We start from the raw sequence: 72089 nt of genomic DNA, 5'->3' as shown, positions 1-72089 counted from the left end.
GTTTGTGACAGATGCGACATTCCAAGAATGACAAAAGGCTGGGATGAATGGATTCGATGGGCCACTGTCTCTTGGCATGGCAAGAGTTTCGTCAATTTTTCTCGTAAACTGAGTTTTGCAGCTACAGTGTATCATGTATGGCAAGAACGGAATGCAAGGATCTTTGCTGGAATGTCTAGAACTCCGAATTTGGTCCTTAATCAAATCGAATGTATCATTCGTGATAAGCTTGATTTGATGAGGAATGTCGTACCAACAAATGAAAACACAAGGATCCAACGAGCTTGGAGGGTGAATACCATAGATTCTTAATCTGTTAGTTAGCTGGTTGTATTGGTTTCCCTAACGAATCTAGTGAGGTTTCAGTTTTACGGTCGGTGGCTAGCCTGTAGCCATCTGTTGTTTTATGTTTCTGTTATCATTGTAAATCTGGGGTATGCCCCTTATAATGTTTGTATCTTCTTCTTTTAATACATACGTCAACTTACCAAAAAAAAAAACTGTTGTATCAAGCTGAAACTTTACCAGAAGATTCCAGAGGTATATTTCTATGTTAGGGTGATTGATGTGAACCTCGTGATTACACAACCCCCAATCAAGATTGAGATCTAATCCCGGAAAGCCAAAATAGTTTTGATTGGAGTGTGACACAATAAAAACCTGTCCCAAGGCACCAACACTATTGGAATGAAGTAGAATGACACCACGAAGCCAGTTAATCTTTGATAAGTGAGATTCAGTTCGTTCAAGAACTGTAGAAAGCAAGAACGACTCCCACACATTAAAACTGAAAAATTTGGAAGTAATATTCATCAATGGCTTCTGAAATTTAGGCTTACTAATGTTTAAATAGTTTTGAAAAATTAACCCTAATGGATCTACACTTGTGGGCTTCAGTTTTTGACCCATATACAAAAACTGATCCAAAACCTTTACTAGTAAACCCAAATTTTGATCCAAACAAGCCTTGAATCCTAGCTGAAAACAAAGTTTTAATTAAGTCCAAACATGTAAGAAAATAATAAAAATAACTAATCTGTCATTAAATACCACCAACCCTCCTTTTCTTATGTAGCTAGGATGAATAAGGAATCCTTATAAGAAAAGGATTCTGGAACATTAATGAATCATTGTCACACTTGAGAATTATGTTGCAGCCTATTAAAGATCTTTGTGGAACTAAAAAATTCCCAAAAAAATCTCTCACATCCTCGTAGGAAAAGGACCCTTGCCAAATAGAAAGTCCACAAGTCAAAAGAAAGTAAATAAAAAAATTTATACAGCGTGTTCTGACCTATATCGAAAGTCCTTCCCGAACTCTGATTCACCTGAAAGTTTAGCTGCATACCTCTGGAATCTTCTGGTAAAGTTTCAGTTTCATCCAACAGTTTAATTTGGAGTTATGCTCAATAGTATCATAACATGGGTCTGGCAAATATATGAGACCCAAGACACTTGGACCTATGTTGTGATGTCGCAGTCACACAAAAATCACCCACGAGAAAGATCTAGTTCAGGTCTTTATACTAGATGATTCTGAGTTGGGGGTTTTTGAGATTATCAAGGCAACTAAATTAAATAAATCTGAAATTTATCAAGAGAAAAAACCTTGGACTCAAGTCAACGTCTACCTACGAAAATCAAAATTGATCACTACAACGATACATCAATTTATATTATGAATATCTATCTTTCCTTAACATTAGTCAGTTAACCGATCCGCAGTGTAACTAACCCTAACCATTAAACAACCATAGTGTTTGCACTAGTAATTTAATTTAATGGCAGCCTTAAGAACTAGATAGGTTGATAAATCTAGACAACATAATTGTCTGCAGTCTATGTTCGATTTAATTGAACGTTTCCCCTAAGATTAACAACACAGATCTTCCATGATTATTAAACCTAGTAGCTTCACAAGTTCAATTATCACAACTTCATTTTTTATAGCAAACTTAACAGTAGATTGATTTAGAATAATAATTTAGAGTCCGCTCTAACAATCAAACTAAACAATCATAAGAAATAAGCATAGGAAGACATTCATATTCACCATATAAACTGAAAAAAAAAAGATAGAATAGATCTCACAGTTTTGAAAATTTGATGGTTTCTGTATCATTTCAAACAAGAAAAATAATTTACCATTGCATGTCTATTGAAAAACTATTGAATAAAACAGATGAGAGCATAATTTCGGGTATAGGAGAAAAGGGTTGAGTTTTTCTTCTTCTTTTTGACCCCCATTTTCTTTCTCTCTTTCTTTTTATTTGATAGGAAACCTCAATCCCCACATCCCTCCAATCCGTTTGTATTCTCCCAAAAAATATAAAAATAGTCATTTCCAAAGTAAACAGTCTACATTTAAGTAAGTTGGACTTGTTTCTTCACAAAACTTGTCAACTAACAGAATTTATAGGTTGTCTTAGAAAAATCATATCTCTCGCATATGAGCTCTTTTTTACCAAAATTTGGTAGGATAATAGGTCTTTGAGTCAGGAATAAAAAAAATGAGTTTACATCAAATGGACTTCACTAACTAAAGATATTAAAGTCAGAATGGCCGAAGGTCAAAACTATCAGAATATGAGACTTGTATTTGAAAGTTGTGATTTCCATCCTCTTTCTTTTCTTTTTTTTGCATATATATGTAGAAATATGTAAATGTTAGCTTTCTAATGCCACTAGAATCACTTCATTTCAATCTCTACAACTCAAGTTCTGCATAAAACATCGATCAGAGATCAAATCTGTCAATATTCGACGCGGGTTGGAACATGATCTGAATTTTATCTCCAATTTACTCCTTTTTGAATCTCACATCCAAAAGTGCCTTTAAAGATTATCAAGGCATTTTATATATAAAATATTAACAAAATACTAGGTAAATATGGGTAAAACTATCGAATAGTCTGGTTGCATCAACTTGGCAGTCAACCATGATCAAGGTAACGTGGGTCAGGCACACATGCCAGACCCAAGGCGCTTGGAATTGGCACTCCATCAAATCCAAGATAACTTGTATGCCAGACCCTAGGCACATGGACATAGCTGTCAGCCAAGTCCAAGTTGGTTGGATGTGGCAATGTGGCAAGTCCAAGGTGACGTGGGTCTCGCAAACATGCCAGACCCAAGGTGTCTGGACTTCGTAGCCCGCCAAGTCCACGGTGACATGGGTATACGGTAATCAGCCAAGTCTAAGGTGATGGTGGTCTGGCAAACATATTAGATTGGCGTTTGGACTTGGCTACGCTTGGACGTGGTAATCCGCCAAGTCCAAGGTGACGTGGGTCTAGCAACCATGCCATACCCAAGACGTGTAGTCTTGGCAGCCATCCAAGTTCAAAGTGACGTGGATGTGACAAACATGTCAGACCCAAGACACTTGGACTTGGTTGTTAGCCAAGTCAAAGGTAACAACCATCCTCCCTTAGCATGTCTAGAGGAATAACCAACCTCTCTAGGGTCTAACCTCGGGGAAGAACTCAACTTCTATAGGCTTAGCTACATTTGACATCTTAAACTCTAATCTACATCTTTTTAGGTACATAAAAGTCCTCTAAGGACCTACCATATTCCCATTTAACATTAATATAGATATAGAGGAATATTTATCTCTCATTAAATGTTATTAGGGTAATTTCATCATAGGTCCTACTTTTCACAAAAGAACAAGACTCATGGGCTATAAATACACCATGAGACCTTCAGAAGAAAGGTTCACAATCTTCATTCTCTACTGCATATATATTTTTATAGCATCTCTCTCTAGAATATTCTTATATTTTCTCTCTCTAAAAAGATACTTATTTAACCATTAGAGAGTCACCACCTCCACCAAAGTGAACCTTTTGCAGGTACTAGCTACAAGCAGCTTTGGTCTACCAATGACCAAGTATAAGCTATCAACTACCTTAGCTAAGGAGAATGGAGGAGATTTGTAAGACCAATTGATTAATTAATTATCCAACCTGAGAGGCCTATTCCTAGGCTAGTTGGATTTTTAGGACTTCATCACTTTCTCATGAATCTGCCTCTTTGTGATTGACAGTAAAAATACAACGATAATTCAACCATAGACAATTATTTTTCATCAGAAAATACTCTAATAAGTAATTCATGATTTAAATTAATCTAGCTCATACTAAGAATAGAAGAAATTAAGGATAGAGCAAGATTGAGTATGATGTTATCCCATCATCGGAAAAAATAAAGAAGCAATTTCTGATTATTTTATAGTTCAAGAAAATAAGGGTGTTATTCACTACTAATCTACTTTATTTTTTCCTGTTTAATGCAGGCTAGATGGTTTGTGCAGAGATGCTGTAGTTTTTTTTCCAAGTTTGTTTGAACCCATCATCACATGCCTTACATATGCTGCAACCTATTATTCTCCACCATTGTCCTCAAGAATTTGAGGCAATCATTTCTGCTAACTGTATTTTGACTGGGTTTGAAATCATGAAGAACACATGACAAAATAGGTGTATATATCAGATGTCATAAAAAAACTTTCCACAACTTTGGTTCCAGCACTGAACCATAGTTTTCCTTTTCTTTTCTCATCTTACATATTACAATGAACAAGAGAAGGGCCATCTCTTGTTAAGCTTAACTCTCATTTTTAGTCATCTGTAATGTAAGTACATTAATACGAACCTCGTGATCATATGGTCACGAAACCCATTTGCAAAAACACTAAATTCCTGGAAAGCCAAGTAAATCAGATTTCATAGGAGTGTGACACAAAGATAACTTGTACCTAGGCACCAACACTATTAGAAACGGAAACCCCCACCCAACGAATATTAATTCGTGAATGAGAAGTATAAGGATGACGCCACGAAGTCAGTTGTTCTTTCATAAGTCGTTTCAGTTCTTTAGAGAACCAAGGAAGGGATAATATCTCACCACTCACACATAAAGTTGTGGCATAATATGTTTATTATCTGAAAAATTCATAGCCCCTACATGTTTGGTTATGGCTTTTTTAATACTGATTCTAGACTAAAATAAACCCTAATAGACCCCCCTTTATGTGGACTTATATGAGGCCCACTTATAATTGACCCAAATGAGTAATAAACCAAAGGCAAAGAAGAAAATAATAAAAATAAAAAATTAATATCCTAGATGTGCTTTCATAAGATTTGTCACCCCTAAAAAGTCCCAAATAGACTAGGAAATCTGATCTGAATGTGGAATTAATTATGAAGTCTTATTGCCTTGTTGTGCTTGGTTTTTTTTATTTTGCATGGATAATTAATGAAGAAAATCTTTCTCTTTTATACTTGTCAATTTAATTTCCTTCATAAACTAGGAGAATCATTAATTAATCCTTCCTAACTTAGGAAATTAGACCTGACAACCCTTTGATCCATACAAATTGGGCTCTTCTTGGACTTGGATTAGATGAATTAGAGGTTGTCCTTTATGCTCCCTAGACGTCCCAAGCTACTCCAGGTCCACCTTCCTCCATATGTTCTGAACAAGCTCATCCAATGCCTCTTTAAGCTTATTTGCCCTAACTCTTGAATCTAATGGTCTTCTCTCACTATTATCCTCACGTGAATTTTCACTCTTCCCATCCTCACATTCCCTTTTTAATTTCTTTTGATTATCATACAAGTGTTTTGAAGAAAAATGTACAAGAGTAATGGTTTTACCATCTTTTACAATAGTGAACTTATTTCTAAACACATCATGAATCGCCTTCCGATCGAATTGCCATGGACACCCCCTAAAAGTAAATGACTAGAATGTATTGGGACTACATCACACATAACCTCATCAGAATACTTCTCTATAGCAAACGCAACTGATGCGAACCTCGTGATCACGTGGTCACGCAATCCACACACAAAGACACCAATTCCTGGAAAGCCAAGTAAATTAGGTTTGATAGGAGTGTGACACAAAGATAACTTGTACCTAGGCACCAGCACTATTGGAAACGGAAACTCCCACCCTACGAATATTGATTCGCGAACGAGAAGTATAAGGATGACGCCACGAAGCCAGTTGTTCTTCGATAAGTCATTTTGAGTTCTTTAGAGAACCATGGAAGGGAGATTATCTCACCAACACACACACAAAGTGCGGCAAACAAGATGTTTTTATTAATCTGAATTGTCTAATCTTACATGTCTTGTTATGCCCTTATTTATAGTGACTCCAAACTAAAATAAACCCTAATGGACCCCTTATGTGGACTTATATGATGCCTACTTACAATTAAACCCAAATAATATAAATAAACCCTAAACTAAGAAGAAAATAATAATAACAATAATAAATCCAAATTTAATATCCTAAATATAAAAGGATCAGATTTGTTGCTCTTTAAAAGTCCCATATAAGCTAGGAGAATCAAATCTGAAGGTAGAATTAATTCTAAAATCTTCTTTCCTTTTTTTTGTAGCTAGGATGAATAAGGAATCCTTGTAAGAAAAGGATTCTAAAACATTTATGAATCCTTGCCACACTTGGAAACTATGTTGCAGCCATTAAAGATCTTTGTACATATAGGAGATTTCCAAAATAAGCTGCCACATCCTTTTAGGAAAAGAATCCTAGCCAAATAGGAAGTCTACAAGTCAAAAGGAAGTAAATAACAAAATTCATGCAGCCTCTGTTGACCCGTGTTTTGATGCTTTCCCAAACTTCGATTGACCTGAACATTTATCCCAAGGTCGGACAACATGTCAGGAGACTCCACATAAAATTTCAGCCCGATCCAATGGTCAGATTGAGAATTATGATTGTTGCCGTAAAACTGGATAGGTGCCCTTTTTACGTCAAAATCTGAATTTGACCTTGCCTGGATTGTATCATTTCGTCTCTCTTCAAGATGATTTGTCCTCGAATCACCAACAAGTTGAATGGACAATTCCTTAGCCTCATTTTGAAGCTTTTGGAGTTCTTTTCTTGCCAACAATCGTCACCAACAACTTTGGATGAAAGTAGCAGCCGTTCTATTTTGTATTTCATCATTGCAACATTTTTTTTCCTCTCTTTCTGAAGCTTGTTGCACATTGACTGTTGTCGTTAACACATCAGGTTCTTGCTTCATCTCCCCTAGAATATGAGATAGATTCTTGGATTCTTTTTTTAGAACACTAATCTCTTTATTTCTCTCCCTTTGATACCACCTCTCCTTCTGAATCCTTCTTTTCTTTTTCCATAACACCTCATCAAAATACATGAAATCCCTTGGGTTTCTAGGCTGCCAAAAACCTTCCCGATGGCCTATGGTTTCATCCTTAAAACCACCATCACCAATATCATCAACGTCCTCCCTAAAATCCACATAATCAACCCACCTTGGCCTTTCAGCCCCACTATCATTGTTCGATTTCGGTTCAGCCCCAACCTTTCTCACGTCTTGGGTACATGTTCCAGCCATGTTACCATGTTTTCCCACCTTCTCAAGTCTGTCACACACGTTCCCCATCATGAAATTCATCCTCTCCATCATCTGCGTCATGGCTTGCATTTGGAACGTAAGTTCTCCCTTGGGATGGGGTGGTATGTTGTTTTGATCTGACATGATAGTACCTGCAAAAATTGGTTAGTGGTAAAAAAAATTATCCTCACATCTCTCGTGTTTCGCTCAAACACTCTTAATATCCTCACACACTCACACCTCTTGTCTCACATTCTTGCGGTTCTTGCGAAGCTGAAACCAACACCAAATAAAACCAACTTGGCAGCGCAATCCAAATATGTATATATGACTCAAGAAGCAATAAAAACTAGAAAACAAGCTAAACGAAACTGCGATGATAGTCTCGCGAGTAGCAAGCGAGTCTATCCGAAATATGAACGAAACTGAAGACTCGATAAAAACAAAAACAAAAATATGAAAAATGATGAAACAACACCCAAATATGTTGGATATGATGAAAATAAACTGCAAGAAATGAAAACAACAGAAAGAAAGCGAATTTCAAAAGTTGACGCAAAAATTGGACATCATTTACTTTAGGTTCCAGATTCGGACTTAACTCGTCGTAAACGAGTCTGTTTTGCGTCAACTTTTAAAATTCACTTTCTTTCTGTTCTTTTCATTTCTTGCAGTATATTTTCAACATATCAAACATATTTGGTTGTTATTTCATCATTTTTGCATATTTCGTATCTGTTTTTATTCGAGTCTTCAGTTTCGTTCGTATTTTGGATAGATTATCGCTTGCTACTCACGAGACTATCATCATCACAGTTTCATTTTTGCTTGTTTTCTAGTTTTTATTGCTTCTTGAGTCATATATACATATTTAGATTGCGCTGCTAAATTGTTTCTATTTGGTGTTGGTTTTAGTTTTGCAAGAAGGTGAGACGAGAGGTGTGAGGATTTTAAGAGTGTTTGAGTGAAACACAAGCGATGTGAGGATTTGTTTTTACCACTAACCAATTTTTGCAGGTACTATCATGTCAGATTAAAACAACACACCACCCTCTGCCGATGTAGAACTTAAATTCCAAATGCAAGTCATGACGAAGATGATGGAAAGAATGAAAACATGGTAATTTTAGTTGATTCTTATGCTTGTACTGTTATTTTTATTTGCTGTGATTCAAAAAAAAAGAGAGAAACAAAATTTTTGCTTGCGGCGGTACTGTTCACTTACGGTAGCGGTACTGTTCAAAACAGATTTGTTGGTGGAATTAGGTATCAGTCTTTTTTTTCCTGAAAGGAAACGACGTTCTGAACAGGACTAGTGATTACCACTAGCCCCACCCTATCGAGGCCAAATTCCGTTGTTTTCTATTGTTTTTAGGCAGTTTTAGTTTTCTACCGTAGGATTTTCGTACAATTTGCATTGTTTTCGATCTCTTGTGTGGTTGGTTTCTTTTGAGTTTTCTTGATGATTTATGCCAGTAACCCGTTCTACTAATCAAAGTCAAGTGCAGTTGGACCTCGAAATAGAAAAAACTTTACGCAGGTTACGAAAGGAAGCTCGCCTCAACACCATGACTATTGCACGACAACAAACACTCAAGGAGCTTGCTGCTCCTAACGTGGAAAATCAGCCATTGTGCATAAACATCGATAATAATGTAAACTTTGAGCTCAAATCTGGTTTTATACATTTGCTACCAACATTTAATGGTCTTGCAGGAGAAGATCCTCATACTCATCTCAAGGAGTTCCATATGGTTTGTGTTGGCATGAAACCGGACGGAGTTGATGAAGAATAGGTTAAGTTGAAAGCTTTTCCTTTCTTTTTAAAAAGGGCAGCAAGGGCATGGCTTTTCTCCATTCTCCCAGGTTCAATTGGAACTTGGAATGGCATGAAGAAGATCTTCCTTGAAAAGTATTTTCCAGCATCTCGAGTTACCAACATAAGAAAAGAAATATGTGGGATTCGACAATCTCATGGAGAGACACTCTCCGAATATTAGGAAAGATTTGAGCAACTCTACATTCAATGTCCTCATCATCAAATACCCGATCAACTACTCATTCAATATTTCTATGAAGGATTGATGCCTATTGACCATAGTATAATTGATGCTGCAAGTGGAGGGGCATTGGTAGATAAGACACCCGAGGCTGCACGCCAATTGATCTCAAACATGGCAGCCAACTTAAAACAGTTTGGCACCCGTGGAGACTTTCAAACAAACGAGTAAATGAGGTAAGTATTTCTAACCTTGAAAATAAAGTTAATGATCTTACTTCTCTTGTGCGTTCTTTGGCTTGTGGAAATGTACAACAGGTGAAAGTTTGTAGCATATGTTCCTTACAAGGACATGCCTCAGATATGTGTCCAACAATGCAAGAAGATTACATTGAATATGCTAATGCAGTTGATGAAGCATTCAACGGACAGCCCCAGCGTAAATATGATCCCTTTTCCAACACGTACAATCCTGGATGGAGAGATCATCCCAACTTACGCTATGGGAACCCACCTCAACAAGGCAATCTAGGCCGACAGTTCCATCCCTATGGATTTCAATCCCAACAGAATTATCAAGCAAGACAACCCCCTCCTCCATTCACAAACTCCAATGTTATGGGGTCGTCATCTAGTGATGATCTTCGTGAGATGATGAAAACTTTGGCTTCTAACACTGTGACCTTGCAACAAAATGTCATGTCTTTTCAACAGGAAATAAGGTCAAGTATTCACAACTTGGAAAAACAAATGGGGCAAGTAGCTTCAAGTGTAGGGAAATTGGAGGCACAAATGAATGGACAATTACCCTCCCAAGCTTTGAATCCAAAAGAGAATGTTAGTGCAATAATGTTGTGAAGTGGGAAAGAACTTGAAAGACAAAGGTCGAAACAGATTGAGATGGAGGAAGAAGAAGAGATAGAAACTGAATTGAGTACAAAGAAGAAACATCATTCTCCTTCCCAAACTGAAACAACGACCAACACTCCAAAGGTAATTCCTCACTCAATGAATTCCAATTTTAAAACAATTCCACCCTTTCCTGTGAGTTCTTCTAGGTCAAAGAAAGAAGACAAAGAAAAAGAGATTTTAGAGGTTTTCAAGAAAGTGGAACTCAACATTCCTTTGCTTGATACTATCAAGCAAATTCCTAAGTATGCCAAATTCTTGAAGGAGCTGTGTACTACCAAGAGAGCTTTCAAACTGAAAGGTCATGAAATGGTAAGTATGGGTGAAGTTGTATCTGCTGTTGTTCAAAAGAATATGCCTTTGAAGCAAAAAGACCCAAGTGCGTTTACTATCCCATGTGTTATTGGTAATGCTAGTTTTAAAAGGGCCTTATGTGATTTAGGTGCATCCATTAGTGTTATGCCCAAACATGTTTATGATTCTCTTAGTCTTGAGCCTTTGAATAAAACTAGTATTGTAATACAACTTGCGGATCGTAGTTTTGTTTATCCACTTGGTGTGATAGAAGATGTCCTAGTCAAGATTGATAGTTTGGTTATTCCATGTGATTTTTATATTCTTGATATGGAACATGATTCTTGTAATTCATCAAACAACACTCCTATATTGTTTGGGAGACCATTTTTGAAAACTGTCAATACAAAGATTGATTGTGGTAAGGATACTTTGTCTATGGAGGTAGGAGATGAAAAAATTAAATTTAATTTTCATGATGCAATGAAATATTCTTATAGCAATGCTTATTCTATCACATGTTATGACCAAGTTGATAAGTGTGTGCAACAAGTTTTTGATTTTGATTGTGACGATGGATTAAGCGTAGCTTTGAGCTATGACTATGATTTTACCAAGATAGAAGAGATGGAGAGGCACATATGTGTTCCCCAAAACGTGCACGAATCAGCATTGGCTTTGCAATCGTTGCAAACTGTTCCCCATGGTAATGTCTTTGTTGATTTAGTACTTTCACATAAAAAGCTTTTGTCATCTATTTTACAGGCCCCCGAGTTAGAATTGAAACCTTTGCCTGATAATTTGAAGTATGTATTCATTGGCAACAACAATACACTTCCTGTTATTATAGCAACAAGTTTGACAAATACGCAAGAGGAAAAACTTGTGAAGTTGTTGTGTGATCACAAGACGGCCATTGGATGGACTTTAGCCGACATCAAGGGCATTAGTCCCTCAATGTGTATGCATCACATACTATTAGAGGACAATGCGAAACCAACAAGGGAAATGCAAAGGAGGTTGAACCCGCCTATGATGGAGGTAGTGAAAGCTGAAATTTTGAAATTGTTAGATGCAGGTGTCATTTATCCCATCACGGACAGTAAATGGGTGGCGCCAATCCATGTGGTGCCCAAAAAGACCGTAACACGTTGGTGAAAAACAAAAATGATGAACTTATTCCTACTCGCATCTCAAGTGGATGGAGAATGTGTGTTGATTATAGAAAGCTGAATCTTGCTACACGCAAAGATCATTTCCCATTACCATTCATGGATCAAATGCTTGGACACCTAGCAGGTAAGTCTTTTTATTGCTTTCTTGATGGATATAGTGGATACAATCAGATTGTTATTAATCCTGAGGATCAAGAAAAGACTACATTTACATGTCCATTTGGTACATATGCATATAGGAGAATGCCATTTGGTCTCTGTAATGCACCCGCAACTTTTCAAAGATGCATGATGAGTATTTTTTCTGACTATGTTGAAAGAATAATTGAGGTTTTCATGGATGATTTCACGGTATATGGTGATTCTTTTGATAAGTGTCTAGAAAATTTATCTTTGATCTTCAAAAGGTGCATTGAAACTAACATTGTCTTGAACTATGAAAAATGTTATTTTATGGTAGAACAAGGAATAGTTCTTGGGCATGTTGTGTCTTCACGTGGATTAGAGGTTGATAAAGCTAAAATAGACGTTATTTCATCATTGCCTCACCCCTCATGCGTGAGGGAAGTTTGTTCTTTTCTAGGTCATGCAGGTTTTTATCGACGCTTTATCAAAGATTTCTCGAAGATTACAGCACCCTTGTGCAAACTATTAGCCAAAGAAGTTGATTTTGTGTTTGATCAAGCATGTAAAGATGCCCATGATGAACTTAAAAGGCGTGTCACATCTGCCCTATCATCCAACCATCAAATTGGGATGAGCCTTTTGAGATAATATGTGATGCGAGTGACTATGCAGTAGGCGCTGTGCTTGGGCAAAGAATAGGGAAGAATTTGCATACTATTGCCTATGCTTCCCGCATGTTGGACGGAGCGCAATGCAATTACCATACAACTGAAAAAGAACTTTTTGCAGTGATGTTTGCTCTTGAAAAATTCAGGTCATATCTACTTGGTACAAAAGTCATTGTTTTTACTTACCATGCAACTTTAAGGTATCTTTTGAAGAAAAAGGAGTCCAAACCAAGATTAATTAGGTGGATCTTGCTTTTGTAAGAATTTGATCTTGAGATCAAAGACAAAAAAAGGTGCCGAAAACCATGTGGCTGATCACTTAAGCCGACTAAGGACCGAGGATATACAAACCGAAACAATAAGAGAAACATTCCCCGATGAACAGTTGTATGTGTTACATTCCTCTACAAGACCATGGTATGCTGATTTGGTGAACTATTTAGTCACCAAAGAATTCCCTCCAGGTTTGTCTACATCCCAAAAGGACAAGTTACGAGCTGATGCTAAATATTATTTTTGGGATACTCCTTACTTGTGGAAATTTTGTGTGGATCAAGTAGTAAGGAGATGTGTACCACAGGATGAATTTCATTCCATTCTCACTTTTTGTCATTCTCATTCTTGTGGTGAGCATTTTGGAGCAAAAAGAACAGCCCATAAGATACTTGAAAGTGGTTTTTATTGGCCTTCTATTTTTAAAGATGCATATCACTTCTGCAAATCATGTGAGAAATGCCAAAGAACAGGTAATATCAATCATAAGAATCAAATGTCTTTAACGAATATTCTTGTAAGTGAAATTTTTGATGTTTGGGGTATTGATTTTATGGGTCCGTTTCCTTCTTCTTTTGGCAATCTTTATATCCTTCTTGCTGTTGATTATGTGTCCAAGTGGATTGAGGCGAAAGCCACACGAACTAACGATGCTAAGGTTGTTTTAGATTTTGTCAGGAATCATATATTTGACAGGTTTGAAATCCCTAAAGCTATCATTAGTGATTGTGGCACTTATTTTTGCAATCGTTCAATGGAAGCATTGTTACGCAAATATCATGTGACGCACCGGACTTCAACAGCCTACCACCCTCAAATGAATGGCCAAGCTGAAATTTCAAATCGAGAAATCAAGTCTATTTTAGAGAAGACAGTACCTAACCGGAGAGATTGGAGTCTACAACTTGGTGATGCACTTTGGGCTTATCGGACTACTTACAAATCAGGATAGGGATGTCACCTTATAGGATGATTTACGGGAAAGCATGTCATCTACCGGTAGAGCTTGAACACAAAGCTTTTTGGGCCATTAAACAATGTAACATGGATTATGATGTTGCTGGGATTGCAAGAAAGTTGCAATTGCAAGAGTTGGAAGAGATTCGAAATGATGCTTACGAGAATGCAAGGATTTACAAAGAAAAGACTAAGAGTCTTCATGACCGAATGATTACAAGAAAAGAGTTTAATATTGGAGACAAAGTCCTTCTTTATCATTCGCGTTTGAAACTTTTTCCTGGAAAGTTACGCTCTCGTTGGATTGGACCATTTGTTGTTTCTAATGTTTTTCCTTATGATGCAGTTGAAATTACAAGTTTAGAAACCAACAAAGTACTCAAGGTCAATGGGCATCGCTTGAAACCTTTCTATGAAGGTTGGACAGCAGAACTCACCGCTTATGTGGAATTAGCTGAACCAATCTATGAAGAATGAGCATACAACATGTCGAGCCAATGACATAAAACAAAAGCGCTTACTGGGAGGCAACCCAGCACAAAAAGAAAAAAAAACAGATTTGCTTTCTTTCTCCCTTATCTTTTATTTTTCGCATTTTACTTTATTTTTGTTATTCTCCTATGTTCCTTTTCTTTTATTTCAACATTAAGGATAATGTTGTGCTTTAAGTGCGGGGGTATTGGGAGAATATTGGTTTTCTAATTTTGGTTTTCTTTGTTATTTTTAAAAAAAAACAAAAAAAATTATGAATCTTTTGAACTCCCATTGGTTTTTGAGAATATGAGTATTATATATGAGAATTAGTTGAGATAGATGAAGATATAAATCAAATGAATGAGTGTGCATGCAAGTTTTAATATTTAATTGGTTTAGGGATTGACTTTGAGAATATGCCATGTTGACTTTATAGTGTTATACCAATGCAAGCTTTTGAGCCTTCAACATTATATTCTTTGATTGTGCCTTCTTTCAATGATATGTATCTCTAGAACTTACTTCATATCTTGTTGAGATTACATTTACATTACATATGTACATGAAGATGATAAAGGCATTAGGAATTTTAACCACTTGAACCAAAAAGCCAACCTAAAACATATTATCCTTAGTGAGCCCCTTTTGAGCTTGTTTATCTTTTCTTTGTTTTGTCCATGTATAAGCCTTAACTTCTTATATGTTTTCCTTTTCCCCTGGCCAAGGATTAGTAGAGCATATACTTGTGATATCTCATGGAATTATGGTTGAAAATTATATGAAAAGAAAAAAGAAGTGATGCTTGATGAAAAGATGGGCAAAGTTGCCAAAGGTAAAAAAAGAAAAAAAAAGAAAAAGAAAAAAAAGTGTTCCTTTATGTTCTTAAGATTTTATGTTGAAAGAGCTTGAAATCAAAAGAAGTTAAGCATTGGTGATTAAAGATGAAAACTTTATGTGCTTTGATGGAATATCTTGTTTGAAATATCATTTTTCACGGAATGCTCTACTTTCTTTGGTTTGAACCTTTTCTTTTACTCTCTTTTACCTCACCTTAACCTTAGCCCCATTACAACAAAAAAATAAGACCTTTTGATTCATGCATTGTTTGTAATATATGTTAGTAATGAAGATGAGATTGAAAAGCAAGCTTATGGTAGAACATATTCATTGATTGAATTTGAGAGATTTAAACACATAAACCCTAAACACGTGAGTGTTGGAGTGTATATCAATGAGAGGACCTATCACTTTGACATGGCATAGATTTCATTTAAATCATAATGATTAATTAAGCTTTGAAGTTTGCATGTAAATGAATTCATGAAAATTTATACTCTTTATCCTTCTTAATTGTATTCTGGTTTATAATGCATATATTCTTGGACATTGATGGGGGGATTAAAAGGTTGATCATAGTTATTTTCTATTTGATTTTAGTTATCCTTTCTCGAGGACGAGCAAGAGCTAAGTGTGGGGGTATTTGATGCAACCATATTATTTGATAGTTTCACCCACATTTAACTAATGTTTTGCCTATGTTATATCTATAAAATACCTTGAAATTCTTTTTTTTATGTTTTGAAGGTACTTTTGGATGAAAGATGAAAAAAGGAGTAAATTGGAGGTAACTGGCAGATTTGACGTTCAGTCGATATTTTGTGCAGAGCGTGAGTTCTAGAGGTCGAAATGAAGTGATTCCAGTGGCACTAAAAAGCTAACATCCATACCTTTCTGGAAATCTAAGGAAAGAAAATAAAATAAGGAAGATCATGGAAATCGCAGCTTTCAAAGTCAAATCTCGCAATCTGCCAGTGTTGACCTTTGACCATTCCGACTTGAATATCTGGAGCTACAGAAAGTCCAATTGATGCAAACTCAATTTTTTTGGATTCCTGACTAACAGTACTATAAACGCTCAAACTTTCAGCCAACAACGATGTCATATGAGGGAGATATGATATTCCAAAAATGACAGCTGAATTCTGCCAGCAAACAGGTTTCGTGAAGGAACATGTCCAAATTACTTTTCGAAGCATCTAAACTGGCGTCCAAGTTTTTATTTCAGCAATTTAGCTCCTCTAAGTCAAAGCTTGAAGATTTAATGCAAGGATATTTCTCATTTTTAGGAAAATAGTTATTGAAGTACTTAAATGTAAACTGTCAACTTAAGGGAGGACTATTTTGTAAAATAGGGACTAGGGTTTCTTAGCATATAAAAAGAAGCAGAAAAGAGGGAGAGCAGAAGGAGGCAGCAGCCAGCAGAGAATAAACACAAATTCTCTCCTCTACAAACCCTAAAATCATGCTTTCTTCAATCTTTAGAAGTAGTTGTTCAATAGTTATGCAAGGCTAAAGCTCTTTTCTTGGTTGTAAGGACGCAAAAACCTTTGGATTTCAAGAACCGTGAGATTTATTCTTCCTTTTATTTTCAGTTTATGTTATGAATGAGTATGATTGTTTTCCTATGCATATTTCCTATGATTGTTGTTGATGATTGCTAGAGCGGACTCTAAGTTATTGTTGTGAACAATATATTGCTAAGTTTAATATCAAAACCGGAGTTGTGATATATGAACTTGTGAAGCAACTAAGCTTGATAATTGTGGCGGAACTACGTTATTGAACTTAGAGAGAACATTTGAACAAAGTGACACAAGCTGCAGACAGCTTGTATGTTAATCTTGATGAAATTATCTAGTTCTTAAAGCTGCCATTAAATTGAATCATTAGGGCGGACACTTTGATTGTTTGTTGGTTAGGATTAGTTATACGGCGGATCCGTTAATTAATCAACGTTAAGAAAAGATAAAATTTCAAAACATAAACTGCAATTTTCGTTTCAAGGATCGGTTCTAATTTCTGTTAGTGGATGTGTGCTTGCGACCAAGGTTTGTTTTCTTGATAAATTTCGATTTCAATTAATTTTGTTTGCTAGTTTAATTTCTTCCATAGTTTATATCATCACAAATCAAAACCCCCTAATTGCATAACGTATACCATAAAAATCTGAACTAAATCTTCCTCGTGGGATCGATCCATTGCTTGCTCTATACTATCTTGTGTGTTTTAAGCTAGGGTAATTAATTTGTGCGACCGCGACATCGCAACATCATGATTCTTTATTTTAAAGAGAATCATTGTGATAATTTTTTTTAGTTAATTAGTTATAATGATTTTTTAGCTATTTTAGTTAAATTGGAGGGAGCATGAATGTAGATACTCTTAGCATGACTAAACTTTGATTTTAAAGATTATTTTTATTTACAACATATAATGATACTAACATGATGTTGGTAAGATTTTATAAATATTAAAAAAAATTTACCATGGTTATTTTATAGATATGCTTTTACCGTTTTATGATTTAATGTAATTTTATTCTTGAATTAAGAAAAGGAAACATTGATGATGGTTGTGATGGGAAAGAAGAATATTTTTTTATCATAATATACATTACACATTATATTATATTATATTATATTATATTATAAAAAACTAAAACATTATATACTTTACTATTCATTCACTATTTTATTCTATAATGTAATCTTATTCTTGAATTATGAAAGGAAGCGTTGGTAGATGGTTGTGATGGGAAAATGAACATTTTTTTTATCATATTATTTATTATATATATATATATATATATATATATATATATATATATATAACTAAAACATTGCATACTTTCACAATTCATTCATTGTCACAAATTATTATTCATTCACTTCTTTTTTATTAACATGTTTTTCTTCTTTTGCGTCCTTTTTTTCCCATTTTTTTCCCAAAATTAATTACTAATTTCTTGAAAATTGTTAAAGAATAGAGAAATTCAAGAAAAATGGCCAAAATGTAAAAGGCAGAGAAACCAAGTGGGCAATTACAAATTGGCTCGAAAATGTTCGCTTTGATCCCCCTACTTTTCTGTGTCTATTTTTGGTCTCTTTAGTTTTTGAAATTTTTTCCCAAAAATTAATTTTTCTAATTTTTCAATCATTGATTTGAAGAGAAGAGAGACTAGCTGAAAAATGATGGAGAGAGAAATCCATAGGTTAGCCACATTCTAGCCATGAAAAATATTATTGTTTGTGTCAACAAGTTCTATGGAATGAAAATTAATTTTTCAATCATTGATTTGAAGAGAAGAGAGAGACTAGATGAAAAATAATGGAGAGAGAAAATCATAGGTTAGCTACATTCTAGCCATGAAAAATATCGTTCTTTGTGTCAACAAGTTTTATGCAATGAGAAGAGTTCCATTAAGGTGTTTTTTGCTTTCATTTCGACAAAAAATAAAATCAGAGTTGAAAGAGGATTTTATTTTCAAATTGATTTTGTGGTTTTAGACAAATTTAGGTGTATTTTGAGTTGATTTATTACATTGCAAATATGTTTATCAGGTGTTTTTAGACTGGAAAAAAAAAAAATTTGGGCCTAAAAAACCCCAGCTTGATTTTTCAACCACCTTTTCGATGGCCAAAATCTAGAACATCAAACATTATATTGTTTATTGTATTTAAAAAAAATAAGGTGGTTAGATTACATATTATCCACCCTTTAAAAAAAGAAAAGAAAAAAAAAGCAAGCGCTTTGGGTCGACCTTCTTTCAACAAGGCTAGCCGCTTAGGTGAAACCCTGCCTATTTGTTTTTTATTTTTATCTAAATGTACTTTAAAAAATTAACATGATATTTCATTTGTTGATCAATTGTGTCATGGTTCTCAAATAATATTATATATTTTTATGAGAATAGTAACAATGTTTTTTTTTTCAATTATTATGTAACTAATATGAAAAAAATAACTCATGAATAGTAACAATGTCTTTTCAAATTTGTAAATGAAAGAATTAGTGAGGCAACTTAGAAGTATTTTGAGTTAAGAGATTGATTTATTGAAGTACTAAGGATGTTACTGGGTGATTTTGGGTAAAAATAGATTAAGAAATTTGATTTTTGATACCAAAGAACCCTAGCCCGATTTTTAACCATCTCTTTTATGACATTAATCTAAACAAGCTTATGACGCGTCATCTTATATTTTTGTTTTCAAAAGAAGGGGTGGGTAACATGTTTAATTTTTTCTTCACTCTTCAAAATTTTTTTATGTTAAAAAAATAATAGAACAAGGACATTATTCTTTTTACATTCAAATATCTTTTATCTGACCCGTGGCATAGCCCGAGCTAAATATTAGCCTGGTCTGAAACCTATATATTTTTATCAATTTTATTTAATTACATTTAACTGGAATAGAAATCAATTTGCAGATTAAAAAATTAAAATTTTTTCATTGAAAGGATTTTTTTAATGCCAACAGACTTTTTTTAAAAGAAATAATAAACATTTTATGAATCCTTTAATTAAAATGAGTTAAAAAGGAGAAAGATAATCCAAAGACCTCCCATAAAAAAATAACTAATCTAATTCAACAATTTAATAACTTTAATATAATTTTAATATTCTCCATTGTTTTTAAACATTTTAGAGTTCTGACTAGTATATTGGCCCGTGCTCCGCCATAAATCAGACCAATTTTTTTAAAATGTAAAAGAAATATTAAGAGCACAAATAATTTTTTAATAGTGTTATTAAACATAACCAAGTGAATTAATTTTGAAACCTCCCGCCTCAACTCTTTGTCCAACTCAAGTTTTTAATTAAACCATGCGGGAGCTAACTTGACTTGAGTCGATCGATTCATAGATCCAAATACAACCTTGATGATTGATAAAAACATGACTTAACTTTTAAAAAAACTTCAAGATGACAATTGTTTTTTAAATATTGAGACAGTGACATATTGGATCGACCTCGGTCTTCTTGCGGCCTGAGTCATGAACTCTATTAGGTTCAATAACTTTTTTTTTATTTTTTTTATTTAATTATATGATATAAATATATGATTACAAAATTGAGCAACAACCTAAAATAGACACTTATTTAAGATAATTATCCCTGTAGAAAGCAAATGAAAATCAATAATACAATCTATTTCTCAATCAATCCAATATTAAAGGATGAAATTAAAAATAAATAAATTAAAAACAATTAAAAGACCAAAAACAAAAAAAAAAGAAGCAAATACTATCGGTGAGTAAACTCGTCAAACCAATAAATCGGGTAAGCTTGGGTTAGTACGCTAAATCTATGAACTAAGTTATAGATTGCACAGGGATTATAATTTGTTTTTTTTATAAAAAAACTATTTTTTATTTAACTATACGATAATAAGAATAGACGATTGTGAAATCAAACACCAACTCAATACTAGGATTTTTTTTAGATCGCGATAATCTCATAAAAGGCGAATAGAAACCAATTATGAAATTAAATTCTCAATTAACCAAGTATCTAAGGATGAAGTAAAATAAAAACTAATTAAAAAAATTAAACTTGCCAGACATAAGAACCAAGTCAACCAGCCAAACCTGTGAATATATCCATGGATTTTATAAAGTTTGATAACATAAATTTTATCTGAAACTATTTTTTTTAACTATATGAGAGAAAAATAGATGATAAAAAAGTCAAGTTCAATTAAAAAAAAAGAAGATATCCCATCAAACTTGTAAACTAGAAAAGCCCGAGTTACCCTAGTAAACCTGCAAACCATGCTAACCTCATAGAAAGGTAAAATAAAAAGAAACAAATTATAAAGTCAAATTCTCGTGATCACGCAGCCCACACACAAAGACACTAATTCCTGGAAAACCAAGTAAATCAGGTTTGATAGTAGTGTAACACAAATATAACTTGATGCGAACCTCGTGATCACGTGGTCACACAACCCACAATCAAGATTGAGACCTGATCCCAGAAAGCCGAAATAGGTATGATAGGAGTATGACACAATGGAAACCTGCCCAAGGCACCAAACTATTGGATTAAATAGAATGACGTCACGAAGCCAGTTAATCTTCGATAAGTCAAATTCAGTTCGTTCAAGAACTGAAGAATGCAAGAATCATTGTCACACGTTAAAACTGAAAAATTCAGAAGTAATAATCATCAAAGCCGCTGAAATTTTGGCTTACATGAGTTTAAATAGTTCTTGAAAAATTAACCCTAATGGACCCCTTATGTAGACTTATATGAGGTCCACTCAAAACTGACCAAAAACCCTAAACTGAAAAGCCCATAACTTAATCCAAACAAGCCTCGGATCCTAACTGAAAACAAAGTATTAATTAAGCCCAAACAAGCCTTGGGCTGTAGCTAACAAAATAAAATAAAGCCCCTAATATTAAATCCATGTTCTGTCATGAGAAGAAGAGAAGGAAGTAAAATATTACAAAACTGATTCAATGCTTATTTATAGCCTTCCATGCAGCCCCTTAATCCTAGAAACAAAAGGAAAAGGTAGTCACTCATGTTGTTTTCAAGTTGTAGTAGGATTCTTTTGTTTCCTTTGGTGTCCTCACCTCATGGCTCAAATAAGGTTGTATTGGACCCCTTTTGCATATAGATAAGATGTACTAGGGTCTCCTCTTTATACTCTAATGGACCTTTCAATTCTGACTTGGTTGAAACATTCAAAACCAATGCATTCAATGCCTCTTTTAATGCCTTTGTCTTAGACCGAGTCATTGGACCATTTGGAACATGTAATAGGTCATTGCTGGTGTTTCTAGGCTGGTCCACATCATAACTTGTACCTAGGCGCCAGCACTATTGGAGACGAAAACCCCCACTCAACGAATATTGATTCGCAAATGAGAAGTATAAGGATGATGTCACGAAGTCAGTTGTTCTTCGATAAGTCGTTTTTCAATTCTTTAGAGAACTAAGGAAGGGAGATTATCCCACCAACACACAACAAGTGCGGCAAACAAGAAGTTTTATTAATCTGAGTTGTCTAACTTACATGTCTGGTTATGACTTTATTTATACTGACTTTAGACTGGAACAAACCCTAATGGACCCCTTATTTGGACTTATATGATTTCCACTTACAATTAAACCCAAATAATATAAATAAACCTTAAACTAAGAAGAAAATAATAATAACAATAATAAATCTGAATTTAATATCCTAAATATGATAAGATCAGATTTGCTGCCCTTTAGAAGTCCCATATAAGCTAGGAGAATCAAATATGAAGTTGCCTCCTCTTTAGTTTCATTGTTTGCAAAGTATTCTTTGCTGACTTGAAAACTTATTTAATGATAGATTCCTACTATAATAAGAATAGAATAATTATTTCCATACACCATAAGGATTCCACATTAACATGGAGTCCATAGCACACATGGAAACTATGTTGTTGCCCATTAAATATCCTTTCAAGACTAGAAAATTTCCAAAATCAGCTGTCAAATCCTTTTAAGAAAAACCACAAGTCAAAAGGAAGTAAATAACAAAATTCGAATCGCCTTTGTTGACCAGTATTGCAATGCCTTCTCAAACTTTGATTCGCCTAAAATTTTAACCCAAGGGAGGGAAATATGTCAAAAGACTCCACGTAAAATTCCAGCCTGATCCAACGATCAGATTGAGAATTATGATTGTTCCCGTGAAACTAGACAGTTGCGCATTTTACGTCGGAATCCGAATCTGATTGTTTTTTCGTTGCCTGGATCGTATCATTCCCTCTCTCTTTAAGATGATTTGTCCTCAAATCATTAACAGGGATAAGGGACATGTTTTTAGCCTCTTTTTGAAGCTTTTAGAGTTCTTTTCTTGCCAACAATCGTTGCCAACAACTTTGAATGAAGGTACCATTGCCTTTTCTTTTGTCTATCATCATTGCGGTGTTTTTGCTCCTATCTTTTTGAAGCTTGATGGGCATCGACTAATGTTGTTAACACATAAAGTTCTTGCTGCGTCTCCCTTAGAATACGGGATAGACTTTTGGTTTCTTTTTTTAGAACATTAATCTCTTTATTTCTCTCCATTTGATACCACCTCTCATTTTGAATCCTCATCTTTTTTTTGCCATAATACTTGAAATCCTGATTCTAATACTCGCTTTGTATTTTTATATATATATATATATCAGAACCTAAAACAAAAGCTAATGACAGTAAAGAAAATAAGAAGACACTGAGGACTGAAAACTGACCCAAAATTACATAGACTCTCAATTAATGAACGTAACAAACCCCTTTAGAGTTTAGACCCAAATCTGGACCCTAAACCAAACGACTTCCAAATTGTCTGAAATTTGATATTTAGAATGAATTCACCCTAAAAAAATAGAATATCAAGTTTGATTTAATTCCGAATTGATTTGATATATGGACGTGAAACTGACGTGAATCAGCCCCTTTAAAACCTAAATTTGGAACCTAAACCAAACGATGTCCAAATGAGTTGAAAATTGATATATTGTGCAATTTCACCATAAATAACCAGAATATCAATTTTGACATAATTACAATATGGTTTGATAAGTGGACGCAAACAGAAGCAAAACAAACCCCTTTGTCCTAAATAACGTTTTCTGATTTTTTTTACTCTAAAAAGAAATTCTTGAAAGAAAGAATAATATGACACCCTTCTTTTTTTAATCCCAAAAGACTCAATTCAACGCAACTAATTAAGAATAATGTAGGAAAAAGACAATCTGACCAAAACTGATTTGAAACAAGATCATACCCAAAACAAAGACAACCAAAACAAAGAACACAAAGAAAAATTAACGCTGAAGGTAAAAACAACAATACAAGAAATAAAAGGATATAACCTGATTAATGGAGCCAAGCTCTGATACCAAATGATGTGAACCTCGTGATCACGTAGTCACGCAACCCACACACAAAGATACCGATTCCTAGAAAGCCAAGTAAACCAGGTTTGATAGGAGTGTAACACAAAGATAACTTGTACCTAGGCACCAGCACTATTGGAAACGAAAACCCCTACCCAATGAATATTGATTCACGAATGAGAAGTATAAGGATGACGTCACGAAGTCAGTTGTTCTTCGATAAGTCATTTTTCAATTCTTTAGAGAACCAAAGAAGGGAGATTATCCCACCAACACACAACATGTGCGGCAAACAAGAAGTTTTATTAATCTGAGTTGTCTAACTTACATGTTTGGTTATTGCTTTATTTATACTCACTCTAGACTGGAACAAACCCTAATGGACCCCTTACGTGGACTTATATGATACCCACTTACAATTAAACCCAAATAATATAAATAAACCATAAACTAAAAAGAGTATAATAATAACAATAATAAATCCGAATATAATATCCTAAATATGATAGGATTATATTTGATGTCATTTAAAAGTCTCATATAAGCTAGGAGAATCAAATCTGAAGTTGTCTCCTTTTTATTTTTCTTGTTTGCAAAGTATTCTTAGCTGACTTGAAAACTTATTTAATGATAGATTCCTATTATAATAAGGATAGAATAGTTATTTTCATACACCATAAGGACTCCACATTAAGATGGAGTCCATAGCACACATGGAAACTATGTTGTTGCCCATTAAATATCCTTTCAAGACTAGGAAATTTTCAAAACCAGCTGCCACATCCTTTTAGGAAAACAATCCCAGCCAAATAGGAAATCTATAGGTCAAAAGAAAGTAGATAACAAAATTCATATAGCCTATGTTGACCAGTTTTGCGATGCCTTCCCAAACTCTGATTGACCTGGAATTTTAACCCAACGTACGAAAACATTCAAGAGACTCCACGTAAAATTTCAGCCCGATCCAACAGTCGGATTGAGAATCATGATTGTTATCGTAAACCTGGACAAATGCGCATTTTACGTCAGAATCCGAATCTGATTGTTTTTTCGTTGTCTGGATCGTATCAAAATTGACAAAAATAAATTTAAAAGGAAAATAATAACAAAAATTCAAAAATAAAAAGAAAGAAAGAAAAACACTATGGATTATTATTGTCATTCACACCCTTTAATTTTTGTTCATTTATAAAGTTTAATAACATGACTTTTTCAAAAAAATATTTTTTTAATTATATGAGAAAAAAATAGACTATAATAAAAGTGAAGTTCAATTAAAAAAAAAATACAACCCACCAAACTCGTAAACTGGGGCAACCTGGGTTAATTTGGCAAGCCTGTAAACCATACAAATCTCATATAAAGGCAAAATAAAATAAAGAAAAATATGAAGGATTAATTTAATTCAAAAATATTAAATTCTTAAAATATCTAAGAAACAAAAACTTATACAAAAACCTTGGGAAATAACTCATCCATTGATATTTAATAATTTTTACAAAGAAAATTATTTTTTTATACAAAATAATAATTTTTAATTTTTTTAAAAAATAAAAAATCTCAAAATTACTCAACCATTAAACTTTTTAAGAAATTAAGTAACATAATCTTTTTTTAAGAAACTTATAAGTTTTCTACAATAAACTACGTGTAAGTAATTAAGGAATAAAAAAGTGCTTACTCATTAAAATAATAATAAAAATAATTGTGTTATGATTCTATCTATCAAGAAGTTTTCAAATTTTTATTGACCAATTAAAAATATGGGCTACTTTTAAAATATTTTGTTTATTTTTCATGAAAGAAAATATTAAGAGCCCATTTGGTACTTTTTCATGATTTTGCTTTTTTCTTTTCCTTTTTAAAAAGCAAAACTATTTTATGTTTATTATATTTTTCTAAAACTATTTATTTTATCAATAAAAGTGTATCAAGTAAAAAATCTTGTACAAACTCAATTATGGAAAAATATATAAAAATATATTATTAATTAGAAAATATAAAAGTATTAATTGTGTTGATTAAATTTGCTATTTAGAGCGAAAATATAAAAGTATTGAAATTTGATTAAAAAACACAATGCTAATTAAAAAAACATAAAATATTAAAATTGATTTAATTATGATGATTAAATTGTGGCATTATGACAACAACATGTATAACTATGTTGATGAAAATAAGAGACATAATAATGGTTGATATGATTCTAATTAAAAGTAATGATGAGAGCTATCATAATATCAATTTTATAAATATTGTTATTTTATATAAATAATGATAGTTATATTTGGTGATAATGATATAATAAAGGTGGTTGTAATAATATGCTAGTGACAAATATAATATGTAAGGATTTTTAGATAAATGTAGTAATATTAATAATAAAACTAATGATAGAGGCGAAGATGTTAAAGAAAAAGATAATTATAAAGTAAGTAAAATAAAAATAGTGGTTAAAATAGTCATGATAATGGTAGTGGTTATTACGATGATATTAGTGAGATTGAGATGGTGGTTGTGGGGAGGAAGGGGTGATATAGTGATAATTAGATAGGCGATATGATGCAATCCAACCATTAAAGGATCCATTGGAGGTTCCAGTTGGTCCAGTTACTAGGCTTAGGGCTAAGAAGTTCAAAGAAGCTTTTAATGGACTTCTTCAAGATACATGGGCTAAGGTGGACTTCAAGAGGATTTGTAATAATAAAGAGCAAGCCTTGATTAATTTGATTCATGTTCAAGAGGGGCTTGTTGGTGGAACCAAGACCATTATACAAGGATTAAGAGAAGAAGACTAGATTCGGACAGTTTGACCTTTTGTTAATCTTTGGGTCATAAATGAAGCTACATATAGAATTTTGTTGTGATTTTAGTTGGGATGGAAACTAGACTTCCATACCTTTCCAACGGTATATGGCAAGCCTTCTAATTCATTAAGACGAGAGAGAACCATCCGTTTTAATTTGGGCTTTTGTTGTTGCCAAACAGAATGCGTAAACAACAAACTTGTCTTATTTAATTAGTTGGGCTATCAAACTTTATTTATTTTGAGAGGAGACATTTTATTTGGGTCTTAGACTTGTTTATTTTAATTAGTTTGGGTTAGTTTTAGCTTGGGTTGATTATTATTTAAATTGGGCTTATGTGAGACCCATCAGGGAAACTAGGGTTTTGACTTGGAGTGTAAATACTCTTTAGGAATAATTTTAGAACAGATTTTTTATGATATTTTCAGCATTGTAGCCAACTTTTGGTTGCTCAATCTTGGTTCTTGATTGAACTTTCAACTCTTCAAAGAATTGACCATTCTTTGTTGAGAATTTATACTTTTTTTGCTCGTCTCCAGGTGTAGGCGTTGTGATCGAGTTGGTGTATAGTCTTGTTGCCTTGGAGCAAGTCTTCTATTGTGATAAGCTCATTCAAATCTCAACAAACTTGGATTAGATTGATCTTGGGGTCGTGAATTCCATTAAATTCCCCTAGAGTTCGCATCAATGTGTTCTGCAGCGAATTTGGGATTCACTACTGAAATTGTATTGCCTGCAGCGAAGTTGGGATTCGCTGTCAAAGTTGTATTGTCTGCAGCAAATTTGTAATTCGCTGCCGCAATGGAGTTGATTGCAGCGAATTAACATTTGCTGCCGCATTGTGTGTCCTCCAACGAATTTTGGATTCGCTGCCAAAATTGTATTGCCTGCAACAAATTTGTAATTCGCTGCCGAATTGTGTGTCCCAGCGAAGTGGGGATTCGCTGCCGAAGTTGTATTGTCCTGCAGCGAAGTTGCGATTCGCTGCCGAAGTTGTATTGGCTGCAGCGAATTCACATTCGCTCCCGAATTGTGTGTGCTGCAGCGAATTTTTAATTCGTTGCCGAATTATGTATCCGGCAGCGAAGTTGGGATTCCCTACCAAAGTTGTATTGTATGCACCGAATTTGAAATTCGCTTCCGAAAATGAGTTGATTGCAACGAATTAACATTCGCTCCTGAATTGTGTATTCTGCAGCGAATTTCAGATTTGCTGCCGCAATTGTATTGCTTGAAGCGAATTTGTAATTCGCTGCCGAATTGTGTGTGCTGAAGTGAAGTTGGGATTCACTGTCGAAGTTGTATTGCCTGCAGCGAATTTGTAATTCGCTGCCGAAATTGAGTTGATTGCACCAAATTAACATTCGCTGCCGAATTGTGTGTTCTGCAGTGAATTTGGGATTCCCTACCAAAGTTGTATTGTATGCAGGATTTGAAATTCGCTTCTGAAAATGAGTTGATCGCAGTGAATTAACATTCGCTGCCGCATTGTGTGTCTTGCAGCGAAGTTGGGATTCGCTGTCGAAATTGAGTTGGTTGCAGTGAATTAACATTCGCTACCGAATTGTGTGTCCTGCAGCAAATTTGGGATTCGCTGCCGAAATTGTATTGCCTACAGCGAATTTGTAATTTGCTGCCGAATTGTGTGTCTTGCAGCGAAGTTGGGATTCGTTGCTGATGTTGTATTGTCTGCAGCGAATTTCCAATTCGCTGCCAAAATTGAGTTGATTGCAGCGAATTAACATTCGCTATCGAATTGTGTGTTCTACAGTGAATTTGGGGTACACTGCCAAAAATGTATTGGCTGCAGCGATTTTTTAATTCGCTATCGAATTGTGTGTCTTGCAGCGAAGTTGGGATTCGCTGTCGAAGTTGTATTGTCTATAGAGAATTTAAAATTTGCTGCCAAAATTGAGTTGATTGCAGCGAATTAACATTCGCTACCGAATTGCGTGTTCTGCAGCGAATTTGGGATTCGCTGCCAAAATTGTATTGGCTGCAGTGAATTTTTAATTCGCTACCGAATTGTGTGTCCTGCAACGAAGTTGGGATTCGCTGCCAAAGTTGTATTGTATGCAGCGAATTGGAAATTCGCTGCTGAAATTGAGTTGATAGCAGCGAATTAGCATTCGGTGCTGAATTGTGTGTCTTGCAACGAATTTGAGATTCGCTGCCGAAATTGAGTTGGTTGCAGCGAATTAACATTCACTGCCGAATTTTGTGTCCTGCAGCGAATTTAGGATTCCCTGCCGCAATTGTATTGCCTGCAGCGAATTTGTAATTCGCTGCCGAATTGTGTGTCCTGCATCGAAGTTGGGATTCGTTGCCGATGTTGTATTGTCTGCACCAAATTTCCAATTCACTGTCGAAATTGAGTTGAAGGCAGCGAATTAACATTCGTTGTCGAATTGTGTGTGCTGCAGCGAATTTTGGATTCGCTGTCGAAATTGTATTGCTTGCAGTGATATTCGCTGCCGAATTGTGTGTCTTCCAGTGAAGTTAGGATTCGCTGCCGAAGTTGTATTGTCTGCAGCGAACTTGTAATTCGGTGCCGAATTTGAGTTGATTGCACTGAATTAACATCCACTGCCGAATTGTGTGTCCTCCAGCGAATTTGGGATTCGCTGTCGAAATTCAGTTGTTTGCAGTGAATTAACATTCGCTGCTGAATTGTGTGTCCTGCAGCGAAGTTTGGATTCGCTGCCGAAGTTGTATTGTTTGCAAGGAATTTGTAATTTGCTGTCGAAATTGAGTTGATTACAACGAATGAATTTTCGCTGCCGAATTGTGTGTTCTGCAATGAATTTGGGATTCGCTGCCGATATTGTATTGCCTGCAACTAATTTTTAATTCGCAGTAGAATTGTGTGTTCTGCAACGAAGTTGGGATTCGTTGTCGAAGTTGTATTGTCTGCAGCGAATGAGAAATTCGATGTCGAAATTGAGTTGATTGCAGTGAATTAACATTCCCAAATTAATGTAATGTTAAAATACCAAATATTTTTTTTTTGAGAAATGAAAAATAAACCCAAGATAAGAAAATGAAGTAGGAATCCATAATAATTCATCTTGTAAGATCATTTATGACTTTTTAGAAATATTTAAAATTGTGATGAAATTTTTATTTTAAAATAATTTTTATTTTAAAATATATTAAAATAAATATACTTAAAAAATATTAATTTAATATTATTTAAATTAAAAACATTTTTAAAAAACATCTATAATCACCTATAAAACCGTGTGATGCAGTCTCTTGATAATAATGTTGCTGACGTCTTTTATTACAAATAAAAACATAAAATAGAAAACATAAATCCACTTTTTGCTATATCTAATGAAAACAGAAAAAGCGTGTGAGAGACAGAAAGATGGAAAGAGAAGTGGAAATAGAAATCCGTACACTCACCGGTGAATCTACGAAGGTGAGAATATCATCAAAAAAAATTGTTAATGACCTCAAACTCCTCTTGATTCATGCATCTTCCTCCCCCAATTTCCATCTCTTCTTCAAGGTAACTAACCACCCGCTATTTTTATATCTTATTTAATTTTGAATTGTTTTGCTAAAAGCTTTAATCGTATCATGTCATGGAAATTGATATGTATCAGGGAGTGAAATTGAGTTTGAAGACTCCGATCGACACGCTTTCTATTGAGAATGGTGAATTTCTAGTTCTAGTTCCATTCAACAAGAAAAAAGATCCACCTAAAACCCCAACACCTGATTTTTACAAAAACGCCCCTACAAAACCCTCAATTTCTACCTTGGCAGATTCAACATTTTCTGAGATGATGCAAGACTTGTCGTTTTTATCAGAAAAACCAACCACCAGCACAAGCACAAGCACAAGCACAAACAGTACTGCTGCTACACAGCCCGATTATATGTTTTCCGGATACAAGCGAAAGAGGGGTTTTAAAGATACTCCTACTAGTAGTAGTAGTGATAAAGAGTTGTTTTGTTTTTTATGGAGTGTGTTGCGTTCTCCTAACAAAAACAATTATATTGTCGACGACAAAACAAAATGTGAAAAATTTGTTGAGGTTTTGGATTCATTTAGTTGCTTGACGAATCCACATTCCAGGACATGTGTGTTTTTGGATTTGGGATTGTGTGGAGATAAGAGGCCTTCGTGCTTTTGTCCGGCGTGGCTGAAAAGAATTATGCAGGCTTTTGCCTTCTTGAATATTTTCACTGCATTTCTTCAAATGCAGAGGCGAGAAATTACCTCGGATTCATTGAAGGACGCCCTAAAGAATCTTGCGAAATCTGGTTTGAAAGCTGGTTTTGAGGATATAGAGCTTCTTTCTGTTCTCTATCCTAAGGTAATTATTTGAATTTTTGGGTATGTTTATGCTAAATCTTTAATAAACTCATGCTGTGTTCAGTTTACCTTTTAAAATGCACAAGGCGCATTGATTGCAAAAATATTTCTAGCAGTTTACCTTTTAAATGGGTTGATGCTTTTATTTTCTGCAAGCTTCAGTTTTCAAACTTGATACTGTAATTTTTGGCACCATTAGTTTTTTTGGTTAAAATATCCCGTGGCCCTGTTGATTGATGCGATGCCATTTAAAGTTTGAGAGTGACTATCATCTACTGATATCGGGACGGTACGGATATGGAAAAGTAATAGGACACACACAAATGAGTGTTTTCGCTCGTTACTCTAAGTTCAAAACCATAGACATTAAGAACTCACCACTCAAAAAATAAAAGATCAAATCACCACTTTAGAGATGTGTATAAGTCCACTACTCACAAAGAAAACAAAGAAAACACAACTACTCACAAAGAAAACACAACTTGACATGTTGCGAAAAGGTCATGTCAAAGACTTCAATTTAGTTTTTTTGCCAAAACATCTTTAGTACATGAAAAACCCTCTGAGTCTAAAAAAGAACATCAAAATAATATAATGAAGATTCCAATAAATGACCTTGACAAAAAACTAGACTAATATTAACTAGTAATGTTTTTGATTTCTTAGAAACACGAACACACTTAGAAAACTTAAAAAATAAAACAAACATAACAGACAAAACTCCTATGTATGCATGACTGACAATCTTCAACTTGAAAAACCACACAGGATAAGTTTATTTTTCCATGTAATGAAGAGATGCAAATTCGGGCTTAAAGTTGGCTCATGGCTGACAGTAAACATTATTAAGGACTTTATTCATTTGCATTGCCAACCCAAACTTAAATAACCCAACTTCAATAGGACCATTTGAAGACACTCTCGTGTCATCTACGCATTTGTTATTGTTGCAAGAAAACAAGGTAGTTTACCAGCATAATGATTATTGAGTTGATAGAATTCACCTGACGGTTGACATGTATTTCATTTATTTTCGGACTTCGACATGATATGCTTCTAGTCAGTAAGGTGTGCTTTTATTGGGTAAAAAGTACTCATTACAAAATCCCATGCTAATATCAAGTTTCTCATGAGTGGAAGTAGTCAAGTGTTCAGGTGTCAGTAGAAAAAAGAAAAGTTGTGCTGTGATATGTTTCAGTTCTTTGCCTATTTCTGAGGGAATGACATAAAATGGTGCAAGTTTGTGATGATGTGGTCCTCAAGATAGATCACTGTAATCTGTCATGTAAATATGCCCAGTTACACATTATAAGTACTTTGATATGACATGACTTGCTTGTTGTGATGGAGAATTATTTTTCAAGCCCCATAATCTCTCCCTATCAGAATGGTAGAAGATGAATGTTTTTTTATATGGTATGCCTCATTTGTTAAAGCAGTTTTCCTAGGTATTTTTTGACAAATGTGGACCACGACATATTGCCGGCGCTTGGAGTGATGTCACACATTATCTTTTCCTATTTAAATGAGCATATACATTTCTTTTTCGCAGGTTGTAATTTTTGCTACTAATGATTCTAAGTTTGCTAATGCTGCTGATGTCTTTGTTATCATCAATTCTGAAACAAAGGATAAGGATGAAATTGGTGAACCTTCTAGAAAAGGTATTATATAACTATATTCATATTTTCCCCTATCTCCGCAGCTTAATTTTATAAGCTTCCTAATGAATGATTTCATTTGCATTTTCACAGGTAAAAAATCCCTGTCTTTATCGACCATATTCAATACAATGAAAAAACAGGAAAGTGCCTTTAAAACTAATTTGTGGGAAGCTGCTAAATTTTTATTGGTATGCCTATCTGCTTCTGGCCTCTCTGTATAAATAGTGTTTTTAATGATTGTTTTATAATGTTTTAACTTTTTTGTGTGTAGAGACACAAAATAGAATTGTATAGTGACACAATTTCCTTTTTTGGCTTGTTATTTTTCCTCCTGCAGTGCAAAATTGGAAATAGAGTTGCAATGCCATTTTCCTTGGAAGATCTACTGAAATTTGTGAGGAAAGATGGCATTTCTGTGAGTGAAAGTGAAGCAAAGCAGGCAAAAGGATGCCATTCCTTGGCCTCAAGCTCATATTCATTCCAGACACGATGCCATGTGGGTGTTTGTCAGTGTATATTTATTGACCAAGTGGTTTTGGTGTTTTTCCCTATAGCTTGGTTTGATATGAAATTATCTGCTTTGAAATGTGAAATGAAATAGTAGTAGAACGACTGGAGCTAAAGCATGTTATAGATGACTGTTTATGATGCTAAATGCATTTGATGTTATATTTGCAATGTTTTTATGTGTCAAAACCTTCTTGTATACTGACTTTTAGTGGTACTTCCATGCTTTTACAATTTTTTATTAATCAAAGTTGAATAAAGAATTTTCTTTTTACATCTTTCAGGTTGAGAGGAAGTTACAGAGTTTATTCCAAATTTGAATTTATTTTCGTGCTTAGAAAAGGGATGTAATTACAACAGAAAATTTACATATTTTGCAGTGCAATTCGTTGCATTTAATGACACTAGCACTTACCTACTGCCATAAAATGCAGGTGGTTTATGGTCAGTTGTCCACCACCATAGAATGCAAGTTGCACCCCACAGTGAGCTAGGATAGAGAATATGCTTGCTTGTTTCTCTCTATTTGAATTCCATTTAGAATTTTTGTCCTTTCATTAAACTTAATTCCTAATACCAATCATGTAATGATATCAGATTTGCTATTAACTTAATATTAATTTGGTGTTCTTTTCGTCTTTGCAAAGGGTGACCGTCATATTTATTGCCCCTACCTGGTCAAAGGAATTGTGTCATGTTGAAGTGAATTGTCCTTTATTTCTTCAAACCAGAAGTTCTGACTGATACATAGCATTTCTTTTGGTATGAATAATAAGATATCCAGTGAGTTGAAAACTCTTTGACTTACCAGGAAACAAATCAATTGCTGCCAGTGGAAATGGTTGAACATCTCAGAGAAGGCATTGGATCGAAAGGACAGGTAACTTCTGCGGTTGCTATGGATGTTTGGAAACCGTATTATGTGTAACAGTCAACAAATTCTCTTGTGGTTCTGATGGCCTGAAGTAAATAAAAACTCACATATGCCATCTGAGCTTAATGCAATGAGCATGTGAACAATGCTTTTATAATTCTGATCAATTCTGTTGTGAGTGCTAAACTGGAAGTTTATGTGATGCAGATAGTGCATGTTGAAGACATTGACTCTAGAAAACCTATTTATGTGCAAGTACCAAATGTACTCTCAGATAACATGAAGTCTGCTCTAAAATGCATGGGAATCACTAAATTATACAGTCACCAGGTCAAACTTTTCCTCCACCACAAATTTTTTTTTTTTTAAATGATACTTTGTGAGGATGTTGAAACTCTTGTTCACAGGCAGAGTCCATCCTGGCCTCTCTTTCTGGGAAGAATGTCGTGGTGGCAACAATGACATCTAGTGGCAAATCTCTTTGCTATAATGTGCCTGTTCTGGAAGCTTTGTCCCAGGATTTGTCATCTTGTGCTCTGTACTTGTTTCCAACTAAGGTTCATTGGAAAAGTTTTTTAAGCAACAGATCTTCCTTTTATATTATTTTTGGGCATTTGTATATTATATAAACTCTTTATGCGTGTAGGCCTTGGCTCAAGATCAACTAAGAGCGTTAGCAAAGATGATTAAAGGATTTGATACTAGCATAAACATAGGGATATATGACGGTGACACTGCTCTGAAGGACAGGCTGTTGCTTCGTGCGAATGCTAGATTGGTATAGTAGTGGTTTTTTTTTTTTTTTTTTTCATGGTGAACTTTAAGGTTATGGACTCAATTGTTTTGTCACTTAATATGCAGTTGATCACAAATCCAGATATGTTACACTTGTCAATTTTACCTTATCATAGACAATTTGATAGAATTTTATCAAATCTCAGGTAATGCTTTGCAATTATTTATTTTTAAAATTGCTAGCTGCTAAATTATTAGCACATTAACTGTTTTTGGGTTTATTATGTCATTTATAGTTCCTGACAGAGTGATTATGTCATGCCATCATATTTTTGTCTTTTTCATCCAAATTATCCTATTTTGTTATCAATTGGTTTATTTATAACAAAATTAGGTTTGTGGTGATTGATGAAGCTCATTATTACAAAGGTGCATTTGGATGCCACACTGCTCTAATATTGAGACGACTTCGTCGTCTCTGTTCTCATGGTAAATGTGACTAAATACAAGGTTTTTTTCCCCCCAATATTTGTACATGACACAAAAAACTTATTACGCCTTCTGTTTGATGGTGCAGTATATGGCAGTGATCCTTCTTTTGTGTTTTCTACTGCAACTTCTGCCAACCCTTGCGAGCATTGCATGGTAAGATTGGAAATTGATCACAAACATATTTGTTAACGGCATTCAAATTTTATGATGGGTTTGTTTCTTGGGATTATTATGATGGAACCATTAATTACTTAAATCGTTGATTTTCCTTTCCCCCCTCTCTCACATGAAAGGATTTTAAGATATGAGGAATCATATTTTGATGATCACATATGCAATATTGAAAACCAAAAGCTGTCTTCTTTGCTCTTGGCCTAATCACGCGGTATCCAACATACCAGTGTTTTGTGACAGAATTGCATGAACATTTATGTCTCTAGCATCCTGAAATTGTCTGTGTTTTTTGTTTGGCTGATTCCTCAAGTCGGTGTGACAACTCCCCACATCCTTATAAAGGTGTGAAGGGAGAATAAATGGAATCACAATAGAATTATCTTACGAAAATTAGAGATTATGTTTTATTTTATATTATATCTTAATTAGAAATCTACTTATTTTAGGTTATTATAATCTTCATACATGAGTTGTAGATGATTATAATCTCTATTTTTCCTAAGATAATTATACTGCAAATCTTCCATTTATTCTCCATCAGATGCTCCTTCGAACATAGGTCAGCTTGGCTTGTATCACACAATTCCATGGGTTAATTATAGATTTATTGAAATAGCTTTGATATCCTTACAAATGTTTCTTGCTTGTATATGGCCTACATCGCAAGATTGAATGATCATTGGTGGCTCAACTAAATGGTGCTCGAGCACTAATCATTGCAAGGGTGTTCCATGTTTGAAATGCACCCTTATCTTAATGCTTTCAAGGGAAAGCGTCCAAATATTTATGCCAGTATACATCACGGTTCTAAAAATTTGGGGTTTTTGAGTAGTCTTTTTATTGGGCACTATATATATATATATATATATATATATGCTTTTATTAATTGATTGAAACGTAAGTGTTTTAAACTTTTAATGCCTAGGAACTTGCAAATCTTTCAACATTGGAGCTGATTAAAAATGATGGAAGTCCATCTTCTCGGAAGCTTTTTGTTCTTTGGAATCCTACTTCATGTCCTAGAATCGTACGTGTTTACCGGTGTTCTATAAATATGAACCAACTGCATAAGTTGATGGTGTTTATTCATTGCTTGCTGACATTTTCAGATTGCAGGTGCCAAATAAATCTGAGGGTCACATGGATGTTAGTGAGAGCACAGAGAAAAGCATGAGGTAAGAGAACCCGGATTCATATGTATCAAAATAATGTAGCATTTTTCTGTCCATGCTGTCCTTGATGATACATGACGGTGAATCCATGCCATGCACAAAGCTAGTACTGGCTGAATCGATGCCATAGCAGCAATGCTTTTAAGCAAAAAAGAAAAGGAATCATGAGAAAATAGAATAACAAGAGAAGGAGAAGGAATCCTTTAAAGCCTTGTTTGTTTGTTGGAAAGTTTTTTTGGAAAGCACTTTCTTGGTTTTCTCATGTTTGGCTACATTGTAGAGAATTAGTTAATGAAATTCACTTTTCAGTGAAAGAAAAACATAAGCTTTAGATGGAGAAAAATGTTTTCTGGTTTAAAAGATTGGAAAACATTTTTCATGAAGAATTCAAAAACTAAATTGGTATAATATTTCATTATTCTTTTATATATATATATATATATATATATATAACATACTAATAACATACTTTACAATATAAATTATTACTATACTTGTATAGCAAGTAATATATTAGAATGTAATATAGAATATAAAAATATATTAATTTGATATATTAGTGCTTATAACACTTGCATAATATTCCTAGAAAATACATTTGAATGCAAAAACATATTATATTATACAATAATCATGCATTTTAAATCATACAAATTGTGCTATAAAATTAAGATACTATAGAAAAAAAAATTATTTTCAATATTCTCCAAATTCAAAAAGATGGTTATATGTCTATAATAATACATTTAAAATATTTATATTGTATGTATAGTTATATTTTATAAAATAAAATATACATAAATATATGATATAATAAAAAAAAATTTCCACAATTATATTTTTTATATCTCATTCTTTTTTTTTAAGTGGTCAAATGGTTATTATTTAATGTTCTATATATTGTAGATAAATTTATTTTTAATTAATAAGTGATTTTCCAACTTATTTTCCATGGTATAATCAAACACTTTGAAAGTTTTTTTCCAACTCATTTTCATAACACAATCAAACATCGAAAAATAATTTATTTTTCAAGAATCTATTTTCTATGAAAATCACTTTCCAAAATGAAACTATTTTCGTGTAAACAAATGTGGCATAAAACTCAGTTTTATTTCATAATTTGACTTTGCTGAAATAAAACATAGCATCTCTAGAGATTAGAACTCCATACAAGATAGGACTACTAATCTTTACATGATTAGGAAGAAGCTAAACAGGAATAAACGATTAAAGACTAAGATGCCAACTTCCTAAATCAGAATAGACCTGTAAGTAATTCTGAAATTACTAGAATATCCCTTACTCACAAGAATCTGCAGAAATTACATTTCTGCCCCTGCTTACAAAATAATTCAGAACTGAAATTCAGATCCTTAACTAAGAAATCTATCATTATAACTTATACTTGAACACCTCTTTGTCGCTGAAGAATCATCAGACAACTTGGTTTTGATTTACCATAGTTGATAAATTTCCTTAACCATGGCTTATGCCTCATCAATTCTCACCTTAAAAAAACACTCGACCTTGAGTTTGTAATGTTGAAGCATGGAGATTTGTAGAACATTCACAGGTAGGAAAACATGAAGGTTGTGTTGCTTGACAACTTTAACCATAACTTAATAGCATAGTTTTGAAACCCGACCCGGTCATTGACCCGGTCAAGTGATCGGGTCACGGGTCAGATGGGTTGACCCGGGTTAACCCAAAAAAAAACAAACCTAAATTCTAAATTAACACCACATTCACTTTTATTAATCAACACATTAATTTCTTCTGCTCACATCACCACTAACTATTTTAAAAACCCCTAACAAACCTAAACCCCAAATCTCTGCTTCCAAATCTTTAGTTTCTCCGTTCGTGGCGGCGGCGACTGTGCTACCTGATGAGGTGGCTCCGCAACCGGAACTGGTAGGGGTGAATTCGGTGGTTGTTGAGGAGTATGATCCGGCCAGGCCGAATGATTATGAAGATTATAGGAGGGAGAAAAAAAGGAAAGTGATGGAAGCGGAGAGGTTGAGGGAGATTGAGAGGAGGAGGCAAGAGGAGGAGGAGGAGAGGGAGAGGGAGAGGGAAAAGGATAGGGACAGGGATGTGAATATTTTTGGGGAGGAAGCATGGAGAAGGCGTGCTGCCATGAGTGGAGGTGTTCCGAGGAGTTCTTCGCCACCCAGGAATGGGGATGGGTTTAGTATTGGGACGTCAAGGACGGTAGGGTTGGGAGTTGGTGCTGGTGGACAAATGACTGCGGCGCAGAGGATGATGGCGAAGATGGGGTGGAAGGAAGGGCAAGGATTGGGGAAACAGGAGCAAGGGATTACGACGCCATTGATGGCGAAGAAGACTGATAGGAGAGTCGCGGTTATAGTGAATGCTAGTGAGAAGAAGGTGAAGAGTGTGAATTTCAATGGAACTCCTCCAACTTGGGTTTTGCTCCTTAGGTAGCAGGTGCAATAGGCCGGGATGCGGAGGTCGAAGGAAGAGAAGAGGTAGTGGCAGGAAAAAAATTGACCGGGTCTCACCCGGGTTTGACCGGGTGGACCGGGTTTCTCCGAGCCAATTCCCAAGCGGGTTTTTGCCTCCACCCGGACCGGTCCCAGGCCCGGGTCGACCCGCCGGGCCGGTCCGGGTTTTAAAACACTGCTTAATAGCCTTGACCTTGAGTTTGTAATGTTGAAGTATGAAAATCTATAGACCACGCACAAGTAGGAAAGCTTGAAGATTGTGTTGCTTGACTTATTCAGGAAACTTGCACAAAACCAAGGAGTGATTTTCCAATGTAATTTCTTCAAATTGAACAACTTCATGTTCAATTTGAACTTACTCAAATTTCCCATGTTTACCATTAAATTCTTTGACTTTGATATCAAAATCCCTTGATTTCACAACAAAAATTTGTGATTCTGGCAGAACCTGACATGCTTTGAAAGAAGGTTGATTAATAATCTAGGAAGTTCAAACTCTTGCATAGTGCCTTATTCAATATGAATTATCTTATGATCATTAGATGTTAAAGTCCGTGACATGAGCTTTCTCTCATCCAATGTTGATTCCATTAATGAAACCTCTTGATTGCTGTGATTTTTTTTTTAAAAAAAAACCCTTCAAAATTCCTTGTAAAAGACTCTAAATCTCTGAGAAAGTTGAGTGTTACAAACCTTTTTGAGAAGAATTCAAAGAATTAAAAATAGTTTGTGAGAAAAATATATAAAAAAATTAAGAAAATAAATATTTTAATATCATTCAATATTAATGAGAATTATTTTAAAATTTTTGCATATTGAGCTAATACATAAATCAATCGATAATATTATCATAAAAAAACTTGGATATTTGCAATAGTGATAGTTAAAATAAATGTTTGATAAAAATTTCTACCATTTGAAAAAAGTAGTAAAAATATATCTTTTTAATCTAAACTCTATTTTCTTATTAATGCATCCCTTTATTGTCTAAACAAATCATGTTTTTTAATCGTAAGCACTGTTTTTTAAATAAAAACCTGTCATGATCTCAAAAGAAAGTTTTTTTAAAAATATATCTATTTTATATGTAATTGAAGAAAAAAAAAACTAATGTGATAAAATTGTGTCAAAAATCTATGAAAATATTAAAAAACGGATTTAATTTTCATTGAATATTGACGACCAGTATGTATATATTTTGTGCTTATTAGGTGTATAATAATTGAAAAAGAAATTGTTATTGTTTCTATAAAAATCTATAATATTATTTAAAAACCAAATAAGATTTAATAATAATATAAATATTATGTTAATTATTTTATTTATTTCAATCAACCTCTAAAAATATTTGAAGAAAAAACCAGAGAAAGAGGCTAGGTGCTTGGGTCAAAGAGATGGGGTCCACACACCTTATTCAATAGAAAAAAGGCTTGGAGTGCATGACTTTTTTTTTTTTGTTCAAGGGAGGATGTCATGTCGTCATGTCATCCGTCCTTTTATTTTTTTTTATTTTTAAAAATAAAGAAGACGTGTTGTTTGCTGATCCAAATTTCAGCTTTAAGAGTGGTGGTTAGAAAATCAGATTTCGGTTTTCTGGATCCAATAAACCATAATCTATTTTTACCTAAAAATACTTGTAAACACTCTTCAAAAACTAAACAAACCAATTTGTAATCTCAAAACACCCATAAATTGTAACAAAAGTACCAAATTAAATCAAATAAAAAAATTCTTTCTTAACTCTAATCTGTTTTTTATTTTCAACGAGATGAAAGATCAAAAACACCTAAAGGATACTCTCATCAAGAGAAACCAATGACACCAAGATCAGTGTTTTTGGTGGCTAGAATATGATTGACCGACCATTTTATCTCTTCTTCCTAATTTTTCTGTTCATCCCCCCTAAAAGTTCTTGGAATGAAACATAATACAAATAAATTTTAGTATTGAAATTTGAACCCCCCCCTAAAAAAAAAAGGATAAAATTAAAAATTAAAATCTATAAGAATCAAATTATAGTATTTTGTTTTAAAAAGAAAAAAAGGGCATCGATTTTTCTTGTGTTAAAAAGTTGATTCATGTTGTTTCAATTTATAAAATTGATAAAATCAAATCCAATTTTGCAAAATTGAGTATCAATTTAATGTTGGGGCAAGATTTTAGATGACAAATAAAAAATTGAACATGAATCGAAACAAATTAATAGTCTCAAATCGCATGAACATTACGTAACAGGATGAAATTAAAAAAAAAAACTTTAGTGACCTGAGATGAATATTTTTTTGAGGACCAAAAATAGAAAGAAAGGCTAGGTGGATTGTAGTAGTCAACAGTGTGCATGTATCTAGCAACAGAGAAGAGCCTATTTTGTTTTAGTTTCTTTTTCATTACTTTGTGTAAAGAGTCTATATTTAGATACAAATCTATTCATATTACATGAAAATAAGTTAATGACATAATCGAAAGTTTTATTTTGTGCTTGACTAATTTTCAGTATGATAATTAGTAGCATTGACATTATATTATATACAAATATTTTTATTTTAAGGAGTCTTTTTTCAATTACATGTAAATGAATATAAATTAACTATATAGAAATAAATGAAAATGTTAACTAAAGATTCAATTTAATACTTCGATGGATTTTTAATTGTTCCTAAATTTTAATATTATGTGTTTTTTTGGCTTTTTTGAAAGTTCTTTTAAAATTTGGATAATCAAAATAAACTGTCAATATAGTACTATATAGTTTAGAAGTGATTTAAGTAACTTATTACAATCTAATGTGATGCATGAATAGAAAAATAATGAAAAAATGGGATTGGATTTTTTTTTAGGATTCCTTCTTAAACAACCTAGCTTTTAGAAATTAATATATTTTTTTTAAGAATTTCATCCTTTAATTATTAATAATAGGTGGGATTGAAGTTATATACAAGTATTGAGAGTATATTATAATTAATACTGTAGTAATTATACATTAGTCAATCAAAAGTTCTTAAAAAGTGCATACTTTTATACATGGATATGAATTAGGACTCCATAAAAGACTAGATTACTAATCGATTACTATTCCTTACTTGATTAGGAAGAAACTAAACAAGAATAAACAATTAAAGACTAAGGGGTGTTTGAGAGAGCTTTTGCATCAAATTGATATTTTTTTAGTGTTTTGTGATGGTTTTGATATGCTAATGTAAAAAAAAAAAATCTGAAAAAAAATCATTTTAATACATTTTCAAGCAAAAAGCTATTTTGAAAAGTATATTGCACCACAATCCCAAACACACGCTAAGACACCAACTTCCTAAATAAGAACATAGCTTCAAGTATTCTGAAATTACTAGAATACCCCTGATTCACAGAAATATACAGAAATTGCAATTCTGCCCCTACTCACAAAATAACCCAAATCTGAATCAAAACCTTAACTAAGAAACCTGTCATTATAACTTATTCTTAGACTAAAAAACCATCTCCTTGTTGAAGAATCCAACAACTTGATTTTGATTTTCCATAAGAGATAAATTTCTTTGACCATAACCTAAGCGCGTTGTCATTTCAATTTCTTGTTTCTGGAACATATTTCTGTTTTTATTGCATTATTACTTCTATTCTAAATAAGCTGAAGCTTCACAGATGCTTTTGGTCTTTTTAGTGATATCATATAATGTGATTGATGCATGATGAAATAAGCTTTCAATAAACTCTGCATATATTATTACAGAATATATGAAATAGCATTAGAATGCTTAATGCTCTGTTTTTCTTTTCCAGCCCAATTTCAGAAGTTTCATACCTCTTTGCAGAAATGGTTCAGCATGGACTTCGTTGCATTGCCTTTTGCAGATCTCGTAAACTCACTGAGATTGTCTTATCTTATACGTATGGCCCATTGATCTCATGAAAGTTAAATTCTTCAAAAGATATATGGTCTTTTGAGCATCGATTTTTCTCTTTTCCCCTCTTATAATAGTGGATGCTGAAAGAATATCTTCTCTAACTTTATCACTGTGATAGGCGTGAGATTCTTCAAAAGACAGCACCCCACCTTGTAGGCTCAATTTGTGCTTATCGTGCTGGCTATGTTGTTGAGGTCAGTAAAGGTGTTTTGTTTTCTCTGTCCATACGTGATGATTATCATTAGTGCTTTTAAGCCGAAGTTGATATAGTTGCATAACCAGACTTAAGCTTTCCATCCAATAGTTTGTTCTTCTAGGAAATCATATCAGAATGTGGGCCAAATTTTCTACTTTTTTTGTGAAGGACAATTTACTTTTCAGTGGTTATTGAATATGTTTTATGTAGCTATATTGGTGGCTGAAAGGTCAAATTGCTTCTGTCAAGTTTCTTTACTGTAGCGAGTCAGTGATGATTTTCATCATGGTGCAATAATTTTGAACTTGCTCATATTGTCCCAGATCGTTGCTGGCTTGCACCTTCTCTTTGATTCAAAATTAACATTCGAAGCTCTCTTCCTTCTTAAAAACTTTCTTTTATTATTTTTTCTTACCACCACACATGGTTGCCAATGGTAAATTTTATCTCTGAAATCTTATCAAAAGATTTTGAAGCTATTATAAATCTGTTGCTTTATGTAAAGGAGTGTAACAAACTCATACTTCCGCTCAATACAACTGTTATTTGTATTCTGAGGTGAATTTTTAGCTTGTTCTTGATGGGAATCTATGGAATAAAACCAATCTGTTAAGAACCTCTTTACTGTTTGACCATCATTTAGAATTGTTCAATTGCCTTGGTCAACTGCAACTCCTTTTAGTTGTCTTTGTTGTCACATGTTGACTCAGCCCTGATGCCGGAAGAAAATTGGACATGGCATTTGTTTTTGTTTGATTCTTATTTTTTCAGTGCTCTATTTCTGGTGCTGTTAAGTTGTTCTTTTTGGGTAATTTAGTGGCATTACACATCTCTACTAATTTTTCTATTTTCCCTTGGTTGATTTTATATTTTCCTGTTTGTATTTCTAATCTTCACCCACATATGAGTTATTGTGCTTTGACGTTGGCTGGGCGCTAGAGCAGGATCGGAGGCAAATAGAGAGAGATTTTTTCAGTGGGAAACTCTCTGGCATTGCTGCAACAAATGCTCTTGAGTTGGGTATTGATGTTGGCCATATTGATGCCACCCTGCATTTAGGCTTTCCTGGTAGTTTTGCCAGGTAGAGAGCTTGCTATACTGTGTTGGTTTTCTAAGTAACTATCTTGCTCAATTCTTTTAATTGGAAGCCTTTTTTCTTTCATTTTTAGTTTGTGGCAGCAAGCTGGCAGGTCTGGAAGAAGAGAAAGGCCATCTCTTGCTGTATATGTTGCGTTTCAAGGACCTCTGGATCAATATTTTATGAAATTTCCTAAAAAACTCTTCCATGGTCCGATTGAGTGCTGTCATATTGATGCTCAAAACCAGCAGGTATGTAGGGTTCCAAGTTCGATATTTTCTTTTGAATTAGTTTTCTTTTAAGGTTCCAACAAATAGGCAAACTTATGCTCCAGTGTTTTATCTTTCTAGGTGTTGAAGCAACATCTGGTCTGCGCTGCTCGTGAACACCCATTGAGTTTGCTTCATGATGAGAAATATTTTGGCTCTAGTTTAAGCAATGCGCTGATGTCCCTTAAAAATAAAGGAGACCTGAGCTTTGATCCTTCACGTGATTCTTTTGCTAGAATATGGAGTTACATTGGGCATGAGGTATGTAATTTGTTCAAACATCTAGGTTTAATAGCTATATTGCGCAACTTATATTATTTTTATATATAAAAATGGAGGGATTCTCTTTCATACAACTTACAAAAAGTATTTTACATCCCTATAACTTTTCATGATTCAATTTTCATAAAAGTAACCACTGGATTTAATTCCTTAATTCATGTAGATCATACATGTCATTCCTATTGAATAATTGATCAGTAACTTGTTCATTACTTGATGGACACAACGTTTAATATCCTACATCAGCGGGTGAGAATATGGTAGCTGGCTTTATCCGGGCTGTGACACAACGCTCTAAAGGTGCACTTGGTATACAAGTTATGAAGTTTTTGATGCATATTGTGGATAGGACATGATAAGCTGTGAAGTGTTTGGTGCACACACTAATCCTTGTCTTGTCCAAAGTTGTTCCCAAGGCAAAATACATGTCCATCATCTATTTATTACTCATCTATTTTTTTTGAATTAGTTGACTAAAGTTTGACCAAATTAACCTATATTTTATTGAAATAAATTCTTACATCTAGGGGCTTAATTGCAAAAAAAAAAATATGATTCAGGACTAAATTGTATATAGCTTAAAATTAGAGGACCAAAATACTTTCAAATAAAGACAAGAATGTCATTAAAATAAAATATAGAGTAAAATAAATTGTTGGTGAATTTTGATGGACCAAAATGAACTTTTCAAAAACTTTATTTATTCTTGTCCCATCCTTTACTTAGCAAACATGGGACAAATAATGCATTTGTCTAGTTCAATCTTGTCCAGTCCATTTTCATTTGTCCTATCTTGTCTAGCATGCCAAAGACACTCTAAAATTGACTTTATACTTAATTTAATTATTTTTTTTCACAATAGAGATAAATTACTCTTTGATATTGACTTGAAATCTTTGAAGCATGACCTATATGGACAAGAGATTGAAGCTAATGGTTGATTTGATAAACTTCAATGTACATAGTTTTGAGGCTGTATATTATTTCTTGTAACTTGCTGGAAGTCGATCCCCAAAAAAAATCTTAGGTTTAGTATTTTGTTGTACTGTTTAAGTAAATGGTTATTTTAAGTTTTCAGTGTTCAATATTTCTAGAAAATGCCTTCACGTGGAATTAGTATTCGAGCAATAGAGTCCACCAGATACAGAGTGATAGACATGCAGCGGAATGAAGTCCTTGAAGAGATTGAGGAAAGCAAAGCTTTCTTCCAGGTAGAGAAGTTGTGATTTCCTTGTTTATTGTAGACATTTAGCTCTAACTGTAAATTCAACACTCTTTTTGCTCTAATTCTTCACCGTGGTTCCTTTTGTTTAGATATATGAAGGTGCGGTCTATATGCACCAAGGGAAGACCTATATGGTCAAGAAATTGGATATATCAGAAAAGATTGCTTTGTGCTATGAAGCCAACTTGCATTATTATACAAAAACCCGTGATTATACAGATATTGATGTCCTTGGAGGTGATATTGTATGTTAGGCTCTTAACTTTTTGTTTTTCTTCCTCTGCTTTTCAACTGGTATTTGCAAAAATCGCATGCTTTTGTTCTGCAGGCTGCAGCTTGTTGCATGGCTGACACGCAGAATATATGTGGCTGTTAAGTCTGAAACTTAGCAGATCTTTACCTATTATAGCTAGAGTTGGAACCTTGTGCCACATTTAGTTGATTACTGATATAGCTATAGTGGGGAATGCAAAAAAGAGAAACATGTGGGACAGCCTACTAAGTATATCATGTCATTAGGAATGTCTTCTATTATAGCAATTGCAGCAATGCTAACAAGAAACATTGCTATATTCTCTTAATGGCATTTGCAATTATTGTTCCTGCAGTTTAATGTGATTCCCTTTGAAGATTGAATTATGACAGTAACTTCTTGTCCTGCAAACATTTAGGCCTATCCACCAAGGGCCTTCAAGAACCAGTCTTCAAGAACAGCAGCTCAAGCACTTTCTTGTAAAGTAACAACTACTTGGTTTGGTTTCTATTGCATAAAAAGAGGAAGCAACAAAGTCTTAGATACTTTTGATCTTTCACTACCCAAATATTCATATGAATCTCAGGTGCATTTTATGGCTGTTACAAATTGATTTGTATGCTTGTGTCCCCTCTTTTCTTTTGATCTTTATTTGGCATTTTTGTTTCTAATGTTGTTTCTATGATTCCATCTGGCATTTGGGTTTCTCATGATGTTTGCATGATTCATTCTCTTAGTCATGTATCTTTGTTTTTGTATTTTTTGTATCTTTAATTTGTATACAGGCAGTTTGGATTCCAGTTCCTCAGTCAATTAAAAAATTGGTCGAGGAGAAACAATTTTCCTTTCGTGGGGGTTTGCATGCTGCTTCACATGCTCTTCTCAATGTAGTGCCTTTGTAAGTCTTCTACAGTAGCATCTATCTTTTTCAATTTAAAGATGCTACCTATCTAATTTATGTTGAATGGATGCTGAGATATGTTTCTACAAAGCTTACCACCATCAAAGTGGCCTTTAAGATTTGAAGCAGATATTTTTTTATTTCCTTGAAACTGCTTGTTACACCAATCCTATGATCTCTTAAATAATTGTTGCAGCACTGACTGTGCTATGATGCTTTTGCATTCAGATATTTAAGATGCAACTCGTCTGACTTAGCTCCAGAGTGTCCAAACCCTCATGATAGCCGTTATTTTCCTGAAAGAATACTTGTTTATGATCAGCATCCAGGAGGGACAGGTGTCTCAATGCAGGTGACTGACATGAAATTGAAACATCCCAGTTTTTTAATTTGTTAGGTTTGGTGTTTTGCTAGAAGAAGAGTGAATTTGAAAACTTTGAACTTTAGTTCTCAATTTTTGAGAATCACGCACCAACATATGTTTTTGTTGATCTGAGGAGCAATAAATTTGGCTTTAAAGCATCGTTAAACACCTTTGTAATAATACCTGCATGTCTAAGGCAATCTTCAATTAGAATTATCTATCTCTTCAGTAGCCATGGGATATGTGGTTCTCTTTAATTTCTAAACATGGGCAGCTTCTTTCTGTTTTTAGCCTCCAAAATAATGGAAATGAAATTTACATTTCCTGTGACTGATTTGGATATGTTTGTTTGTGCGTGATAGATTCAACCTTATTTCACAGAGCTGTTGAATGCTGCTTTGGAACTTCTCACATGTTGCCACTGCTCAGGAGACACTGGCTGCCCAAATTGTGTTCAAGTGTGCCTCAATATTTGTTTGATTTTAATGTTTTTGTGTTGTTGATGATGAGAATATTGTTAATTATCATGCAGAATAATGAGAGTAAGAGTAACATTGTCACCCTTACATGTTGCAGAGTATGGTTTGTCACGAGTACAACGAGGTTATTCACAAGGATGCTGCGATTATGATTCTTGAGGTTCTTCCTTAAACTTGGAACCGAAATCTATTTTCCATTCTTGTTTTCAATGACTGAATCTATCTGTTTCATGGTCAGGGTGTTCTGGATGCAGAGTCTTTCTTTGGAGAAGCAAACGACTCTTCCTAAAACCATAGCGAGTCCTGAATCATTAGCGCTTGCTAATATGGTTCTCTTACAGCCTGGGGAGGGTTTACTGAATTTGTCAGTTGTACATGTATCGTTGACTGTTGCAGAGCCTACTACAGTGGCAAGTAACATTGTTTATGAAATTATGAAGGCCAACTTCATATCAAAAAAGCCAAACCATACATCTTAGTCTCTAAATGATTAGTTATCTTTGGTCGAGTTTTTTGTCCTTGCAAAGATTTCAAATTAGCTTGTGAAGCTTGCGAAGTCGCTTGCAATCAAAGAAAAATCAAGGACATGGATACTTGTAAAGAAGTCTATTATCAACTTTTTCTACCTCATTTTCCGTCATTGCAAGGATGTTCCAACTTCTGTGACTAAAATAGGATAATGAACAAGGTGTTGCGTACATCAATCAAAAATCAGTCGCTTGCTGATGTTTCCATTCGTTGAGCAGGGAAAGAAAAAGGGTTATGACGCCATCAATAATCTGGAACACACTGAATATGTAACTCTCTTTAAGCATGTGAAATCATTGCCATACTTTTGCAGTGCTTTCTTTGCTGCACATTTGCAACACCTAAAGGCCAGGGGGCAGTGAATGATGTATTGGGCAACACTAAACCATGACCTTTGATGTATGGCTGCCATTAATGGCGTTAGCCAGAGAATCAAACTGTCAATGTATTTACATAGATCAAATATGGTTCGGCTCGCACCTAAGCGGTTGCATTTTCTGGAAAATTGAAGTGGTTATGATAGTGGTTGATATCAGGGTGGTGGTTTGGGTATGATGGGGACGAGCATGGTGATAGCAATAGTTTCAATATATATGGTGGTGGCGGTAATAGGAGGTTATGGCTGTAAATGATCGGGTTAATTGGTTATGGTGATGGAGGTAATAATGGGTGGCTCCCATTAATGGTGAAGATGAGATTCTTGAAGCTAAAAAATTTATTTTCCTTCTTATCTAGTTAATTAATATCCTTTTATGAGACTCTATTCTTTGTGTGGGACCCTATATGTATGCCATGCAAGCATTTGACTATAGAAACGTGATAGATATCCAAAAATACAAATTATTATTACATTTTAAATGGTTGGAACACTTGTTTGAATACAATTAGATATATAACAATCATTTATAAAAAGATCATAAAAGTTGAGATGGAATTCAATTATCTCATTTCAAGCAATATGATGCGAACCTTTTAAACAAGTAATCCACACGCAACGATACCAATTCTCGAAAAAACCAAGTAAATTAGATTTGAGAAGAGTATGACAAAAATAACTTATATCTAGGCACCAACAGTATTGGAAAAGTAAACCCCCAGCCAACGAATATTAATTCGTGAATGAGAAGTATACAGATGACGCCATGAAGTCAGTTGTTCTTCAATAAGTTGTTTCAGTTCTTTAGAGAACCAAGAAAGGGAGAATATTTCACCAACTCACACAACAATAGGCAACAAAGAAGTCTTATTAATCTCAAGATTACATGACCCTACATGTCTGATTATGGTTTTATTTATAATGACTCTAGACTGAAATAAACTCTAATAGGCCTTTTATGTGGACTTACATGAGATCCACTAACAATTAAACCCAAATATAACCCAAAACATAAAGAAATAAAAATAACACAAAGCCTGGTATTGTTGCCGCATATAGTAAAGAAAATAAAAGCTAAATAATCTGATTTTCCTAGTTTATAAGTTGTTATGGATGAATAACCCTTCCTTGCATTCATAGGAGTAGTTGTCGCCACTATAAATCCTTTGTAGACTAGGAAAATTCTGACCTGATTTGCCTGGGCCTCTAGTTCCTTGTTTAGTTTTGATTTTCCTTGTATAACTTAGACAAATAATAAAGCCAATTCCCCATTTTGTTGCTGATTTAATTACTTTCCTTGCTTGTTTAGGAGAATAAATTGCTGACTTTCTATCCTTGTAACATTAGGAAAAACAAGCCTAACAAGATTGTTATGGGGTCAGACACATCACCCCTTTGATCTACACGAATTGGGCTCTTCTTAGACTTGAATTATATGAGTGAGAGGATCTCCTTCATGCTCCCTGGGTGTCCCATACTCTTCTAGGTCCGTCTTGCTCCATATGTTCTGAACAAGATTATTTAATGCTCTTTAAGCTTCTTCACCTTAGCTCTTGTAATTGGTCCACTTGGCACCTCCAATGAGTTTTTGGCATGATTAAGCTTGGTGTTGGGTCTTTGGTTTATTATTACTTATTTAGGTCAATTGTAAGTGGACCTCATAGAAGTCCACATAAGGGGGGTTCATTAGGGTTTATTTCAGTCTAGAATCAGTACAAATAAAGCCATAACCAGACGTGTGGGGGCTATAAAATTTTCAAATTAATAAACATCTTGTGCTGCAACTTTATTGTGTGAGTGGTGAGATATTCTCCCTTACTTGGTTCTCTAAAGAATTGACTTCATGGCGTCATCCTTATACTTCTTGTTCGCGAATTAATATTTGTTGGGTGGGGGGTTTCTGTTTCCAATAGTTCTAGTGCCTAGGTACAAGTTATCTTTGTGTCATACTCCTATCAAACCTGATTTACTTGGCTTTCCAGAAATTTGGTATCCTTGAGTTTGGGTTACGTGACCACGTGATCACGAGGTTTGCACCCCTCCTTCCTCACATCTTGGGTACTTGTACCAGCTTCATTACCACGTTTATCCACCCTCTCAAGTCTGTCACACACGTTCCCCATTACAAAATTCATCCTCATCTTCATCATGACTTGAATTTGAAGCTTAAGTTTTACCTCAGGAGGGGGTGTGTGTGTTGTTTTTATCTGACATGATGATACTTGCAAAAATTAGTTAGTGGTATAAAAATATCCTCACTTCGCTCGTGTTTCACTTAAAATTAGGCATTTCCCCTCGTCCCATATTCTTTCAGCTCTCGCGAAACTGAAACCAATAGTAGAACCAACTCAACGGCACAATCCAAATTGGCGTATATGACTCAAGAATTTTTTATCTGACATGATGATACCTACAAAAATTAGTTAGTGGTATAAAAATATCTTCACTTCGCTCGTGTTTCACTTAAAATTAGGTTTTTTCCCTCGTCCCATATTCTTTCAGCTCTCGCGGAACTGAAACCAACAGTAGAACCAACTCAACGGCACAATCCAAATTGGTGTATATGACTCAAGAAGCAATAAAAACATAAAAAACAAGTAAAACAAATCTGCGATGATAGTCTCGCGAGTAACAAGCGAATCTATCCGAAATATGAATGAAATTGAAGAATCGAATAAAAATAGGAATGAAGTATGCAATACGAGGGAAGAACACCCAAATATGTTAGATATGTTGTAAATATATTGCAAGAAACGAAAACAACATAAACAAAATTCTGGAACCTAAGGTAAATGGTGTCCAATTGCGTTGAAATTTCATATATAGTGTGATTTCAACCCAAATAGACAGGATATTAAATTTGAACAACTTATGATAAGGTTTGATATGTTGACGCAAAACATTATGAATCAGGCCTGATTAGACCCGAAATTGAAACCCTATGCAAACGATATCCAATGGATCCCAAAATTAATATCTAGTTTTATTAAGACCCCAGTAATCAGAGTATCGCATTTGAGCTAATTCTGAGTTGATTTGATCCAATTTCCCTTTGTTTAGTTTTCTGCAACAGAAGCAAATGAGTGTCTTTTCTAACAACCTTTTCTTTTCTTTTCTCTCTTTTTTTAAAGCTACTGATATATTTTGGACAGTAACAGAACAAAATAACAAACCCTTTTTTTTATATGCCGCAAATTCAAGGAAAAGAAGAAATTGGACACTAAGGAATCAACAAGAAAAGACAATTTTAAAAGGATATAACATGATTAATGGAGTCAAACTTTGATACTAAAAGATGCGAACCTCTTGAACACGCCCACATGTAAAGACACCAATTCCTGGAAAGCCAAGTAAATCAAGTTTGATAGAAGTGTGACACAAAGATAACTCGCATCTAGGCACCATCACTATTAGAAACAAAAACCCCCACCCAAGGAATTTTGATAAGCAAACAAGAAGTATAAAGATGACGCCACGAAGTTAGTTGTTCTTCGATAAGTTATTTTCAGTTCTTTAGAGAACCAATGAAGGGAGAATATCTCACCAACTCACACAATAAGGTGCAACAAAGAAGTTTTTATTAATCTCAATTTTATAGTCCCCACACAGACGGTTATGACTTTATTATTTATATTAACTCTATACTGAAATAAACCATAATGGACCCCCTTATGTGGACTTATGTGGGGTCCACTTACAATTATCCCAAATAAGTAATAATAAACCAAAGACTAAGAAGAAAATAATAAAAATAATAAAAATCTGAAATTAATATCTTAGATATGCTAGAATCAGATTTGTCACCCCTAAGAAGTCCCAAACAGCCTAGGAAATATGATATGAATGTGGAATTAATTATGAAGTTTTCTTGTCTTGTTGTGCTTGGTTTTTTTATTTTGCATGGACAATTAATGAAGAAAATCTCCCTCTTTTATATCTGCCAATTTAATTTCCTTCCTAGACTAGGAGAATCATTAATTAGTCCTTCCTAGCTTAGGAAATCAGATCTAACAACCCTTTGATCCATACGAATTGGGCTTTTCTTGGACATGAATTAGATGAATTAGAGGTTGTCCTTCATGCTTCCTAGGCGTTCCAAGCTCTTCTAGATCCATCTTACTCTATATGTTCTAAACAAGCTCATTCAATGTCTCTTTAAGCTTCTTTGCCCTAGCTCTTGTAATTGGCCTACTTGGCACCTCCTATGGGGTTTTGGCATGATTAAGCTTGTTGTTGGGTTGATCCTCAGCAAAATCTTCCACCAAAATCCAAATTTAACCTTGCATAGATCATATCCTTCCCTCTATCTTCAAGATGATTCGTCCTTAAATCACCAACAAGTGTAATGGACAATTCCTTAGTGTCTTCTTGTTGAAGCCTTTGGAGCTATTTTCTTGCACGTACTTGCCTTCAACAACATTGTATGGATGTAGTAACCAAAAATAATTTCAAAAAAGCACGCCTTGCCATCCACTTGCACATATATTTTTGAATGATAACCACTGCTACCCTCTTTTGTTTTTCATTCTTTTGGAGCTAAACTAAAGCTTTATATTCTTCATGTTCTTTATTTGTTTCTTTACAATTCATTCAACCAAACATTTTTTTTTTAGCAAACATTCATAGAAGCATCCCATGATCATAAATATTTGAAATTTGTAACCTCTGTTTCTCTTCCTTATATTGAATCTCCTCTTATCAGCCCTCCTAATATATTGTTTCATTGAAGCCATATCATCTTTCAGATCCTTCATCACCCTAGTCAATAACTTAAGTTGTTTGGTTCAAGCTTGTATCTGAAACATGTTACTCGCTTTCGGTGTCACGAAGTCATTATTTTCAGACATCTTTGAATTGGCAAAAATTAAATTGTTGCACAAAATATATCCTTACAACTTTCACATAAATAAAAATTTTTGATGCGAATCTCGTGATCTCGTGATCATGTAACCCACAATCAAGATTGAAAACTGGTCCTGAAAAGCTGAAATAGGTCTTCTAGGAGTGTGTGACACAATGGAAACCTGCCCCAAGGCACCAACACTACTAGAATGACGTCACGAAGCCAATTAATTTTTGATAAGTTAGATTCAGTTCGTTCAAGAACTGAAGACTGCAAAAATCACTCTCACACGTTAAAACTGAAAAATTCAGAAGTAATATTCATCAATAGCTGCCGAAATTTAGGTTACATGAGTTTAATAGTTCTTGAAAAATTAACCCTAATAGATCTACCCAAGTGGGACTGATTTGACCCCCTTACAAAACTGATCTAAAAACCTTAAACTAAAAAAAATCCATAACCTGATCCAAACAAACCTTGGATCCTAACCGAAAACAAAGTATTAATTAAGCCCAAACAAGCCTTGAGTTGTAGCTAACAAAATAAAATAAAGCTAATAATATTAAATTCATGTTCTGCCATAAAAAGAAGATAATGAAATAAAATATTGCAGAATTGATTCAAGGCTTATTTATAGCCTTCCATGCAGCCCATTAATCCTATAAACAAAAAGAAAAGGTAGCCACCCATGTTGTTTCGAAGTTGTAGTAGGATTTTTTGTTTCCTTTGTTGTCCTCACCTCATGGCCTAAATAAGGCTGGATTGCACCCCTCTTACACATGGATAAAATGTACTAAGGCCTCCTCTTGATACTTCAATGGGCCCTTCAAATCTAACTTGGCGAAACCTTCAAAACAAATGCATTCAATGCCTCTTTCAATGCCTTTGTCTTGGACCCAGTCATTAGACCACTTGCAACATGTAATGGGGCCTTGCTGGTGTTTCTAGGTTGGTCCACACCATCCCCTCTCTCCTTGAAAGGATTCGACCTCAAATCAAAACCTGTGTCAAACAAAGTAAGATCAGCAACATTAAAGGTAGCACTAACAACATACTCATCTGGAAGATCAATTTTGTATGCGTTGTCATTGATCCTCTCTAAAACCTGAAATGTACCATCACCACGAGGCTGTAATTTTGATTTCCTTTGGTTAGGAAATCGTTCCTTACGCATGTGAACCCATTGTTCAAAAATAACCTGTTTACTTCCCTTATTTTCTTTAGAAACATACAGTCTGTTCTTTTATTCTATTTGCAGTCAAACTCCCTCATGGAATTGTCTCACCACCTTTGTCTTCTTTTCACCATCTAAACTTACCCTTTCTTCAAAAGGTAAAGGAATTAAGTCCATAGGAGTTAGTGGATTAAACCCATAAACAATTTCAAAATGAGAAAAGCTAGTGGTCGAATGCACAGTTCTATTATAAACAAACTTAACAAATGACAAACATTCTTCCCAACTTTTCAGATTCTTTTGAATAACAACACGTAAAAGTTTAGATAATGTTCTATTCACTACCTCAGTTTGTCCATCTATTTGAGGATGCCAAGTTGTCGAAAATAAAAGTTTAGTTCCCAACTTTCCTATCACAATCTGACACTATACTTCAAGAAATGTCATGCAAACGTACAATCTCCTTAAAGAACAAGTCTGCGATATGAGATGCATCATCTTTTTTATGGCATGTAATGAAATGCACCATTTTAGAAAACCTATCAATCACAACAACAATAGAGTCTTTACCTACGTAAACCTAAAACAAATTTCATAAGATATCTACCCAAGGTTCAGCAGACACAAACAATGGTGTATACAATATTCACGGTGTTTAGAAGAACATACCTGCGCGAAAGTGCATTAGCTACTATGTTCTCTTTGCCTTGCTTATACTTGATTACGTAAGGAAAAGTTTCAATGAATTCAACCCATTTTGCATGTCTCCTATTCAACTTACCTTGTCCTTTCAGATGTTTCAAGGACTCATGATCCGAATGAATTACGAACTCTTTTGGCCACAAGTAATGTTGTCATGTCTTAAGTGCTCTTACCAGCATATAGAGTTCTTTGTCATAAGTGGGATAGTTCAAGGTCATTCCACTTAAATTCTCACTAAAATACACAATAGATGATGCGAACCTTGTGATCAAGTGGTCACACAACCCCACAATCAAGATTGAGATTTGATCCCGGAAAGCCTAAATAGGTATGATAGGAGTGTAACACAATGAAAACCTGCCCCAAGACACCAACACTATTGGAATGAGTAGAATGACGCCACGAAGCTAGTTAATATTTGATAAGTCAGATTCAGTTCGTTCAAGAAGTGAAGAATGCAAGAATCACTCTCACACGTTAAGACTACAAAATTCAGAAGTAAAAATCATCAAAGTTGCTGAAATTTTGGTTACATGAGTTTAAATAGTTCTTGAAAAATTAACCCTAATAGACCCCTTATGTGGACTTATACGAGGTCCACTCAAAACTGACCCAAAAACCTTAAACTGAAAAGCCCATAACTTGATCCAAACAAGCCTTGGATCCTAGCTCAAAACAAAGTTTTAATTACGCCCAAACATGAAAGAAAATAATAAAATTAACCAATACGTTATTAAATAGCACCAACCCTTCTTTCCTTATGTAGCTAGGATGAATAAGGAATCTTTATAAGAAAAGGATTCTGAAACATTAATGAATTGTTGCCACTCTTGAAAATTATGTTTCAGCTCATTAAAGATTCTTGTGAAACTAGAAAATTTCCAAAACAAGCTGTCACATCCTTTTAGAAAAAGTATCCTTGTCAAATAGGAAGTCCACAAGTCAAAAGAAAGTAAATAACAAAATTCATACAGCCTGTTCTGACCTATATCGCAAGTCCTTTCCAAACACCGACTCACCTGAAAATTTACCCTAACATAGAAAAATACCTCTGAAATCTTCTGGTAAGGTTTTAACTCGATCCAACGGTTGGATTTAAAGTTATGATCAATAGCGTAAAACTAGACGTAGAAAATTTTACGCCAAAATCCGAATCTGACCTTACTTGGGTCATATCACAAGGTTGAACCGTATCATATTTTGTGCTACTAACCAAATTTTGAAAAATCAAAGAATGTCTAAAAATAACAAATTAGTGACACAAAACATTGACGTCGCTTTCCACTTGCACGCCACAGGTCAGCAACTTGAGCTCTTGTCTAGGACATACAAGGATCTAGACGACGAGGTGGATTTCATAAAGCAATAGAATAGTGGGGCTGATCGCCAAAGAAATACAGTATCTAGGAATACATGACACAAATAGGAAAAATAGAAGAATACGAAGACGCAACAATAATAGAGTTTACGACAGGAAGAACATTGATTTAAACTCAAAATTACAAATCTGACTTTTGTTTGGACCATAACTGATCGAAAACAAACAAATGTGAAAGTGATGAAAATGACTTAAACAACAGCCAAATATCCAAAATATGAGGATAGTATACTGGCAGGAACAAAATCAATAGAAACAAAACAAGTTTTGAAAGATAACGCAAAACAGACCCGTTACGACAAGACAAAACTTGATTCTGGAACCTAAAGAAAATGCTATCCAAATGACCTCACATTTAATATATAGTATTCAGATACCAAGTAAACAACAAATATCAGTTTATAGGTCGATCTATTATGTTTAGGTACCCAAACCCCTTGTATGATCATTTTGCGGCAAAATTGCACCTCCAGAAGCCATTATCAAAATAAGTCCAAATTTAATATATGATGCGATATTATCCCCAATACACATAATATAAAGTTTCAATTTATTCTAAGGTGGTTTGCTTATGGTTCACCAAGAGTAGTGTTTTGCGGCAGAATTGAATCTCGAATTAAAACCTCAAGCAAACTATATCAAAATAAGCCCAAAGTTTACATATATTGCGATCTCACCACCAATAGACAGAATATGAAGTTGCAATTGATTCTGAGGTGCTTTGCTTATAGTTCACTAAAAATTGTGTTTCTGCGGCAAAATTGAATCATCCTTCAAATTTCAACTAATCTCTCTCTCTCTCTCTCCCACTGTTTTAATATACTGATATGATTAGAGACAATAACTAGATGAAATATAACTTTTTTTTTTCTTAGATGACGCAGACACTGAAAAACTTGAAGGGAAAATAAAGAAAATGAAAAAAATAGAAGGATATGACCTGTTTCGGAGCCTAGCTCTGATACTAACTAATGCAAACCTCGTGATCACGAGGTCATGGAACCCACAATCAAGATTGAGATCTGATCCCGTAAAGCCAAAATAGGTGTGATAAGAGTGTGACACAATGAAAACCTGCCCCAAGGCACCAACACTATTGGATTGAGTAGAATGACGCCACGAAGCCAGTTAATCTTTGATGCAAACCTCGTGATCACGTGGTCACGCAACCCACACGCAAAGACACCAATTCCTGAAAAGCCAAGTAAATCAGGTTTGATAGGAGTGTGACACAAAGATAACTTGTACCTAGGCACCAACACTATTGGAAACGGAAAATCCCCACCCAACGAATATTGATTCGCGAACGAAAAGTATTAGGATGACGCAACTAAGCCAGTTGTTCTTCGATAAGTCATTTTCAATTCTTTAGAGTACCAAGGAAGGGAGATTATCCCACCAATACACAACAAGTGCAGCAAAGAAGTTTATTGGTCTGAAAATTGTGTAACCTTACATGTTTGGTTATGCCTTTATTTATACTGACTCTAGACTTAAAGAAACCCTAATGGACCCCTTAGGTGGACTTATATGAAGTCCACTTACAATTGACCCAAATAAGTAATAATAATCTAAAGACTAAGAAGAAAATAATAAAAATCCGAAAATTACCATCCTAAATATGCTAGAATCAAATTTGTCACCCTTAAGAAGTCCCAAATAAACTAGGTGAAATATGATTTGGAAAATTTGTGTTGCTGCCCCCTTTGATGTCCTTGATTAGCTTGGATTTCCTTGTTTAACTTGGACAAATAAGAAAACAAATTTTCTCTTTTGTTGCTGATTTAATTACTTTCCTTCCTAAGTTAGGAAAAGCATTAAATAATCCTCCCCTCTTTAGGAATAAGATCTGGCCAACTTCCTTACTTAATTAGGAGAATAAATTGCTGACTTTCTATCCTTGTTTAGGAAAAAACAAGACTAACAAGGCTGGTATTGGGCCGGACACATCAGCCCCTTGTTCCACATGAATTGGGCTCTTTTTGGACCTGAATTAGATGAATTAAAGGTTGTCCTTCACGCTCCTTGAATGTCTCAAGCCCCTTTAGGTCCATTTTGCTCCATACATTCTAAATAAGCCCATCATCCCCTCTCTCTTCAAAAAGATTCGACCTCGAATCATCACCTACATCAAATAGAGTAAGATCAGAAACATTAAAGATAGCACTAACACCATACTCACATGGCAAATCAACTTTATAAGCATTGTCATTGATCCTCTCAAGGATCTGAAATGGCCCATCTCCTTATGGTTGTAGCTTTGATTTGCTATGGGCCGAAAATCTCTCCTTGTGCATATGCACCCAAACCCAATCGTCGGGCTGAAAGACAACATGTTTGCGCCCCTTATTGGCTTTGGTCACATACACACGATTCCTCTTTTCAATCTGTTGCCGCACACTCTCATGGAGTGTCTTCACCACTTGTGCTTTACAATTACCATCCAAACTAACCCTTTCATCAACAGGCAAAGGAATCAAATCCATTAGAGTTAAAGGGTTAAATCCATACACCATTTCAAATGGTGAAAATTTAGTAGTAGAGTGCACACTACAATTATATGCAAACTCTATAAATGGAAAACAATCTTCCCAATTCTTTAAGTTCTTTTGAATGACAGCACACAGAAGTTGTGTTAAGGTCCTATTAACTACTTCGGTTTGTCCGTCTATTTGGGGGTGACAAGTAGTTGAAAGCAACAGTTTAGTACACTTTACCGTTATGTTGTTGATGGCACGACAATCGACACACATCCTCCAAGTTCCATCCTTTTTATGCACAAGTAGCACTAGGACAACACAATCTCATACTCTCACGAATGTACCCCTTCATCATCAACTCATCTACTTGCTTTTGAAGCTCCTTCGTCTACTCGGGGTTGCTTCTATAGGTTGGACAGTTAGGAATCGAAGCTCCAAGCACAAGATCAATTTAATGTTTAATTCCCCTTAATGGTGGTAATCCACTAGGGATGTATTCAGGGAATACATAATCAAAGAAACAGCCACACTAGGAATAGCAGAATCAAGATTGTTAGTGTTAAAATAAACCTCCTTATACACAAGTAAGATCATCGGCTTATTAGTGAAAAACATAGATCTGATTTGCGCTCCTTTTGCCTAAAAATTAGGTTGTTTCTTTAATTTTTCCACACTATTATCATCACACAAACTTACTTTCTTCACTCCTCGGGTTTTACCTCCACTCTCAACCGGTTTAATTAATGATTTAGGTTTAGCCAAATCTGATGGTCTTCTCTCACCATTGTCCTCACTTGAATTTTCACTCTTCCAGCCCTCACATTCCCGTTTTAATTTCATTTGATCATCATACACTTGTTTTGGAGAAAAACGTATAAGAGTGATGGTTTTACCATCCTTTACAATAGTGAACCTATTTCTAACCCCATCATCAATCGCCCTTCGATCAAACTGCCATGGACGCCCCAAAAGTAAGTGACTAGCATGTATTGGGACTGCATCGCACATAACCTCATCAGAATACTTCCCAATAGCAAACGCAATCAATACTTACTTATTAACCTTCACTTCACCATATTCATTCAACCATTGCAATCTATAAGGCCACGTCTTGGGTACATGTTCCAACCACTTTCCATGTTTTCCCACCTTCTCAAGTCTGTCACACACGTTCTTTTTTTTTGGTAAGTTGACGTATGTATTAAAAGAAGAAGATACAAACATTATAAGGGGCATACCCCAGATTTACAATGATAATAGAAACATAAAACAACAGATGGCTACAGGCTAGCCACCGACCGTAAAACTGAAACCTCACTAGATTCGTTAGGGAAATCAATACAACCAGCTAACTACCAGATTAAGAATCTATGGTATTCACCCTCCAAGCTCGTTGGATCCTTGTGTTTTCATTTGTTGGTACGACATTCCTCATCAAATCAAGCTTATCACGAATGATACATTCGATTTGATTAAGGACCAAATTCGGAGTTCTAGACATTCCAGCAAAGATCCTTGCATTCCGTTCTTGCCATACATGATACACTGTAGCTGCAAAACTCAGTTTACGAGAAAAATTGACGAAACTCTCGCCATGCCAAGAGACAGTGGCCCATCGAATCCATTCATCCAAGCCTTTTGTCATTCTTGGAATGTCGCATCTGTCACAAACATCCCACCAGATCGCTTTAGTATAGGAGCATTCAAAGAACAAGTGGTTGTGATCCTCATTGTTGCGGAGACAGAGTGAGCATCTATTAGGACCATGTATACCAAACCGATGAAGTTTATCTTGAGTTGTGAGTTTATGTTGGACAGCCATCCATAGAAGAAATGAATGTCTTGGAACAGCATTCTTGAACCACACAATGTCATGCCATTCAACCATCTGACGATGACGTCTTAGTTGTTCCCAAGCTACTTTGACCGAGAATCTGTGATTTGGCGAATCCAACCAAACTAACTCATCCTTTTGCCCCATGTTAGGATTAGAATTGGAAGGAATAGCTTCTATAATGGGGTGCCAGCCAATAGCTTGGGTGGTAGGAGTTTTCCATTCTGAGTTCTGAATTAGCACATTCACCTTCGCGTTCTTGGCCATACCTGAATCATAGATGAATCTTTCCCCGTAAGAATCCGCGAGTGGGCTGTGAGGATGCCAATTATCAAACCATAGAGAGGTTGTCATTCCATCTCCTATGATGTACTTCATCTTCGGCCATGCTAAGGATCTGAGCTTTAGAATCTTTCCCCAAGCCCAAGAGCAATTCTGTGGCGTCTTGATTGTCCAGAAATTCCTACCTCGCAACAGATTGGATCTGATCCAAGTAGACCATATTGAGCCATCTGAGTCATTGCACAGGTTCCAAATGTGTTTCAACAAAGCAATCTTGTTCCATTCTGTTATGCTTTTTATTCCTAGCCCCCCCTCCTTTTTTGGAAGACATACCTGATCCCAAGCCACTTTAGCCCCAGTAGTTCTCATATCTGAACCTGACCAAAGAAAGGATTTCATAATTTGCTCCACATTTTTAATTACTTGCCCAGGTAAGAGAAAGAGAGATGCCCAATAGACCTGTATGGAAAATAAGACTGAATTAATCAGTTGTACCCGTCCTGCATACGAGAGTGCTCTACAAGTCCAATGTCGAACTTTAGAGGTGATTCGATCCACGAGGCCCTTACAATAAATAGCTTTTAGTCTGGACGAGAGAAGAGGTACTCCCAAATATTTCATAGGGAGCTCCCCCTCTCTAAACCCAAGAATATGAATAATTTGTTCCCTCTCAGCATTTAACACACCGCTCAAGAAGATGTCACTTTTATTTGGATTTGGATACAGACCTGATAGATCTTGAAACTTTGTGAGCACAGTTCTGATCATACGAATTGAGTTTACATCCCCGTTGCTAAAAATCATCAAGTCATCAGCAAAACAAAGATGAGAAATTTTGTCCTTCTTGCATCTCCAGTGGAACTCGAATTCTTGGTTGGCACTCATCTTGCAGAATAGCCCCGACAGGATTTCCATACATAGGACAAACAAATATGGGGACAATGGATCCCCTTGTCTCAGCCCTCTTCCCCCTTGAAAGTAACCTGCAAGCTCACCATTGACGTTGATAGAGAATTGACATGATGTAACACAAACCATGATCCAATCAATGACAGTTCTAGGGAATCCCATTTTTATTAACATAGCGTCAACGAAATCTTTTTTTTTGGTAAGTTGACGTATGTATTAAAAGAAGAAGATACAAACATTATAAGGGGCATACCCCAGATTTACAATGATAACAGAAACATAAAACAACAGATGGCTACAGGCTAGCCACCGACCGTAAAACTGAAACCTCACTAGATTCGTTAGGGAAACCAATACAACCAGCTAACTAACAGATTAAGAATCTATGGTATTCACCCTCCAAGCTCGTTGGATCCTTGTGTTTTCATTTGTTGGTACGACATTCCTCATCAAATCAAGCTTATCACGAATGATACATTCGATTTGATTAAGGACCAAATTCGGAGTTCTAGACATTCCAGCAAAGATCCTTGCATTCCGTTCTTGCCATACATGATACACTGTAGCTGCAAAACTCAGTTTACGAGAAAAATTGACGAAACTCTTGCCATGCCAAGAGACAGTGGCCCATCGAATCCATTCATCCCAGCCTTTTGTCATTCTTGGAATGTCGCATCTGTCACAAACATCCCACCAGATCGCTTTAGTATAGGAGCATTCAAAGAACAAGTGGTTGTGATCCTCATTGTTGCGGAGACAAAGTGAGCATCTATCGAATTGAAGTTCTACATCGGGAGGGGGTGGTGTGTTATTTTGATCTGACATGATAGTACCTGCAAAAAATTGGTTAGTGGAAAAAAAAATTCTCAAATCACTTGTGTTTCGCTCAAACACTCATAATATCCTCACAATCTCACATCTCTTGTCTCACCTTCTTTCTGTTCTTGCGAAACTCAAACCAACATCAAATAGAACCAACTTAGCAGCGCAATCCAAATTTGTATATATGACTCAAGAAGCAATAAAAACCAGAAAACAAGCAAAAACAAAACTGCGATGATAGTCTCGCGAGTAGCAAGCAAATCTATCCGAAATACGAACGAAACTGAAGACTCGAATAAAAACAGAAACGAAATATGCAAAAAATTATGAAACAGCACCCAAATATGTTGGATATGTTGAAAATATACTAAAAGAAATGAAAACAACAAAAAGAAAGCGAATTTCAAAGGTTGACGCAAAACAGACCCGTTTACGACGAGTTAAGTCTGAATCTGGAACCTAAATTAAATGATATCCAATTGAGCTACAATTTCAGATATAGTGCGATATCAGACCAACTAGACAGAATATATAAAGTTTGACCAATTTGTGATAAGATTTGATATACTGACGCAAAAACGTTATGAATCAGACCTGATTAGACCCGAAATTGAAAACCAAAGCAAACGATATCCAATTGATCCCAAACTTAATATGTGATGCTATTAGGGCCCTAGTAATAAGTGTATCAAATTTGAACTAATTCTGAGTTGATTTGATCTAATTTTCCCTTGTTTAGTTTTCTGCGGCAGAAACTAATAAACGTCTTTTTGAACAACTTTTTTTTTCATTTTTTTTATGCTACGTGGTCACGATGTTGCCACACGCAAAGACAACAATTCCCAAAAATTCAAGTAAATCAGGTTTAATAGGAGTGTGATACAAAGATAACTTGTACCTAGGCACCAGCACTATTAGAAACGGAAACCCCCACCCAACGAATATTGATTCGCGAACGAGAAGTATAAGGATGATGCCACGAAGATAGTTGTTCTTCGATAAGTCATTTTTCAGTTCTTTAGAGAATCATGGAAGGAAGATTATCTCACCAACACACACACACACACAAAGTGCGGCAAACAAGAAGTTTTTATTAATCTGAATTGTCTCTCCTTACATGTCTGGTTATGCCCTTATTTATAGTGACTCCAAACTAAAATAAACCCTATTGGACCCCTTATATGGACTTATATATGATGCCCACTTACAATTAAACCCAAATAATATAAATAAACCCTAAACTAAGAAGAAAATAATAATAACAATAATAAATCCGAAATTAATATTCAAAATATGATAGGATCAGATTTGTTGCCCTTTAGAAGTCCTATATAAGCTAGGAGAATCAAATCTGAAGGTAGAATTAATTCTGAAATCTTCTTTTCTTTTTGTAGCTATGATGAATAAGGAATCCTTGTAAGAAAATGATTCTGAAATATTTATGAATCCTTCCCACACCTGGAAACTATATTGCAGCCCATTAAAGATCTTTGTCCAATTAGAAGATTCCCAAAATAAGCTGCCACATCCTTTTAGAAAAAGAATCCTAGTCAAATAGGAAGTCCACGAGTCAAAAGGAAGATGAAGTTGAATTCGTACACCCTCTGTTGACCCATATTGCAATGCCTTCCCGAACTCTGATTGACCTGAAATTGTAACCCAAGGAGGACAACATGTCAGGAGACTCCGCGTAAACTTTTATCTCGATCCAACGATTGGATTGAGCATTATAACTGTTGCCGTAAAACTGGACAGTTGCACCTTTTACGTCGAAATCCGAATTTGACCTTGCCTGGATCGTATTAGAAAGATGAAGTTGAATTGGTCTGGAAATGCATACTCCCCCTTCTCTTTATTTGCCTTTATACCTTCATTGCCATATGGACCATGTCCTCCAATTCCACACAATGTTGTAATTCTACAACATCCGCAATGTCCTTATTCAACCCATTTAGAAATCTAGCCATAGTAGTTTCCCTATCCTCAATCACATTGGCCCAAATCATTGCGATCTCCATCTCCTTGAAATACTCATCCACGTACCTAGAACCCTGATTCAAACCCTGCAATTTCAGATACAAATCTCTATAATAGTGGTTAGGCACAAATCGCCTTCTCATCAACACTTTCATCTCCTCCCACAACGCTACCGGCCTCTCTTCACTTCTCCTTCTACTAATCACATTCTGATCCCACCAAATCAGTGCATAATCCGTGAATTCGATGACTACCAATTTCACTTTCTTCATCTCCGAATAATTATGGCAATCAAAAATCCAATTAACCTTTTTCTCCCACTCCAAATATGTCTCGGGATTGTTTTTACCTTGAAAAGAAGGTATTTTCAGTTTGATAGCATCCAAATCACCATCTAAATCATCATGTCCCCTAACACTACATAAATTTTTCCTTTGGCCGAATTGGCCCCTAGTTCTATTCCCAAAATCCCTTTGATTTCTAGGCTGCCGAAAACCTTCCTGATCGCCTATGGTCTCATCCTCAAAACCACCATCACCAATATAATCAACGTCCTCCTCAAAATCCCGATAATCAGCCCACCTTGGCCTTTCGGCCCTACTGCCACTGTTTGCTTTCGGTTCAGCCCCAACCTTCATCACGTCTTGGGTGCTTGTACCAGTCTCGTTACCACTTTTCTCCACCCTATTAAGTTTGTCACACACATTCCCCATAATAAAATTCATCCTCTCCATCATCTGCGTCATGGCTTGCATTTGGAACTTAAGTTCTCCTTGGGGCGGGGCGGGGCGGTGTGTTGTTTTTATTTGACATGATAGTACCTGAAAAAATTGGTTAGTGGTAAAACAGATATCCTCACATGCTCACACCTCTCGTCTCACCCTCTTGCGGTTCTTGTGGAACTGAAACCAACACCAAATAGAACCATCTTAGCAATAAAAACCAGAAAACAAGAAAAAATAAAACTGTGATGATACTCTCGCGAGTAGCAAAAGAATCTATTCGAAATACAAACGAAACTGAAGATTCAAATAAAAACAGAAACGAAATATGAGAAAAAAATGAAACAACAACCAAATATGTTGGATATATTGAACATATACTGCAAGAAATGAAAACAACAGAAAGAAAGTGCATTTCAAAAGTTGACGCAAAACAGACTCATTTACGACGAGTTAAGTTCAAATCTGGAACCTAAAGTAAATGTTGTCCAATTGAGCAAAAATTTCAGATATAGTGCTATATCAACCCAAATAGACAGAATATAAATTTTTAGTAATTTACGATAAGGTTTGATATACTGACGCAAAATCGTCATGAATCAGACCTCATTGGACCCGAAATTGAAAACCATAGAAAACGATATTCAATTGATCCCAAACTTAATATGTGGTGCGATTAGGACCCCTGTAATCCGATTATCAAATTTGAAGTAATTCCGAGTTGATTTGATCCAAGTTTCTCTTTTTTAGTTTTATGCGGCAGAAACCAATAAACGTCTTTTTGAACAATTTTCTTTGTTTTTTGTTTTTGATTCTACTGATATATTTTGAACAATAACAGAATAAAAAAAACAAATTTGTATTTAATATGCCACAAATTCAAGGAGAAGAAGAAATTAGATACTAAAGAATTTTTGCGGAATCAACAAGAATGAAAATTTCAGAAGGATATAACCTGATTAGTGGAGCCAAGCTCTGATACCAATTGATGCGAACCTCGTGATCACATGGTCACGCAACCCATACGCAAAGACATCAATTCCCGGCATGCCAAGTAAATCAGGTTTGATAACTTGTACCTAGGCACCAGCACTAATAAAAACGGAAAACCCTCACCCAACAAATATTGATTCGCGAACGAGAAGTATTAGGATGACGCCACGAAGCCAGTTGTTCTTATATAAGTCATTTTCAGTTCTTTATAGAATCAAGAAAGGGAGAGTATCTCACCAACTCACACACAAAGTGCGACAAACAAGATGTTTTATTAATCTGAATTGTCTAACTTACATGTCTGGTTATGCCTTTATTTATACTAACTCTAGACTTAAATAAACCCTAATGGACCTCTCTCAGGTGCACTTATATGAGGCCCACTTACAATTTACCCAAATAAGTAATAATAACCCAAAGACTAAGAAGAAAATAATAAAAATCCAAAAATTACCATCCTAAATATGCTAGAATCATATTTGTCACCCTTAAGAAGTCTCATCAAATAAACTAGGAGAAATCTGATTTGGAAAATTTGTGTTGCTACCCCCTTTCATGTCACCCTTAAGAAGTCTCAAATAAACTAGGAGGTTCGCATCAATTAGGCTCTTCTTGGACCTGAATTAGATGAATTAAAGGCTCTCCTTGATGCTCCTTAAATGTCCCAAGCCCTTCTAGGTCCAACAACACTGTATAGAAGTAGTGTCTGACAAGAATTTCAAATAAGCACGCCGTACTAACCACTTGCGTACATTTGAATGATAACCACAACGGCTCTCCTTCGTCTTTCATTCTTTTGGCGTTGTAGCTCTTTTTCACATCGTTGATCTGCAATCTTCCTCTATTCCCTCTCCCTTGGTGAATACATGACACAAATAGGGGGAAACAAAGAAGAAGACGAAGATAAGAATAGAGTTTATAACAGGAAGAACACTGATTTAGACTCGAGATTACAAATCTGACTTTTGTTTGGACCAGAACTTGTCGAAAAACAAACTAATGCGAAAGTGACAAAAATGACTCAAACAACAGCCAAATATCAAAATAAGATGATAGTATAATGGCAGGATCGAAATCAACAGAAACAAAACAAGTTTTGAAAGATAACACCGAACAGACCCGTTACGACAAAACAAGACCCAATTCGGGAACCTAAAGAAACCGATATCCAAATGACCTCAAAATTAATATATAGTATTCTGATACTAAACATACAACAACAACTCAAACTTTATAGGGCGTTATATTTTGTCTAAGTACCAAAACCCTTTGTATGATCAGTTTGCGGCAGAATTGAACCTCCAGAAGCCAATATCAAAATAAGCCCACATTTAATATATGGTGCGATCTCATCCCCAATACACAGAATATGAAGTTTCAATTTACTCTAAGATGGATTGCTTATGGTTCACTAAGAGTAGTGTTTCTACGGCAGAATTGAACCTCAAATTTAAACCTCAAGCAAACTATTTCAAAATAAGCCCAAATTTTACATATATTGCGATATCACCACCAATAGACAGAATATGAAGTTTTAATTGATTCTAAGGTGATTTTCTTATAGTTCACTAAAAGTTGTGTTTGTACGGTAAAATTGAACCTCAAATTAAAACCTGAAGCAAACGATATCAGAATAAGCTTACATTTGACATATAATGCGATCTCACCCCCATTAGATAGAATATGAAGTTTCAATTGATTCTGATATGGTTTGCTTATGGTTTTAATTGGAGGTTCAATTTTATCGTAAAATTTTAGCCCGATCCAATGGTCGGATTGAGAATTATGATTGTTGTTGTAAACCTGGACCGTTGCGCATTTTACGCCAAAATCCAAATCTGACCTTACTTGGGTCGTATCACAAGGTTGAACTGTATCAATTTTGCTCCATACGTTCTGAACAAGCCCATTCAATGCTTCTTTAAGCTTCTTTGCCCTAGCTCTTGTAATTGGCCCAATTGACACCTTCAATGGGTTGTTGACATGATTGCGCTTATGGTTGGATTGATCCTCATCACAATTACTTGACTCCTAAATGACCTAATTATAATAGAAACAAAAAGATTTGGATAAAAACAAACAGTAAGGATCCTGTTTTTGAACTTGATGCAAATCCGGCCTGTTACGCAATTTTTACGTAACAGAATTGAAATCCAGACCAAATGATTGTAATGACCTCAAATTCAATATTTAGTATTCGGATACCAAACCAACAACAAATCTTAGTTTATAGGTCGTTCTCTTATGTCTAGGTACCCAAACTCCTTGTATGATCAGTTTGTGACATAATTAAACCTCGAATTAAAACCTCAAGCAACGATATCAAAATAAGTCGAAATTTAATACATGATGCAATCTCACCCCCAGTAGACAAGATATGATGTTTTAATTGATTCTGACGTCGTTTCGTTATACAAGGGGTTTGGGTAGTTAGACATAAGAGAACGACCTATAAATTTAGTTTTGTTGTTTTTTTAGTATTATAGTACTAAATATTGAATTTGAGATCTTTTCGAGATTGTTTGGTCTGGGTTTCAATTCTGTTACGTAAAAATTGCGTAACAAGTTAAATTTGCATCAAGTTTCAAAATGTGATCCTTACCGTTTAGTTTTGTCCAAATATTTTTGTTTCTATTATATTTGGGTTATCTAGGAGTCAAGTAATTGTTTTCGCTAATATTCGCTTTTGTTTTATTTCGTGTCTTCATCTTGTCCACAATTCATACGAATTTGCATTGTTACTCTTGAAATCATAATCTTAGTTTTGATTTGCTTTGTTTTCAGTATATTTATTGATTCTTGAGTTTGAAAATTATAATCAGAGTGCGCTGCGAAGGCTACTAACTTTGATTTGTTGATTTCAGTTCCTAAAGAACCAAAAGAAAGCAACTTGTGAGGTAAAAGGCGTAGTGAGCTTATTAAAGTGAAAAGCCTTGATTTTTTTTTTTTGTGATACACGAAAGGTGTGAGGATATATTTTGTGCTACTAACCAAATTTTGCATATTCAAAGAATGTCTGAAAACAACGAATCAACGACACAAAACGTTGACGTAGCTTTCCAATTGCGAGCCATAGGCCACCAGCTTGAGCTGTTGTCTAGGACATAAAAGGATCTAAAGATGAGGTGAATTCGATAAAGCAACAGAATAGTGAGGCTGATCGCCGAGGAAATATGATTCGTATGGCTGTACGGAATGTCAGATCTTATTTTGAAGAGTTTGTTGACGAAAAAGCAGATGTGGGTGAAGATGACTATGATTTTGCATTTGCTAGCCAAGGAATCAGGTCTGGACCAAACAGGGCTAGGAGGAATGTGAATTTTCATGGCATGGGGAGTTATGAAGATATGGATGGGGACTTGGACACCATTAAACTTAAAATTCCTAACTTTCAAGGTAAAAACGATCCTGAGGCTTATTTGGAGTGGGAGAAAAAGGTAAATTGGATTTTTGATTGCCCCAAGACACCAACACTATTGGAATGAAGTCAAATGATACCACAAAGCTAGTTAATCTTCGATAAGTCAGATTCAGTTCCTTCATGAACTGAAGAATGCAAGAATCACTCTCACACGTTAAAATGAAAAATTTAGAAGTAATATTCATCAATGGCTCCTGAAATTTTGGTTACATGAGTTTAAATAGTTCTTGAGAAAATAACCCCAATAGACCCCTTATATGAGGTCCACTCAAAACTGACCAAAAACCCTAAACTGAAAAGCCCATAACCTGATCCAAACAAGCATTGGATCCTAGCTCAAAACAAAGTTTTAATTAAGCTCAAACATTAAAGAAAATAATAAAAATAACTAATCTGTCATTAAATAGCACCAACCCTTCTTTCCTTGTGTAGCTAGAATGAATAGGAATCCTTATAAGAAAAGGATTCTTGTGGAACTAGGAAATTCCCAAAATAAGCTGCCACATCCTTTTAGAAAAAGGATTCTTGCCAAACAAGAAGTCCATATATCAAAAGGAAGCAAATAACAAAATTTGTACAGCCTGTTCTGACCTATATCGCAAGTCCTTTCCGAACTCCGATTCACCTGAAATCTTTTGGTAAAGTTTCAGCTCGATCCAACAATTGGATTTGAAGTTATGCTCAATAGCATAAAACTGGACGGTAGAAAAGTTTATGCCAAAATCTGAATTTGACCTTGCTTAGGTCGTATCACAAGGCTGAACCGTATCAAATGTTTACAGCATCGTCAGTCTTGTGGCAGGCTATAAAATGTGACATTTTGGAGAATCGATCAACCACAACCATAACTGAATCCTTTCCACGCTGTGTTCTAGGCAACCCAAGTACAAAAGGTTTATACTAATATCTATCCATGGCTGCTCTGGAATAGATAATGGCATATAAAGCCCATATCCATTCTCCTTGCCCTTAGTCTTTCTTGCACATAACACATCTCTAAATCACCTTGTAAACATCCTTCAACATGCTAGGCCAAAAGAAGTGTTCTTTCAACAGCTTATAAGTCTTCTTTTCACCGAAATGACAACTAAGACCACCACCATGAGCCTCTCGCATAAGCAACTCCCGTAAAGAACCTGAAGGAATACACATTCTGCCTATCTTGAACAAGTAACCTTCATGCATAAAGAACCCATCACAAGCTCCCTTAGCACATTCAACAATCACTTTAGCAAAGTAGGAATCATTAGCATAATGATCCTTCACTTGTTCAAAACCCAGCAACCTTGCATTCAATATAGAAATCAATGCATACCTTCTAGAAAGAGCATCAACAATTACATTAACTTGCCCCTTCTTATACTTGATGACATAAACTCTACCCACTTAGCATGTCTTCAGTTCAACGTGCTTTGACCCTCGATATACTTCAAAGATTCATGGTCAATATGCACAACAAACTCCTTTGGTAATAAGTAGTCCTGC

General features: G+C 34.9%; 1 protein-coding gene across 14 annotated transcripts; it reads left to right on the top strand.

Moving 5' to 3' along the window:
• The first annotated feature begins 30121 nt into the window (after window positions 1-30121).
• On the top strand, window positions 30122-48803 carry LOC7487108 (uncharacterized). Of its 14 annotated transcripts, none has more exons than XM_052445725.1 (27): window positions 30124-30312; window positions 30410-31126; window positions 32678-32789; window positions 32880-32977; window positions 33127-33285; window positions 34108-34176; window positions 34378-34500; window positions 34578-34727; window positions 34817-34948; window positions 35032-35111; window positions 35300-35394; window positions 35483-35550; window positions 36497-36598; window positions 36688-36746; window positions 42992-43099; window positions 43235-43310; window positions 44257-44393; window positions 44482-44641; window positions 44741-44920; window positions 46036-46152; window positions 46256-46411; window positions 46838-47005; window positions 47205-47317; window positions 47549-47672; window positions 48047-48142; window positions 48261-48323; window positions 48402-48803. In XM_052445725.1, the coding sequence occupies exons 1-27, from the start codon at window positions 30169-30171 to the stop codon at window positions 48450-48452; spliced, it is 3657 nt and encodes a 1218-aa protein (XP_052301685.1). In that variant the 5' UTR covers window positions 30124-30168; the 3' UTR covers window positions 48453-48803. The 14 variants fall into 14 exon arrangements, 12 of the variants coding, with proteins under 12 accessions (XP_052301693.1, XP_052301692.1, XP_052301691.1 ...); XM_052445730.1 differs by having other exon boundaries at window positions 30133-30312; window positions 30886-31126; XR_008056868.1 differs by lacking the exon at window positions 48402-48803 and having other exon boundaries at window positions 30123-30312; window positions 48066-48142; window positions 48261-48305.
• Window positions 48804-72089: the final 23286 nt, after the last annotated feature.

Source organism: Populus trichocarpa, chromosome 12, assembly GCF_000002775.5.
Source record: "Populus trichocarpa isolate Nisqually-1 chromosome 12, P.trichocarpa_v4.1, whole genome shotgun sequence".
Taxonomy (NCBI): domain Eukaryota; kingdom Viridiplantae; phylum Streptophyta; class Magnoliopsida; order Malpighiales; family Salicaceae; genus Populus; species Populus trichocarpa.
Note: the sequence above shows the minus strand (reverse complement) of the source record. Positions and strands in the feature narration are given on the sequence as shown.

Coding starts and splice junctions, on each gene's coding strand:
- LOC7487108 (XM_052445725.1), top strand. CDS start 30,169: ATGGAAAGAGAAGTGGAAATAGAAATCCGTACACTCACCGGTGAATCT. Junction 35,112..35,299: donor AGAATTTTATCAAATCTCAG/GTAATGCTTTGC, acceptor TAACAAAATTAG/GTTTGTGGTGATTGATGAAG. Junction 35,551..36,496: donor ACCCTTGCGAGCATTGCATG/GTAAGATTGGAA, acceptor TTTAATGCCTAG/GAACTTGCAAATCTTTCAAC.